This window comes from Rhea pennata, chromosome Z (assembly GCF_028389875.1).
Source record: "Rhea pennata isolate bPtePen1 chromosome Z, bPtePen1.pri, whole genome shotgun sequence".
Classification (NCBI taxonomy): Eukaryota; Metazoa; Chordata; class Aves; order Rheiformes; family Rheidae; genus Rhea; species Rhea pennata.
The window spans coordinates 81,683,656-81,755,731 of NC_084702.1; the positions used below are offsets into that span (position 1 = coordinate 81,683,656).

Sequence of the window (72,076 nt, forward strand, 5' to 3'; positions counted from 1 at the left end):
ATAGGTTCTTCAAAAGTTCTTTATTCAAAGGAAGACTCAATTCTCCTCCATTATTGAGGTTCTCAGTTATCACTGCCACCAGTGCAGCATTACCAGCGGTGTATCTAATCACTCACACTTTCTTTTTGTTCTTCCAGTGACCCACAAAATTCTCCATGAACAATCAAACTTTGAAACAGGTTCCAGGCTGCCACACAGAGAGCCAAAGCCTCGACTGCCAAGGTAGCATTCTCTGAAGTCCTGCCAGGTTCACAAGTGAGGCCAGTTTCAGTGAGCAGATGAGACAATGCACAGGAGGGGGAATTTGGTATACTAGAAAGTCTTTTAGAACTGGGAAGAAGAAACAAAAACCAAGCAATGTTTATTATTTCTCAATCAGTAATTTTTTATCTTAACAAATAAAGGTCTGAATTATGGCTAGACAATAAGCCAGGGACCACATCAATCCTCTTTAACATAGTGAAGGTTTGATTTGAAGTAACACTTTACCATATGCCTCTCCATTAGGTTTTAGCGGTTGGCTAAGAAATTGGTCCTTAATAATCCACTGTCTGTTACACACAGCCTTTAGCTTGGTTCAGGAAACCTTCTCATGTAGGTAGCTTGCCCAGCACCATCTCTGCACCATGAGACTCCACACCATTCTCCATGAAGTTAGATTTGATGGCATGTTTCATTCCAGTCACCTTTAATCTCCTTGTCCGATCTGCTTCTTCCACTACTATCTCTCATGTCCTGAAACCTCCTATAGGAGAGCTACAGTAGCTCTTTCCCTCTTCCACAAAAATTTGATAGCATTCTGTAAATATTCAGAAATTCTCCTTATATATCCATACATTCTTAAATCTACACAAATTCTGAATTACAGAAGCCTCTTCAGCATATTAGCACAAAGCAGTGGGGGGAAAAAAACCTCAAAGGGTCTGATTACTATCTGGCAGCAAGTTTAACATCTGGAGCGAGGTGACTTTTGCTATAACTCACCGTATAGTTTGTCAAGTATGTCAGTCTGAGAGTAGGAAATAGCTACTGTTTTGTTCCAGAATGCAGTCAAGCTTGCTCATTCTGCAAAAGGAGCGGGAAAATAGGTGAAAAGGGTAAATTCAGAGACATATAGGTAAGAAAGAAAAGACTATCCTTGCAGTTCTCATTTCTTAGAGCATCTTTCATCCATCCTCGAAGTTCCTATTCCTCACACTCCTTCTTCAAATCAAACCAAAGACACACTGCAAGTCACACTGCAAGGCCACAGTAGTCCCAAAGAAACCCCAAGATGACATTGGAATTCAGACCTTTAAGAGCAGCTCCGGGCACAACTTCATTTCTTCCGACTGTAATAGCTGCTGTGATGTCAAGATTAGGTTCACTAAAAATCTGGCCATGCTTCTGACCTTGGACCATCATAGCTACAAACACTGGATGATTCAATTGTCACAGCAGCCAACAGTCTACTCCCGTTGGAGTTGGTGCCTTGGTAACTAATCATCCAGCACCTAAATTTCTCATTTATTTTCCACGAGATGTTTCTGAGGGGAACTAAGTAAAAAATTTCCTGCTTTTCTGCTATTGGAGATTAAGTTTAAAATTAACAAAGCCATAACCCAACCCCCCACCCCCCAACAAAAGACCTGGTTCCATTTTTTCCAGAATATGCGTTTACTACACTTCAAAATTCACATCCCATGTTTTTCCCATGCAGATGTTGTCTAAGGCAAAACAGAGTATACTAAGCAAGTCTGCTATAAAGGCTCCAGTGAAGGGGAAAAACGAAAAAACAAACAAAAAAATTCATAGGCACTACAGGTCAAAAACCATTGTCTTGCACACCAACTTTACCATATTGCCATGAATTTATTGATTGCTGATTCAGATTAGTTTGTGTATATAACATGCAAGATGGAGAAAAAAACAATCTTTTACTATAAAAATATGGACATCACATAGCTCAACAACAATTCTATGAATGGCAAATCCAGATAAAATCTCGGTGCAGGTAGCAAATGATGCTCTTTTTTCCTTCTTTTTCTTTTCGCTGCAGTAAAAGAACTCAGTTTATTTATGGCTAAGAAGCATTCAGATGACTCAACAGGTATTTAATTAATTCTATTTGATAACTTGATTACAGCAGAGAATTTGCTAAGATGCAGTAGCAGAAGAGTACACCACGCCAACCGGAAAACATGGGACTGCTCTATTATGAAAACATTCCTTAGCAGGAAATAAGAAAGCACTGCTCGGCCTACAATTCAACCAGAGCGGACAGCAATTCAAGTCAGCACACAATGCTGGAAACCAATTCTATTTCAAAATTACCAATAGCTTTGGGTCTTCAATCAGTCATTTCTTGTTTGAAACAGAGGGAAGAACCTTATTTTATTTATTTATTTTTAACTTTTAACATCCAGATGTCCATGAGCTAACAGGCAGTCCTCTTAAAATGGTAATTCAGCATGTTAGGTGTGCATGGTCCCACTATTGCACGCTGTCCACAAGTACCAGGGAAAAATAACAGTGTACCTCACAATCAGCCTCAATAAATAATTTGGAAAAAAAAGAAGTACACCTCTCTTGCAGTGGAATTTTGCATTCAATACCACACACTTTGCTACTCAATAAACTCAAACAAAACTTTCATTAAAAGCAGTAGAAGCTAGAAGATACAATGCTTAATATATTCATTCTAGTTTTTATACTTCATTGAGCTATAAAGATGATAACATCTTCACAACATCCTCAAAAAATCAGAATCTGGGAATTTAAAGAGCTTGACCTTCCGATTTCTCCAACAAGAAATCACAAAAGGGAAAACAGAGGTCAAAAAAATTAAATGCCCCAAATATTTTATTAATAAATCACAGAAATTAAAGAGAAAAGCACATCTTCTGTTTTTTTAAAAGACAGCTTATCAGGATCTTTGTTTTACGGTGACTTGAGAGTATAGATGTGTATATATGTATGTGTGTGTGTGTGTGTGTGTGTGTGTGTGTGTATATATATATATATATATATATATGCCTAACAATTTTTTTCTAAGGTTTCTTCCAGTTAATTAATAGCGCTTTCCTTTAAAAAGGGTTTCCTCCCAACTAAATTAGTGATCGTATTAACAACTAAAAATTAAAATTAACAATTGCAGTAGGTCTTGTTCTCAGGCTGTAGTATGGTAGAGTGAATCGTTCTTTTCCAAGCATCAGTTGCTTGATTTTCTTGCATTTCATCACAAGGATGACTACGGTTTGCAGCGCTGGACGAAGCGTGGATAGAGACAGACATCTCTGATATGGTGTCTGTTCAGAATCCAGGTCAGGAATCGTTCTAATCCCAAACCATATCCACCATGAGGGCAGGTACCGTATTTCCTCTGTGAATTTAAAAGCAGAAAGAAGATACTAAGCATGCAATTATTACCGAAATAACAAGCTGAATAACACCAGCAGAAAAAAAAAAGATCATTCTGTGAATGAATGACAGGGATACTAGATTATGGTCTTCCCAGGCAAGATTTCTGTGTTCAACTTCTGATGGGGAAGACTAGAAAAGAAAGCTGAAAAGGAAAGTCTTAATGACTTTTTTCAGCCTTGACCTTTTTTTCTCCTGTTACACTAGGTAGAACTATTCAAGTCTGAAGAGACCAATCTGAAAGACATGGGCCTCACAAAGGTAGCGCATTGCAGAAGACGTTACCAGAGGCACATACCGGCATAAGCCAGTCTAATGAAGGTTATCTGTAAGGGCAGTGTGTATGGCAGCAAGCAAAAGCAATTTCAACAGAACAGAAGCTGTTATCCATTGCATTTTACAAATGGATAACTGATCATCTATTTCTGGCCAGAAAAACTATGTTTCCAATTTAGACTGTATTGCTTTAAAAGGAGTTAAAAAAGAAAAAAAAAAACAGATACCATGTTCCCTGACAAACAGCACATGGAGTCTGTTTTACACACCTGATCAGTGTACCAGTAATACGGTGTGGGATCAATGCCCTCTCTCTTGTAGCCTGCTATTAGCTCCTCACTGTCCCAGATGCGCATAGAGCCTCCAACAATCTCACCAACATTAGGCATCAACACATCAACCTACAATACACAACATGAGATCAAGCTAGTACAAATAAGCTGTCTACACAAGACGGAAGGAAAAGCAGCCCAAATTTAAAAGCATATTTCCATAACACTTTTTACCATATAATTTTAACTCTCTATGAGGGAAGAAGTGAAGGCAATTCCTGCTAGACCCAGCTTATGGACGGAAGAAACCAACTGATTAGGTTCTCTAATTCAATCTCTGATACTCCTGACAACACTGAACTACAAAACACAAGAACAGTAGCACTGCTGAGAACAGCACCTACTCTTCCACGCTGCCAAACAGCTAGTTTTCAGACCACAGTTTTCAACAACAGTCAGAGAAATACAAGCACTTTAGGGCTGCTTTTATTTTTTATTTTTTTTAGCACCAACAAGCTTTGCCAAGAGACTCCCATCAAAATGAAGTTTGATAAGATTTTTTCAAGCTTTTGCTGCAATACTCATTTTACACTCATTCACGTAGACATTCCCGCCCTGTTTAGGAGTCTGTAACACTAGGCAAAACATCAACTTACAGATTCCGTAAGCCGGGAATCCTCAGAGCAGCGTGACATATAAAAGGACTTTATCTCTGCAGGAAACCGACACAACAGGATTGGCTCATTAATGGTGTCTGTCATTAATCTCTCAGGAGCTTCAGGAATATCCTGTGATTAAAGAAGATTTTATTAATATTTAGAACTAGAAACACTACAAAGTCTTAAGTTTCACATCAGGCAAGAAAGACAAAGATAGTTTCAGATCACACATATCCACATATTCATCCACTGTACCTAAATTTTTAGTCAAACTGATCTTAGAAGAACAAGAAATTTTATATAATGATCACCCCAATGTTTTAGACAGAAAGCTTATGAAAAGTCTAACTTGAAGGGAGACTTTCCAAATGACTAGTAAGCATTGAAGAGCCTAAATTCCTTCCTCCCCAAAACAGTTTTCCACAAACCTTAGTTCTAAAGAAGTTCAAGTGCTTCCTTGTTATGTGTTCAGGGATATCCATGATTAAATTCAACTGATGAGTTACAGCCATGAGAGCACTTTTAAGTTTTCTGACTGAAATTTGATATACTTTGCTAGATGTTTCACAGTTTATAATCAGAAATTTAGTTTTAATCAAACCAGCAGGTTTTGTGTTTAAAAGAGGGGAGACAGGCAGGATGACACCACAATTAGACAGACACAAACCACCAGAGATTATGTAACTGTGTCCAATTCTGGGATCCCTACATCCAGTTCTGGGCTCCCCAGTACAAGAGAGACATGGAGCCACTGGAGAGAGTCCAACGCAGGGCTACGAGGACAAGTACAGGACTGGAGCACCCGCCCTATGAGGAACGGCTGTGAGAGCTGGGCCTCTTCAGCCTGGAGAAGAGAAGGCTGAGGGGGGATCTGATCAATGAGTATAAGTATTTGAAGGGAGGGTGTCAAGAGGACGGGGCCGGACTCTTTCCAATGCTGCCCAGCGACAGGACAAGAGGCAACAGGCACAAACTGAACCACAGGAAGTTCTGTCTGAATATGAGGAAAAAATTCCTTCCTGTGAGAGTGACAGAGCACTGGGGCAGGTTGCCCAGAGAGGTTGTGGAGTCTCGTTTTCTGGAGATATTCAGAAACCATCTGGACATGGTCCTGGGCAACATGCTCTAGGTGACCCTGCTTGAGCAGGGGGGTTGGACTAGATGATCTCCAGAGGTTCCTTCCAACCTCAACCACTCTGTGATTCTGTAACCATGGCTTATTAAGCATTGTTTAATTAAAAACTCCTCCTATCTCCCAAAGTTTTAACTCTTTCAGCCAATGCTAACACATATTTTTTAGACTAGAGGTTAAAGTCAGAATACTAGAGTTTTCTTTAGAAAGAAAAAACAGCCACACCTGCTGGTTACTTGTTTTCAATCCAGCCAAACACTGCGTTGCAGCACTGAGTTGCAGCACACAGTCAGGAAATGGTAAGGAAGGAATAGGAACATAACCTTTCTCACAAAGAAAGCATTCATCTGAAAAAGGGCAGGGAGAGGAGAGCAGAATCCTCATTTCCCTATGGAACCCAACATTCAATACAGTTTGAAGGCCTTTCCCTCTCTTCACCTCTATAATCCTTTCATACAGATGGGAAAAAAACAGCAGCAGAAAAACAAAACAAAACAAAACACCAGCACACCAGATTGAGCAACCAGTTTTTCTTCAGACTTTACTCGGTAGACTTCAAAGTTAATAAAATTATATAATCTCTCCCTGCAAACCCTGCTTCTCTTAAATCCTTTTATGACTATGGCTACACCACCACCAAGTCCTATTGAGTTCCTTCAAAGCATTCTGCCTTACATGCTGGCAAGAAGTGAGACAAGGAACAGACGGACAGATGACAAAACAGAGTTTGATTCCAGCATTCCAAGACTGCATGAAAACCCAAGCACCACGGCACCTCCCCAGTACAACTGCAATACAGCATCACTACATCTCCCAGCACAGTCTGGGCCTGAGGTTTAGAGCAAAATCCACTTTGACTTAAATGGGACTATAATTTCACTCATCAGCATCATCCTAAACCAAACACAGCAGATTTCACACAGGGAAAAAAAAATCTAATAGCATTGTGGCACAAATACACTGTTCTTCCAGTCACTGACTATTACAGCTTTAGTGCAGGGCTACGCAATTTTGTATGTTCTAATTCCTCAAGAGCCTCAAAAGGACTTACTTCTCCAAACTCATAGTAAGTGCCATCTTCCTTCTTCACATTGTGTTCCTTTAACCATGCAATGGCGTCAGTATAGTTCATTCGTCGGAAAGGACGTTTAGGGGGCTGGAAGCCCTGTCAATAAAAACGGACATAAAACCAGTTAGAGGCATATCTTTAAGAAAGATATTTTTCTAATTGATCGGTAAGTCTGCTTCCAGACCTAAAGTATATACATGGCTCTTGCCAGCTCATGCATCAATAAGTTGTTAATTAAAAGATCAAGCTCAGAGAAGCGCTGAAGCAAGAACCAAACACTGCTGTCTACCCAGTGCTGTAAAGTTCACAGAACAGATGCTGAAAAAGATCGTAGAAGAAAGTATTTTCAAGGCTAGTTCCTCCTGCGAATTCACTGCATATATGGGTGTTAATCTGACCATTCTGCAGAGGTTCCACACAAGGCCACGGGGTGCTATGCCACGATAGAACGTTTTTTCCTCCCTGCATGCAGAACTGTTTCTGAACTTGCCACAGCGATACCTTTGTGAGAAGTTCACAAGGTGGCTTGTGTCTGTGCTATTTCCTACCTCCTGTCTCATCTCAGCCCAAATTTAAAGGTGAACACAGCAGTAAAAATGCAATGTTTATCAGGAAAGTAAGTCCAAACAACTGGAGATGACTGGATCTATATGTCCTATGAGAGAAGAGCTAGAGATGGAGACAACAGGGCTTCAATAGACTGCTAACTTTCTTTGCAGAGCCAACAAATACAGTGTGTTTCTAACAACGGAAAATAGCTTTACAGAGCTCCAAGTTCCATGATAGAAAGTAAAACACTAAAGTTGTGTCATTGCTCTTTTGTGCTCAATCTGCAAGTACAAACTGGACAATTCTGCAAGCTCTGGGAAAAGTTTTTGTTCCACCGGTACAATACATGTTACAATAAACACAAGCACACAGCTGGCTCCTGTACCTTACTAATCTGTAACTTCTTCCACCTCAGTCCCCTTCTCCTGGGGACAGTTACCAGCTTTGCAGCATCATCACTTTTTGATGTCACTGGACATTGCTACAAAAGTCAGCACAGCTCATTGCCATGGCCGGTCTTTTTCAAATGGACGGGCATGCTGATCACAAAAGACCAAAGATCAGGTTTTCTAGTCTATTCACACTGCTGCCTACCGGGTTTAGGTCATGCAGTAAGCTTGCTGCAGGTGATTTCAAGACTCTGTCCACTACATCACAAACCAAATTCTCCAGACGATCCAACAGCTCCTCAAAACTTATAAAAGGGCATTCAGCTTCTATGTGAGTGTATCTGAAACAAAAGGTCATACCATTACAAAACACACCCAAGCAAGTTATCTTCAGCTATGAAAAAGCCTCAAGAGAAAGAATTCCCTTTATCCTCTTTTTCATTTCTCTCACTTCTAAACTGTAAAGGAAGTAAGGCTTTTAACACATTGTCAATGAAACAACACTATCAGTTGTATTTTCTAAATACATAAAACTTCTTAAAATTTTTATCAGCTCTGTTTAGCCTAAGTCTTCGTTCAGTAAACGGCAACATATTATGACCCACTGGTCATTCACAGAGACAAGATGCAGCCCCGAAAGTACATTTGCTCAATTCTTCCCTATTACCCTAATGCAGTCTTCTCACTGTACATTCCTTCATCCAGCTGTCTGCTGCTTCCCTGCTTTATAATTTTATACATACATAATCAATATGCATATTTTCTCCATACTCAGCCAAGTGTCTGCGTGTCCTGGATTGCTCAGCTCTGTATGACTGAGCAATACAAAAAACATCTCCTAATGCTGGAATGCAGGTCTCCAGGTAGAGCTGGGATGACTGTGTCAAGTATGCCTCTTCACCAAAATAATCCAGCTTGAACAGGGTTGAGCCTCCTTCAACCTGTGTTTGGACTAAAGTTGGTGGTGTCACCTGTTAAAGAAAAGCACTGTGATTACTTCAGTGCAGAATTAAGGATAATGACAATAACATGCAAGAGCAGTGATATAAAGCACACTCTTCCAGAACACAGCTACAAAGCTTTTGTACATAAGCATACAAGCTCTTCATTCTGATATCCTTCAGTACCCTAAAAAGCAGCATGCAGATTTTCTATGAATTATGCTGTAATGCTTTTATGCCCCAGCAATGTCTATATATCTTTGAAGATTTCAGGCCATGTCTACAGAAACAATCAAGTAAGACTTTCCTAATAAGCAGCTTTCCTTTTGCTCATTTTAGGTCAATCAGAAAGTCTATACAGTTCTTCCAAGAACAAGATGCTTCTGAAGAAAGGAGATGAAAGAAATCATTTGCAGACAAAGAAAAATATACTTACTTCATAGTATCCATTGGCAAAGAAGTGATCCCTGAAGGCCTGTACTACCATGGAGCGCACCTTGAAGATTTTTGACATATTCTCGCCTCGAATCATCATATGCCTGTTGTTAAGTTGCACATCAACCTCTGAATCCTCATTGAGGAGATTGTCAGCCCCTCCTGCCGGGGCTAGGCCAATGAGCTCCCAGTAGTCACAGCTCAGCTCATGACCTCCTGGAGCCTGACAATTTGAAGAGCAGCAACAATTTTAGTCTTTTTTTTTGCCACTTAGATGTCACCATGTGGCATCTTAACAGAGATGCTAATCCTTCCAGTTTAAACATAAGATGCTAAAGTCCTTCTAAATACAGCTGTTTTGAAAGTGGCTGCTTCATAACCCAGTCGTACCACTTCAGTCATACTACCCTTGAAAAACACCATTTTTAACCCACCACGCATCTTTCAGACTTAACTGTAAGACTGAGTACTACTGCCAGACAGTTTGAAGATAAACAGAACAAATCTAGAAACTCAAGTGTAATGTATCACAGAGAACTGGGTTAATTCAGCAGGAAGAACAGAATGCTAAGCAGGCCAGGGGAGCTCCTTACTATCTTCAACTACTCAACAGGTGGTTACAAAGAAGATGGAGCGAGTCTTCTTGGATATATCCAAGAAAAGGATAACAGTCACAAATTGCAGTAAAGTGATTTCAATTGGATATAAAGAAAAAACTCTTCACACCAAGAGTGGGCAAACTAGAGCATGGGCCTAGAGAGACTGTGCAATCACAGTCCGTGAAGATCTTCACAAACACACTCAGACAAGGCCTTGGCCAACCTGGCCTAATACTGGTTCTTCTTCAAGCAGGGGTTGGATCAGATGACCTTTAGAGATCCCCCACCCCCTCAACCAGAACTATTCTGCGGTAGCTTACACCGGCACAAAGTACCTTCCTATATGCCTTTAGGAACATCACACACACGCACACACACGAGTCCTCCCATGTATTAAAAGACAACACCAACTCAAAATTGCAGTACGACATCGGAAATATTTTGTTCTTTGTACTATGAGAAACATTCTGAATGGCAAACTCCCACAGAAGTCAAAACAAGTTGCTCAGATCATGACAAGGGAAAAACTAGCTCACTACATATATGAGTACCTTTGAGCTTGCCTGTCAGAGGGGCCTGAGCAATCTTTCTGCACCAGGCAACACTTCACCACTATGTGAAAACAGGAAGTTTCATACTGACTATTTTTCCCCATTCAGTTCCCTACATGACAAACATCCCAGATCGAGGGCTGAGCCCTGTCCAGCTGCTTGGGCTACAGAACTGACCTCTGCACTTCTGGTGCCAGAAGCTCCCTTATGTGAGTCACAGGAAAATATACTTTTGTTCCCTAAAATATGTTCTCCCTATCTCCCCTAGCATTTTCAAGATATAAATGCAATTTTACAAAGTCTAATCAACAGATATTTGATTCACCATAAAGAACAGTACAAATCTGGTGTTTTTGTGTACTGAAAGTATTACATTGCATATGCTATGCAAAGCCACAGAGAAGACTACTTTGAGCAAATACTGTCTAATGCATCTTGAAAATATTGTCTGAAACAGTGCAACAGCGCTCCAAGATGCAATTTTGTTTGCATCTTCTCTGCTATCCTAGAGTTAGTAAAACTACTCGAAAGAACAGACATGAGAATATGAAGTGTCAATCCACAAAGAAAAACAAATTCTTGCGTCTACAGCTAATGACAGTTTTGAGTATCTCTCTAAAAGAAGAGGTGAGCTTACAGAATAGCAAGATTAAATGTACATCTATTCTGCAAATCTCAACATTACTGCTTTGTGTTCTCCTTCAGAAAAAAAACAATGATACAAGTAGCTATCAAAAGCCTGTCTTGAAAAAACTACTTGAAATTTAATAGAACAAATCTGTCTCCAGCTTCCTTCCTGTTGCTGTATCACAAGTTAAGTTTTGCCACACAGATGCACGTTTACTTTTGTCTTTCAGTCACCTCTGTCTGTTATTAAGTCTTAAAGTCTTGCAGTAATTTTGAATAAATACCTTCTGTATGTTCTGATGCATGTACTGAGTTGCTGTCACAGATAAGGGTTCCTAAAAGTTTCTCTGCTGCCTTTGATTCCTTTTTGAGTCATTCTTCACACATAGCTCCTAAGCGTGTCTTTAGCCCTAGCTCCAGATTCAGACAATTTTCTGAATAGTTTTTAGACCTCAGCTATGAGAGAGGTATGAAGCATAAGCACCATCATATTTCAAGGGTTAAAATCACATCTGCCCAGTCACTAATCTGAGACCATTTAAAAAGTGCCTTGTTTATACTGCTTTACTGGAGGACAAATTAAGATCTTTAAAAAAACAACAGCGTGAAGAGTCTACAAGCACCTCTCAGTAAGAGAAAGGGCTAAGCTCAAATTCTTGATCTCATAAAATAAAAACTGAATAGACCTTATTCACTACATTTCCTAGAGAAAATAAAAGCATGTCATTTATTTAATAAAATTTTCCATTGATATACACTATAAAACATATACAGGATGTGTCATTAGAAAATTATTTCAGGCAAAAAGTAAAGCAGAACAGTCACTTAGTTCACACACACACATACACACACACAGAGAACTGTACGTGGCAGCAGTAGCTTTAGGACATTTGGGCTCTTAGTGCTTTTTGGTTTTGTTTTGATTTTTAAACAAATACACACTGAACTCAATAAGTAATTATTTCTACCTCTCCTTTTCATACCATCAGGAAAACGACAACCTGTTACAGAGCAGGAGAACCCAAACACACAGCCTTATCTAACTCCCATACCTGCTTGCCCTCAGGAACAAGGCTCAGCACACCATACACTGCAACGCTGCTCTCTGTAGAGAGAAGTAGCCCATTGTAACACTGACACTACACAGAGAGAAAGAAACAAAGGCACAGTTAACATAACTTTTAATTTCTATTTTTCCCATGAGATCTACTGGAATCACAGACAAGATTAATGCATAATTACTTCTAATCACTTTTCACATTGACAAAAAACTCTAAGGGCAGGAGATACAATTTAATAATAATAGGATTTAATCAATAGGTTTAGGAGTTTCCAACAGTCTATATAAAGTAAAAACAGATGAGGTATGAACTCTTCATTTATTCACTTAGAGATAGAACAGACTTATATCATTACAACTTACCAGTTCATCTGAAAGGACACACTGTAGAAATCCTGTGCCGTCTCTCAAAACTACGAACATCAAATTTTTTCCTAGTTAAAAACAGAACAAAAATGCAGAGAGCCTCAGATTTATTCACTGATCCACTGAACAGATCCACCCCAAGAAACATTAGCCCCTGGAGTGCAGCTTATTACTGAAGGATCGTGATTATGTTAAAAAACAAAACAAAACAGAAGACGCAGCAGGTAAACTCTGAAACGCTAGCTCAGTTACAGAAACCTTTCACAGAACTGTACTTTGTATAACTTGAGCTAAAATAAGCTTCAACAAACATCAAGAGTAAAGCCTGCTCCAACCCCAGCAGGGCTGGGATTTCACTGCCATGTCATGACCTCAGCAAACATGCCCAGGTCCTGAGGTCCACATCTTCACAAAAGCATCTGGCAAGGAATTCTTGTTTTCTAGGAACTAGAATCAACCACAGAGAAGCAGAACCAAAGACGAATATCATATCTAAATCCACAACTGCTTGGTCAAGTCCTTCAGTGAAAAAAGATTACACAGGTATGAATCAGCTTTGTCACACACTGCCAGATCTTTTTATTTTTATATAAATATATATATATATATGTATATATATATATGTGTACACACACACATATATATACATATATACTTACACATATATATGTATCTCATAAGATAACACAAAAAGCAGCTTACAGTTTTCTGGCTTTGTACTGGGAAGTTTTATGCAGATCTCTCACTCCCCAGCTGATGCCACCTTGCAAACTGGGATACTGAGCATTTTGAAAGTAGGTATTATTCACTATACTTAGAAGTTATGTCACTTTACATAACTTAAACTGATTTGTTGATTTTTACTATGAGAAGATGTTAGTTAGCTCTTCAATTTGAAGGATTTAAGAAATGAAACAAATTAAGTCTTTTTAAAAAAAAATCTGTAAGACTGGCCTGCAAGTCAAACATCCCAAAGGTATTGGACTAAAAGGTCTGTACACATTCATACATTATGATTAAGAAGGCTCTACATATTCCTATATTACGCAGAATTTGTCAGTGGTACACTGGTCAGTTTGGTATACCAAATGGGACATCTAAGTGATGGTCTAAAAATTTCAGAAGGAATCAAACAGCATTTATACTAAATTTTCAGATCTCCATGGCTACTGAATTTGTTCCATCTTTTTGCACAGGTTTGATAACTTTTAAGTACTTGCAGTTTACCTTGCCTACGTAATCTGTGAATCCAGCCAAAGATCTTCACTCTTTGCCCTCTGTAAGCCTCCAGTTCACCAATCTTTACCTGCACAGCAAGGAATAGAAGCAATCAACCGGAGAAAAATCACCATTTAGATGACATTTGCCACATAATTACAATATCTCCTCTCCAAAAATATCTCCTCCTAGCACCTGAATGGAAGTTCCATGCAAAATACAAGCACAGCTGTCAAAGCTAAACAGCTGTTTAGGAAGGAAAGAGTATTTTATCCAGTTATATCAAAGACAGCATGTTTGGACAATACTAACAGACCTCATATTGAGCCTATTCTATTCAGCAGGCTCACTTTGCCATAAAGAAACTAGGAACTATAATATCCTCGATTAGTCAAGAAACTCACTTCGGATTTGGCCAAATAAAGAAGTCAAAATACTTTAACAGCTCACACCTGAACACCAGAGTGTTCAGCTATTACTGAACTAAAAGATGCATTAAATCACCAGATAATTTAGAAACACTTTCTGCTGCTCTGAAGTGTGAGTGGGCTTCTCCAGATTAATTTCTAAAAATATTCAATAGACAAGTTCAGTTAACAGTCTAAGAAGCAAAGGACATCAAATCTGGATCTGACATCGGCACACCTAGATATGTAGGTGAGGTATTGACACTGCTATGGTCTGAAAAATTAATCCAGCAGGCACCTCTGAAAAGGATCAGGCCTCAGTAAGTCTGACTGCTACAGTGTGGTGGTCTAGAAGAGACAGCAATTGATTTCTGCACAGCTGGGTACAGCTGCCCCTTTCAGAAAGGGCAGCCATGGGAGGGCAAGGCTCAAACCAAAACCATCTTCCACACATGCTGCACAGGGCCTGTCCGAAAACATCACTAAGCAGCACATATAACATCTGCATACTAAATTAAGGCCTACACAGTCCCACCAAATCCATCAGGACTGCAGAAATAACCACATAAAAACTGTACTCCCCATCTCAACAACTTATGTTCTCTAACTAGCAGTGTTTCTTCACTCTCCACCACAACAACAATCAGCTAAAGGCAGCAAAAAATAATGAGCTGTCTCAAACAGAAGTAGGGTCTCTACCAGTAGACAGAAAAGGACACAGAGAAGTCTGATACACAAACTGACAAAACTCAGGTAATACTAATAGACATGGATAACCAGAAAAACAGAATTACATTTATGGTTAGCAACAAGACAGTGGCCTTCAACAGCTGCCAGTGCCACAAAGCAGGGTCAGAACCAACATTCGTACGGAGAAGAGGCTGCAACTAAGGCCATGCATCAAGTATGCCAAATCTCACTCACACATTTTGGCTCTGGAAGACTAGGATCATTCTTGATAACAATTTTCTTAGCTTCCTCTAGGTTCTTCTCTCTTCTCAAGAGATCTTCTGCCTGGTTGTTAAAAAAAATTGTTAAACAATTGCTACTAGCCTTCATAAGATTCTCATGCTTCACAGTTACTGGAGACTGTAACGTACACTTACAGACAACATGTGTCTTGAAAAGCTCTGACATTACTCTGCTAGGGCCTAATCTAGTGACTAGGTAACCTCATCGTCCACGATGAGAAACTACACACATTTCATATTTTTTGCAGGAAATCTAAAGTCAATAAACTACAATTATATAAAACTCACCCAGTTTCACCCATTTGCTTGTTGTGAATCTAAACAAAGGCAAGTTGTAAATACCCTATATATAGAAAAGAATGCTACAGGGAGGAACAACCTGAAGGTTTTCCTTTGTGGGGTGGGAGAGTGAGGCTTTTCATGTCTTTGGGAAGGAAAGGTGCCATGCTGCTTCCAATGTGCTATCATCTGCAACCTACCTCTTTCTTCTCCTTAGCCTCATTCTTCATTTGTTCCCTGTGCCACAGTTTTTTGACATTCTTCATCTGTGACTTTGAAATAATGCTCCATCTCTACATAAATCCAGGGAGACAGCAGAAAATAAGAGATTACATTTGTGTTCCTTCACACAAAGGAGCATTAAAATAGAAATTTCTACTTGGAAGCTCTAATGTTACAGTACCTCATTTTCTTTTTGTGAATCCACATAAATAGTAGGAAATGGTTCCTTTCCTGCTGTCATTAGAGCCTAAAAAGGTGGGGGAAAAGTTGACAAAATGAATGACACTGTAAGTAAACTAAACCCATGCTGAGATAAAGCAGACTAAGGTCATGAGAGAGAGAGCAGAAATCCTCTGGTCAGGAAGTGGGGGGACAGAGGTATAAAATTCACATTTAGAAGTACATTACATATACAGTGCCAGCCACTTGACCTAAGTGAATCACAGAATCAGTAAGCTTGGCAGAGACCTCTGGAGATCATCTAATCCAACCCCCCTGCTCAGCAGGGTCACCTAGAGCATGGTAGACAGGGTTGCATCCAGGCGGGCCTTGAAGATCTCCAGACAAGGAGACTCCACAACCTCTCTGCACAACCTGGTCCAGGGCTCCGTCACTCTCACAGGGAAGAAATTCCCCCTCACAGTCAGGCGGAACTTCCTGTGCTTCAATTTCTGCCCGTTGCCTCTTGTCCTGTCACATCGGACAACTGAAAAGAGTTTGTCCCCGTCCCCTTGACACCCTCCCTTCAGGTGCTTGTACACATTGATCAGACCCCCCTCCTAATGCAGCCCAGGACACCATTGGCCTTCCTGGCCACAAGGGCACATTGCTGGCTCACGGTCAGCTTGTCCACCAGCACTCCCAGGTCCTTCTCTGCAGAGCTGCTCTCCAGCAGGGCAGCCCCCAGCTTGTCCTGGTGCCTGGGGTTATTTCTCCCTAGGTGCAGGACCCTGCACTTGCCCTTGTTGAACCTCAGGAGGTTCCTCTCTGCCCAGCTCTCCAGCCTGGCCAGCTCTCTCTGAATGGCCGCACAGCCCTCCGGTGTGTCAGCCCCTCCTCCCAGCTTGGGATCATCAGCAAACTTGCTGAGGAGGCACTCCGTCCCCTCATCCAGGTCACTGAGGAAGAAGTTGAACAGGATGGGACCCAGTCCTGAGCCCTGGGGGACGCCACTAGCCACAGGCCTCCAACTAGACTCCACACCACTGATGACGACCCTCTGAGCTCTGCCTTTCAGCCAGTTCTCAATCCACCTCACTGTCCGCTCATCTAATCCACACCTGCTGAGCTTATCTAGGAGGATGTCAGGGGAGACAGTGTCAAAAGCCTTGCTGAAGTCAAGGAACACAACGTCCACTGCTCTCCCCTCATCTACCCAGCCAGGCACTCCATCATGGAAGGCTATCAGGTTGGTTAAGCAGGATTTCCCCTTGGTGAATCCATGCTGACTACTCCTGATCACCTTCTTGTCCTCCATATGTCTGGAGATGACATCCAGAAGGAGCTGTTCCATAACCCTTCCAGCGATGGAGGTGAGGCTGACCGGCCTGTAGTTGCCTGGGTCCTCCTTCTTGCGCTTTCTGAAGACTGGAGTGACATTGGCTTTCTTCCAGTCCTCAGGCACCTCTCCAGTTCTCCAGGACTTCTCCAAGATGACGGAGAGCGGCCTGGCAACAACATCCGCCAGCTCCCTTAGTACCCGTGGGTGCATCCCATCTGGACCCATGGATTTGAGGATGCCTAGCCTGCCCAGAAGGTCTCTAATCCTTTCCTCCTCAACCAAAGCAAAGTCCTCCCTTCTCCAGACTTTCTCCCTCACGTCCAGGCTGCAGGATTCCTGAGGGCTGCCCTTAGCAGTGAGGACTGAAGCACAGAAGGCATTCAGCAATTCTGCCTTCTCTGCACCCCCTGTCACCAGGGCCCCCGCCCCATTCAGTAGTGGGCCCACATTTTTCCTAGTCCTGCTCTGGCTACTGATGTATCTGAAGAAGCCCTTCCTGATGTCCTTGACATCCCTTGCCAGACTCAATTCCAGCTGGGCCTTAGCCTTCCTCGTCCCATCTCTACCTACTCTGACTGCATTCCTGTAATCCTCCCAAGCAGCCTGTCCCTTCTTCCACAGTCTGATACTTTCTTCTTCTGTCTGAATTTGGCCAGGAGCCCCTTGCTCACCCATGCAGGTCTCCTGCCCCTTTTGCTGCACTTTTTACTCAGAGGGATGCACCACTCTTGAGCTTGAAGGAGCTGATGTTTGAATATTAGCCAGCTCTCACGGACCCTGCTTCCTTCTAGGGCCTTAGTCCATGAGACTCCTCCAAGTAGGTCTCTGAAGAGCCCAAAGACCGCTCTCCTGAAGTCCAGGGTTGCAGTCCTGCTTACTGCCTTACTTCTTTCCTGCTGGATCCTGAACTCCACCATCTCATGGTCTCTGCAGCCAAGGCTGCCCCCAATCTTGGTATCTCTAACCAGTCCCGCTCTGTTGGTAAGGACAAGGTCCGGCAGGACACCCTTCCTCCTAGGCTCCTCCACCATTTGTGACAAGAAGTTGTCATCAATGCACTACAGGAGCCTCCTGGACTGCTTGTGCCTTGCTGTGTTGTCCCTTGAGCAGGAGTCAGGGTGGCTGAAGTCCCCCTTGAGAACCAGGGCCTGTGATCATGAGGCTACCTCCAGCTGTCTATAGAAGGCCTCATCGACTTCCTCTTCCTGGTCAGGTGGCCTATAGTAGACACCCACAACAGCGTCCCCCATGTTAGCCTGCCCTTTAAACCTCACCCATAAGCTCTCGACTGCCTCCTCCTCCTCCTCCATCCCTAGGCCGAGCTCGATGCATTCCAGTTGCTCTCTCACATAAAGAGCAACTCCACCACCTCGCCTTCCTGGCCTCTCTCCCCTAAAAAGCACATATCCATCCATGACAGCATTCCAGTCATGCGAGCTATCCCACCATGTCTCTGTGATTGCACCGTGAACTGAAAATAAACAGCACGTATGTTTTCTGCAGTTACCTTTAAAACAGTTTTGAATGGTTTCTTCTGTGTCCCATCACCAGTGGAATCATTGCCCTCTCGCTCAGAGACATACAGTTCTTCTGTAACACAGGACAAATACAGACAGTTGCTTAAAAAAGTATCAACTATGCCTATATTCAGAAAGAAATTGGACATATACAAGGATTTTAAATCTTCAGAACTATCAGGAGTGATAAACCTTGGCCAGATAGAATAAGACTGTTAGTATTTTCCATTTTTAAAATCAGTACACGTAATAAGTGAATTATGCCAAATCTTTAGGGATTTCCAAGAGATTAAACTCTTGAAAGTTGCTGGTTAACGTCAGGAACAAAAAGAAAGAAGCTTTCTATGGAAATAAAACTTTTTTTTTTTTTTTTTTTTTTTTGATAAGAAGGCAAATAAGTTGAGAGAAGTCAACCAGATGTATAGCTGAGCTGTCTGACTCATAGCCAAGAAATGAATCTCCTATTAAAAAGAACTGAGGCTATTCCTTTTTCCACAGCTGAACTGGAAGTCAAAACCAGAGGACAAGATCTGTTTGCTCCAGGCTCCACAAAGCACTGCCACAATCCCCTGCTCAGGTATGGGCAGTCTGTAAAAGTGAACCTTCCTTCTAATGCGAAAGCATGTAGTTCCAGCATCCAAGGGAAGAGCAAGTAACACCTCTGTCTGATGGTAAGCTCATTACTAAAACCCTATTAGCATTCCTCGAGTTTTGAGTAAGCCATTGGTTGGCCTTCTCCACACTAAACAGCGAAGCTCCGTAAGCCTTGCTTGCCGTAAGGGGCATTTTCAGTCTTTTAAGGAAGATGCGAAGTTCTGAGAATGATTAAAGCACTCCAGCTCACTACCAGCTTCATTAACTGCTAGCAGCCAGAGCTGAGTACAGCAGCCTACAAGAGCGAAATGCTGAGGTTATCCACATGTGACATACATGCACGCATGTCAACCCACACGCGCACACATACGCACACACGCCATTCTTCTGTACCGCTTCCGCAGATCCAGAAGTCAGAAACACACCGGTGAAAACTTTCATTACGGGATATTTTTGTCAAGCAGATGGTAAAGTAATGTACACTTTAAGTAGCTCCTTTTAAGAAACGGAATTCTATCGGGAAAGTGTGCGCACGTGTTTCAGCTGGAGCGCTTCCAGGTATTTTAGTTTCCACGGAAAACGCCTGCGTGTGAAAGCCCACAGGGGCAAACGCCCCCGGCCTGGCAGCGGCCCCCCCCGGCCTGGCAGCGGCCCCCCCGGCCTGGCAGCGCCCGCCTCCTTCAGCGAAGAGCCGTCACTGACGCCAGCGCCCAGCCGGCAAAGCCTTCGGGGACGCGCCCGCCGCCATCTTCCCCCACGCGACGGCCGCCGCGCCGCCGCCAGGCCTGCGGGCGGGCGCCCGGCACCGCCCCGCCCCGCCCGCTGCCCCCGGCCCGGGCCCGGCCTCACCCATGACGAGCGGCGCCGTCCTGCCCAGCACCTCGCCCGCCATGCTGCCGCGGCCGCCGGAAGTGGCGTCACCGCGCTGCCGGCGGTTGCATCATCCGCCCCGCCCCGCGCCCGCCGGGCATGCGCCCCCGCTGCGCAGGCGCGCGCGGGGGGGCGGGGCCGAGCAGGGGGCGGGGCCGAGCAGGGGGCGGGGCGGGGCGGGGCCGAGCAGGGGGCGGGGCGGGCGGCGCCGCCGGGGCTCCGGGGGCGGCGGCGGCGGCGGGTTCGCGGCGCCCCGGCGGCGGCTGGCAGCGCCCTCGGCGTCCTAAACGCCTTCCGCGCCCCCGCGCGTACCGTACGCACCCGTGTACGCATCAGAAAAGAAGCTGCAACTTCAGGATATTTATTTCCATCAGATTATTGAAATGTACACGTTCCATTGGAAAATAACGGTATATCATCGTTTACAGTAAAAAACCGTTTCAGTATTCAGCCTTAGTCCGTGAGCCAGAAGCAGATGAGACATCTCAACTTGAACAGTGAAAGTATCTGCAAATATAGAGACTCATTAAAAACTTTCTACGCTCTAAGACTGGTATTTATTCATCAGCAAGTGAAAGATGTTCACTGTAAAAGCAAATTGGTTTCTAATTAACTTTTACTGTTGATTGCTGTATCTAAAATAACTGAAATGAACACATTTGTGCCAGTTCAAAGGGCAGCTTTCCAAGGATCGAGTGTCTCTCTTCATAAAAACACTGTACAAGAAAGCAGACACAAAAATAACCAAGGGAGTTAAGACAGACAGAGAGATAGAGGGAAAAAATGCTGTTAGCTGTTGACTTAGATCTCCGGTCCGGGGACCACCACGGAAAGGAGTAATGCCCTACCGCCCCTACCAACAAGGCGCAAAGAAAGATCTCCTCCAGTTTGGTGCTGCAAGTTGTAGTCCACCACTGAAGAAAAGGAAATGCACTGAAACCACACCTACAAATTTCAGAATACCTAGTAAAATCTGATGCTGACTAAAGCTTATCGCTAGCTATATCTTAATCTCAGCCGTAGAAACTCGGAGGAGATTGTGTAGACTCCCCTCAAAAGGCATGGACCATGTGATTCGCCCCTGCCACTGTAAATGGTGCACGCGGGGTAAACGCTTCCTTGCGGTTCACTTCTACAGTCATGATATGAAATGTAGCTCTGATTTTATTCCAGTATGTTATTAAATCATGAAAAATCTTTGCAATTCCAGACATCACTAAAAAAATAATAGTGCTGGGTTTTCATGCCCAAGATTGCATATCTTTCAGTTTCACATTTAACAGACAGTTGCACAAGCAGTAGTAGTAGCTCTTCAGAAAAATCTTGGCCTTTCTATGTTTCCAGTAGTCCAAAACCAAGAAGTTCTGTGATAAAACTTAACAATCTTCATATCCATATGCTATTTGGTTAAAAAAATATCCTGAGTTTGTTTAAAAACACCTTTTTTGTGCAATCATTTGAATAAAAAGCTTCTGTCCTAAAATGTAGTAAAACTCAGCTTGTTTCATGAGCTGCTCTGACTTCTGTCACACTGTTGCCCAGGACTGCATCTAAAGGAGCACGCTTTTTGCGGATGCTGCGTCCAGAAGCAATAAGATCAGCATATCCCCGCTGATGGGAGAAAGCATAAGCAGAACGGCGGCCAGATATCCCTCGTCGAAAAGTACCCTGTCTTCGCTTCCACTGTTCTTCCTCTGCCATGTACTTCTTACGGTTCTTCTGAATCTTCACAGGTGCAAAAACAGATTAGATTACAGATACAGTACAACAGACTAGATTATAAAGGAAAAGAGTTTGTTTGCATTTACTGTTTGGGGAAATAACCTGATACTTTTTTTTTTACAGTGCTAACTGCTTAACAAGAGGGTTTCTTGTTTAATTTGATTGTGATATACAGTAACACATCAAAGTTTCAGAAAGGGTCTCTGTGGGTTTTTTTGCACTTCAACAATTGTTTTCATTTATCTCCAAATGCCTTTCTTTAAAGTGGCATTCTGTAGACTGAAGATACACAGAGAGCTTTCAGCTGTGTTCTCACATAGGCAGCTTCTTTCCTTTTAAACAACACTTTATCACAATTGCAACTATTTCTATGCACACATGCAATTTGTCAGCTCTAGGCAAAATAGAAGCAAACCAAAAACTGCTCACTATATCTTGATACATAATAATGAAGCTCCAACATAGCACAAATAAAAACCAAGGTCACTTTGGTAGCTTGGAAGTAGGCTCATGTGGTTTTACAAAGGCAAGTGCTAAGCCAAGAGAAAGGATAAGTTACATAAACTGTGCTCAGCTTTTACACACAATTCTACATTACACAAGCACTCAAGAAAGATACGGGGCAATAAGAAGAAAAAAGTAACACTCCACTCTGGATGGCAGAACATCCTGGCACCAGGATGTGCAATTAAAAGTCTGGCTTTTGAGCAACCCAGCTGCCACCCTCCCTGGTCACAGGAGCTGAATTCTACAGTCTGGGGGTAATTTTCCCCAGAGCACAATCACTTATCTTACTTGTTTCTACATATTTGAATTAATACTAGATCCTGTAAGTAAATACACAGCAAATTAACCAAAATACCGTAAGACCCTACTTACTCTATCACTTTCTGAAGGCCAAACTGTCATTGATAAGAAACGCAGTGCAACAGCGGGAAGTAAGCAAATAGCAATAGATAAAATCACGGTCAACCAAAGGTACGGCTGTCGCAGAGCATTTGGCGCAGTTCCTAAGAATAACAAGAGCAGAAATTAGTTTAAGGGCTAACATAGCATATGATTGAGTAAATCAGTCACAAAATATAAACAACATACTAAAGGCCACAGCTTCCCTGAGGACCTAACACTCAGGTATTCTGTGGTGTATTGCAACATCAAGCTTTTATCTAGAGAATCTACTATGAAGAGACAAAATTTACGAAACACTTCCATTACCTTTACAACTTGGTCATATTTGTGTTAAAGCTCTTTTGAAGGCTATGTGAGGCTGAAAAACCCCTGCTGCTGCCATTGCTATGCATGTGGTCTAGAACGTGATACCTTAATACGAAAGTCAAACACCCGATCTTCTGAAACTTTCTATCAAACTAGCTAGCAGTTATGTCTTTATATACTTCTGAAATGTGTAAGATATTCAAGTGCAAGCAAGTTACTAAAAACAATTCTAAGGCATTGCTAAAAGCCAAGGACAAATATTACATTAAAGGCAACTACTTTTTTTCAGTTTGGTTTGGCTTAAAAATGAGAAGGTAAAATTGACGGGGTTTGTTACCTCTTTTTAGAATATTTAGATTCAGGCAATATAAGAATGCTTTGCCACTAGGAAGACTAGGAACCTCAGTTTTCCCAATAAAATAATTGCCAAGCGGCCTCTAGTTACGCCTCATGGACTTCCAACAACGTCCCAAGGAGCTGGTAAAAACATTTGGCTCTGTCTTGCTTTGGGTTTGACCTTGCACTGATCAGTTAGGGGATGTGTTTCACATGTTGCCGAGTTACCTTGAGATCATCAGATTCCCTTTATTTCAGGCTGTCCCACCCATTTTAACTTGATTTTCACTTGCAAACTCTCACTGCAGTGCAGTGTCAAGTTCCAGCTCACTCTCATTGAAAGAAAAGAATTATTCCAGAAGAGCAACCTGGCCCCAAACATCAACAAAACATTTCTCTTAAAGTGAGTAAGTATTTACCACCATTTACTTTTACAGGCATCAGCTCATGCCACGACATTTTGGCAGCAGTTGTGGTCAAAGCTGTTTGAGATAGGAGTAAGACATGCAAAAAAGTAATGACTGACCCGTAAACTGAAAGGCAGAAGGAAACAGAACATGGATTCCAGCGCTGTGAAAGTCAAATGTGATACCAAAGTAAAGTGCAATACTCCCAAACACTGAGAAAGCATTAATGAAAGTCCAGTAAGAGGTATCCAAACCAATCTGAAAGTAAAAAAAAATAATAAGACTCTGAATGAATTAATTAATTCAAAAGATATGTCAATTACTCTGAAGACTGCCAACCTTTTGGTCAAGTCTTCTCTCATGCAGTTACACTTCAAACTAAAAAAGGAAGTTTTGAAAGAGACGAGAGAAGGCAAAAAATGTGGAAGTGTTTCTGCATATTGTTACATTTTCAGTAGGAGCATTTAGAAACATGACCAGAAGGTGTTTTCAGAGCAGAGATCATGAAACTAAGCTTACTTGCCTGAAAATTGACGACAAAAATAAGAGAAGACGCTGTTGTGACAGCAAATGACTGATAATCTGTAGGTGCTTCTCCATCTTGTCCCATAGTTTTAAGATAAGCTCCATATGGTATGAAGAAGATTATCAGTGAAGTAATAATTCCATGAATCAAACTTACAAAGAATTTCCTGTAGTTAAAAAGTAAGTCTTTCTGTCCCAAAATATACAATCCAGGGAACCGAAGACTCAATCGGTCGCTTACATCCTTAATAAAAGGGAAAAAAAAGTTGCTGCAATTAGAAATGCACAGAGGTCATGGAGTAAGTTTCTCCCAACATTTGGACCTAGAACAGGAGCTGGTGGGGCTACCAAGACAACACAACTTTCCTCTTCTCAGTGTGAGCTTAGAAGAGAAACTCCCAATGTCCCAAAGGAAACAGCTCTTCCTTTTCAAATAGCACCATAGGCTGCATGCATTACTCTGTGGAAAGTCTTGATAACAGGAAAAATCAAGACTACAGCACATTTATCCTGCAGCTACTGCATGACCTGCTTCCAAGACTTCTAGGTTTTTAACTCTTTGCAAGAATAGAAAGAGAAAAATAAAAATGAAAGGGATGAACATCCACAGCTGTGTTGCTCTTTACAGCTATATATTGTATAGAAGTCCTTTTTAATAAGCAAAATCCTAATGCTATCATTGCATTGACTTTAAGTCTCTAAAATATACTCAGGAGACAGTTTAATTTGGTACTGAATTTATTTTAGCTTTAATCACAGAAATAAGCAGAAATATTGATATGCCGCATCAGCAGGCAAGCTTCGTCTGGGAAAACAAGCAAAGAAGGCCAAAGTTTCACTGAACTAAAACAAACACACGCTGCAAACCAAGACACATACTACCAAACACAAAGTCATTCAAAATCCTTCGGTCCCTGCATCTTCAGCGTAGGAGAGTAAGTGAGGAATCTTCTCCATTAACAAAGTCACCTGTTGCTATTCCACAACATCACTCATACAAGACAGCAGGCAGTTAGAAATATTTTTAACAAACAATTTTAACACTGAAGATCTCTAACCTGCTTAACTTTGGCTATTTCAATAACTTACTGTCTTTTGTTACCACACCCACACTGAAGAGGCTAAAGGAATACTTTTAAAGTGGAAAAAAAGTGCTTTGTATGTGAAGCAAAGCAACCAGTTTCAGTGTAATTTAACACTTGATGCCTTTGCATTCATCTCTTGTTAACAACACGGCACATACCTGGTCAAGCAAGCCAACTAGCAGGACTGGAAGGCTAGTATACAATACATTGTACAGTGTGATGAACCAGTCTTCATAGGCTGTCTGCAAAAAGGAAAGGAAACTCAGCCGTTCATTATTTCTTTTTGATTACACCTTTTCTTTCTAATTCTTGAGAAACTTCACACTCTATGATAGCATTGAAGTTATCTGTCTCAGTGTTTCCCCAAAATGCAAGCAGCACCTTAGGTCAAAGTTCTAGGAAAACTTTTCTAACCTGTATTAAGCTGTCTCACTCCTTACAAACCATCTATGTTACCTGACCTGAAATACTGTCAAAGTTGACACCTCATGCTGAGTAACAGTCTGGTTTACAGCTGCACTGGTGACTATGATGAGCACTTGGCAGCCCACATGCAAGTCTGGTGTTAACCCCCGTGTTTTCTAATATCCATTTCCACTCTGCCCAAGGCATCCACAACTTCCATCAAAGCAAACACCATTAACCTCTGGCAAGGCAGTTTGTTTGCAGCTGCGGCTCTTGACCCTGCATGGTGGTGGTCTATGCATTTAGATCTGTAGGCCTTTTGGCATAGACTTCTGGAGATGCGTTTCATCTCTTAGAGTCCTTGTGGTGCACAGGTGACCACAGCCTTGCAACACTATTTGAACTTTGAACACTGCCATTTACAGCAAACACACTTCAAGCCACTCTAAGCAGCAGTTCAAGATCAAAGAAAGGCGGGGGGAGAGAGGAGGGTTGGTTTCATACTAATACATAAATGCACCATCTCTTCATCTCACTTTACCGAGGAGTATATTAAGCTCCAGTGCTGGTAAGCACCTCTTTGCCTCTCTCCGAAACATGTGTTTTTGCACATAAGCTTTTCTCTTTAGGAGGAGACAGTTGTGAATTCTCTAAACAATCCAGTTTTTTGGGCACTTGGTTCACTTTCTAGGCTTTTGGAAGAGGGCAAACAAAACTATTTTGCAAACAGCTGAAGACAGAAAAAAAGAAAGGTTAAACCACAATTTAACAGTCTTTTCCCCTGTACAACCATGATACTGACTTTAATCCTAACCTACTGCTTGGCTTATAACTAACTAGCTTAGTAGTTATTACCTATTCTCCTGTAGAAATTATTGCTTTTAAGTCTGTTCACATTAACTTCAGGTTCCCATCACTTCCCAGGTTATGCCTTCGCTACTCTGTACTGACAAAAAGGAAGATCTGCTTGTTTGTATTAAACACAAGTATGCCTCTTACCTGGGCAGAAAAGCCATTAAAAAATGAATACCAGATGTGGGCTAGTGTAAAGGCAAAGTTTTTGTAGAAAAAAAATCTTAGAAACTTGCACATCCGTATGTAAGACCATCGGCCATGGACCAGCAGCAGTCTTTGGAGGTAGCGGAATTGTCCAAAAGCGTAGTCACTTGACATGACAGCTTGCATCCCTTCTTGGCCGCTGATTCCAACTCCAACGTGGGCAGCTAAGTTCATGAAACAAACATAACAAACACCATATACTAATTGTACAAGGGAGAGGAACAACATAACTGAGGACAAATCCTCTACCAATCCTCTTTACTTCAGGTTCTCCTGCCACATTTTATTTCTGTATACAGCATAAAGGCTACTTTAAAAGACTAGCACAACTGTGCATAAGCTCTCCCTTCCTCTGATATTTATTGCTCATGAGTCCACAGCCATTTGGATTCCTTCACTCAGTACTTACTCCATCAGAATGGATGCTGACATCAAGAGAAAGGAAAGGAAAGAAAGGGGAAATTTGACTGACAGAAAATAAGTGATGAGACAGAACAAGCAACTCTTGATTGAACAGACCAGGCAGTTTACAAATTCCTAATACAAATCATTAGTCAGAAATTTCCCTTCCAGTTCTTTTTTTTCCAGGAAGCATTTCAAAGACCACCAGTTGCAGTACAGTACGGCTAATGCCTCTGAGTACAGGACAGCAAAGTTCTCCTTTTGCCTTTTATTTTATTACACTTCTGTAACTCACAACAGGACAAGAGATCCAAGTCCCTTCTCAGGCAATGACTACAGAAAAAAGCTGGAATATAAGCATATTAACACAAAACACTGACCATTTCATAAAGGGTTTTCTTAAAAAGGGAAAGCATACACATAGAAGCTAAGAAGAACCACCAAAGTAAAGCTAACACGGGTAATGAAGTAAGTTTTAGATTCTTCTGAACACCTTAGTAGTGAAAAAACTGTGGAAGAACTCCTAGAAGAGATGTTTCCTAATGAAACAAACTTTACAGCTCGCTTACTTTTAATCATGTTCACATCATTGGCACCATCTCCAATAGCCAGAGTAATAGCTTTCTTGTATTTCTTCACGAGCTCAACCACCATGGCTTTCTGCTTTGGAGTCACTCTACAGCAGATCACAGCCCTGCATTCACATGCCAGATCTACAAAGTTCTTTTGTTGCTGTTCTTTGTTAGCTTCAGCCCTTCTTCTATTCTCAATTTGCTTTTGTTTCTCTTCTGCTGTTTTGGGGAATTTCAGTTTAAGTTTCTTTTTCTTCTTTTTCTTCTCTAGCAGGATTTCATTCTGTGTAACAAGACAGAAATAAGCTTCGTTTCAAATAGCACTCTAAGAATTGCCTTAACACACACAAAATATTTAACTTCATTATGTCCCCTTTAGAACATTTTAAAAATACGCTCTTGAAGAGGAGCAACAAAGAACAATTGGAAACAATGAATAAAATGTATTGGTGAGATAAACAAAATCAAAACACTTGTATTTAGTTTCACTGCACTTCATGTAGAGTTTGAAGGATTATTTTTTCTGATAGAAGCTAATTCACTTTTGAAAAACATTCTGATACTTAAAATCTCTCTCTGTCTTCTATTTCCCCATCTCCCAAAGGGCACATGACCACACTAAATACATGCTAAGCACATCACAGAGCATCACATAGACACAAGTTAGCTCTAAGGCAGTACAGCTGGAATAGAGAGTTAACAGAGAGCTGCAATTTTAGCTAATTCCCCTGCTAGATTATCTTTAGGGACCCCAGGCCTGCTTACTATACCTTATGAAAAACAGTATTTAATAAAAACAGTATTTATATATTTGTATACTGAATAAAGGTTTAGGGTTGGAATACTGAGATGTAGGCAGACAGTTCTTGGCTGTTTTGGGTCTTTCTCCCTCAGAACCGTCTGTAGAGCAGGCTGCCAACAGGATGGGTAATGGCCAAATTCTGTTGGTTCCTTCTCTGCTGGAAATTCTTTCCTCTGTTATAAGCTCCTGTGAGAGCACTATATTGCAAGACTGAGCAGGAAACAAGCTTCTTGCTTTTTTTTTCTACCCTTTCACTCATACTTTTCATTTCAAGAATGATTTCTGTGCCTACACTGAAGTCATGCATCCTGTAAAGGTAGCAGCCATGTTTCCCCCCCCCCCCCCCCTTTTTTCTTTTCTCTTTTTTTTTAATCTATTAGACTGAAAGCCCCATGAAGAATAAACATTCTGCAAACTGCTTTTTTTGAGGTTTGGTTTTACTTTGATGGCAGCTACCAAGATGATACAAAAGGCCCAAGACATTCCTTATTTTACAAAGCACCTTTTTTATTTCCTCCCCCCTTCAACACTAAAAATATTTCTGAGCATAAATATCAAGGATGTTCAGCTGGTGGCACAAGGTCCAAAGGGTTTTCACTGACTGGTTTAGCAAAGTAGACAAATGAACAGAGTCCTCAAGAGAGGACACTGTGATATGCTGGTACTCCTGGCCCCAAATTCTCAAAAATGCAGGAGAATCTCTTTTGTACATACCAGCCAGGAGCCAGTGATTATTAAAGCACGATCTCTACCACTTTGAAAGAATGGTTCATTCATTCGTAGAGAGGAATGTGTACTTGATCCAGCTCTGTTCCTCTGGTTTTCCAGCCTTGTTTGAAGAAGAGCACTGGGAAGAAAAGCAGACATGATTACACAAAATTCAAGGATAAACTTTAAGCTAAACTAGAGCTGTCCCATACTGGAAATCTCTAAGAAAGAAATGCAATATATGCTACAAGAATGTTTTGCTATTTATTACGTGATGTTCGAGGTAGTGCAGAAGCAACAGCAGAGAGAGTCACATTAAATCAATATCTTTGCTGTTTTTCAAATGAGGAAAAGTTCAGACACCTGCCATTAGTGAAAAATGGGTCAGGAAGAGTTGTGACATACTGTTACAAGGTCCTAGTTGTTCTCCCAACCCCATGTAGGCCTTCCTTGGGCCCGAGCATTTTGACAAACTCTTTATCACTAACCTATGGATGCAATACATCACATTTACATTTTTATAGCATGGATCCATGCTGCGTACAGGAGCATGGGACTGTGTGAAAGACCAGACAGGGTAATACTGGAATTCTGGAACAGGCTATGAGAGCAAAACCTGGCACAGATTTGCCTACAAATCTTACAGCAGCACTCTCTGGGCTGCTCTACATACTGAACTACTCAAGATTTGGACTAGGGAGAGACCTACTCAGCCCACTCCAGAAGGGCTCTTGGGAGCATTCTGGAATATGTTAAGTTTTGGAGGATTTGGACCACAGTTCTACTCTAGAGGGCACGGGGCTGAATCTTATTTATTTGAAATATAGCACAAGTTCAATGTCAAGAGCGCTTTCCCATAATAGTACATCTCTATCTTTACCCACAATGAAGATGTTGCCTTGTAAAATTACAATTCTGGAAAAATCCAAAGAAACAGACAATGTACAACTGAACAACAGCTACCAAATGCTCTTCAGTTCACTGAAGAATCACTGCAGGAGAAGCCAATGTTACTACCAGGAAGATTTTGAAAATTAAACATTTTTAATTTTTTCCACCTAAGAAATCCTTTTTGCTTTTCACTTGCCTTATATCTTCCCCATAGCAGATTGTTGTTTCATCTGTTAGGAGTTCACAAGAGAATCCAATATTTTCAGCAGTTTCTACAATTAAAAAAAAAAAAAAAAGAAGAAGAAGAAAAGAAAAAAGGAGGAAAGTCTACTCAAAATTCTGTAATGAGTTACTGTTGGGAGCAGCTAGAAGTACCTGACTACCTGACATCCTCTTAAGTAGATTTTAAGCTTGTGTTCAAGTATGAAAAGTTTGTTTTCATTTCCACACAGTGCAGATAAATATAAAAATCATATATGGCACAGAGAAGTTGGGGAAGTGCTTATAGATTATTTCTCATAAAACACGAGCTATGTGGAAATTAAGATGCAGTTGGTGATGGGTTTAAAGTTAACAACAGGAAATTATTTTTCCCATGCAACACCATGGAACAGTATATTACATGGTAGAGTGCACTGCCACATGATATTCTGAATACACTATACCACAGTAAGGAACTATAAATGACCTGGAAAAGTCTATTAGCAATTCTGAAAGGAAGATGTATCAAGGGTTATTTAACTTGATGGTGGCTATGCCATCTCCATGTCAGAGAGTCCCTACATCAAAAACTATTGACAGAACTGACCACAGAGTATGCCTTGCTATCTCGTCCTTATGCTGGATTCCTTGAACAGTGTTTGATCACATCACACATTTTGCTAATGCTCCAGCGCAACTGCTATGTTAGTGGAATGGGACAGTCACAGCTGCTTCAAGCTGGAATAGTTGGGATACTGAAACACAGACTGAAGAAATAAGTTCATTAGGTTCTCACTGATGTCCCAAACCCATGTTCAGAGTCAAATGCAGACTGGAGAGTTAGGGAAAAAAGAAAGGGATTAGTCTGAGGCAGAAGTCTGATGAGGCTACAACAGTTGGACAAGCAATTAGGGCAGGAGAGGCTAAGACAGTGAGTTAATGAGACCACAAAATAATTTTTGTCATCAAAAAAAAGATTATATGGTTTGTACAATTCTTAAAAAACATAGACACTTTATGGGAAGTGTTGACATAACATAGCACTTTTGTCATCTTTAAAGAGATTTTGTGCTTTGAACTGCAGCTTAAGAGGACAATATTCACAATTATGATACGAGTCACTGAGGTTTCAGACCCATGACAACACGGAGTACATGTAATGGAGGACTGACATATGGAAACAGAACTAGCTTCACCAAGATCTTCCAAGGAGGTGTTCCTACCTGCAGAGCCAGGCAAGCCCGGTAGTTAAAAGTAAATAGCCCTGCATTTACTTTGCTTTGGAAAAGGCAGTAGCTGGATATTTCCCTACAGAAAACAGTCACAAAATAAGTCATCTAGGCTAATATGCTGAAAGAACACAAATTACACAGAAATCCATCTCACAAACTCTGTACTGAGAACAGTTGGCATGAAATACTGCACATCTCGTAGAAATTCCTCCAATTGTGATTTAAATGACTTTCATATTAAGGTTTTCTAGAAACATATGCTTTATTTCTAGTTTGCATTTGTCTCTGTTTATTTTCTAGATACTATCTTGCTTTTGCTAGCTCTTTGGCTATAAGTAAACCCACCTTTTTTGTCACCAGTAAGTACCCAGATTTTAATGCCAGCTTTTGAAAGTTTGGAAATTGTTTCTGGAACTCCATCCTGTAGTTTGTCTTCAATAGCTGTCGCACCAAGGAGCTGGGAGTTAGATGAAACGCAAGTATTTAGTAAAAGAAATCAGTTTTGTATACATATTTCAGATATAGAAGAGAATAAAACTATTCTGTATCAGAGCAGAAAGCATTGTAAACTGCACAACTCTTTTCAACAGTTTAGAGTACAATATTAATGATCAAAATAATTTTCTTCTGGCAGTAAGATTTCCCAATCACACACAAATTTTTCTTGAAAAAAACACTTCAATTATAGTCAATTTTCTAATTCAGAAACCCATATGAAGCACTCTCCATTAAAAAAAAATATGCAAGGTTTGAAACTGTATTACTTAGAAACCTTAACTCAGTGGTGTAAAAGAGAAATGAGAGGAATACTGTCTAGCATGCTCAATCTGCATGATTTACTTGCCATACCAGGATTATGACTGCAGATAAAATAATTCTTATCAATGTCTATAAATACCTGAATGGAGGGTGTCAAGAGGATGGGGCTGGATTCTTTTCAGTGGTGCCCAGCAACAGGAGAAGAGGCAACAGGCACAAACTGAAATGAAGCTCCATCTGAACGTGAGGAAAAACCTCACCCTGTGGGGGTGGCAGAGCACCAGGGCAGGCTGCCCAGAGAGGTTGTGGAGTCTCCTTCTCTGGAGATATTCGAGGCCCGCCTGGATGCAACCCTGTCTAACATGCTCTAGGTGACCCTGCTTGAGCAGGGGGTTGGACTAGATGATCTCCAGAGGTCCCTGCCAACCTCAACCCTTCTGTGTGAAATTCACCCAGAGACAATATTAGTAAGCAAAGCAAAGGAACTGTATCTGATATAAGCAGTTTTTCAGTAGTTCGAGTAGGACACAAATCCTATTTATGGTTACTGCTTTTTAAATTGTTTGCTCAGAAGTTTCTATGTAGATTGCATTCCAGAATCTTAAATTAGCAAGTTTAAAATGTCTAAAAATTACAGTGTTGAAATGCTGTGAAAGTAAGTGAGATCTGATCTGAATAATTTTCATATTAAACAGTTAGTAAGTATTATTATCAGCTAGGAATTCAGAATCACAGAATGGGTAATGTTGGCAGGGACCTCTGGAGATCATCTAGTCCAACCTCCCTGCTCAGCATGGTCACCTAGAGCATGTTAGACAGGGTTGCATCTAGGCAGGCCTTGAAGATCTCCAGAGAAGGAGACTCCACAACCTCTCTGGGCAACCTGGGCCAGGGCTCCGTCACTCTCACAGGGAAGAAATTCCCCCTCACGGTCAGGCGGAACTTCCTGTGCTTCAATTTCTGCCCACTTCCTCTTGTCCTGTCACATGGGACAACTGAAAAGAGTTTGTCCCTGTCCCCTTGACACCCTCCCTTCAGGTTCTTGTCCACATTGATCAGATCCCCCCTCAGCCTTCCCTTCCCCAGGCTGAAGAGGCCCAGCTCTCGCAGTCTTTCCTCGTAGGGCGGGTGCTCCAGCCCTCTGATCATCTTTGTAGCCCTGCGCTGGACTCTCCCCAGTAGCTCCATGTCTCTCTTGCACTGGGCAGCCCAGAACTGGACACAGTACTCGAGATGAGGCCTCCCCAGGGCTGAGTAGAGGGGCAGGATCACCCCCCTCGACCTGCTGGCAACACTCTTCCTAATGCACCCCAGGACACCATGGGCCTTCCTCGCCACAAGGGCACATTGCTGGCTCACGGTCAGCTTGTCATCCACCAGCACCCCCAGGTCCTTCTCTGCAGAGCTGCCCTCCAGCAGGGCAGCCCCCAGCTTGTCCTGGTGCCTGGGGTTATTTCTCCCTAGGTGCAGGACCCTGCACTCGCCCTTGTTGAACCTCAGGAGGTTCCTCTCCGCCCAGCTCTCCAGCCTGTCCCGCTCTCTCTGAATGGCCGCACAGTCCTCTGGTGTGTCAGCCCCTCCTCCCAGCTTGAAGGGTGAAAAAAAAATCAATTCTATAGTGACCTCCAAAAATACAACCAACCAGTCGAAGTTTAAAATAAGGTATTTCTTCATAAGCAACAAAATATTCTCAAATTTTGACCAAAATTCTCTAAAGATCATAGAGCAGGCATCTAAACAGGATATGGTTCAGAGTAACGGGTTTCTATACAGAAAATCTTTCACTTGAATGCAGTTAAAGTTGACTTCTTTTCCCCAAAGCTAGTATGTGGTTTTGCAGGTTTTGCTTATCAAAATATAACTTAGAGCTTAGTTCATGTTGCTTCCAGGACCTTCTACTTTAGATGACAAAGTGATCTGTTCACTCTTGCATCACACATGACGCTATATTCAGTCTTCAAATGAAACTAAACGAACCCTCTGACGTATAAAAGTTGTATCACAGAGTAGAAAGGCTTACTAAAATTACTTCAGGCCGTAAGAATTGGGAAACATTTTTTTTTTAAGACATATTTTCTTTTATGCAACCCTGTCTAACATGCTATAGGTGACCCTGCTGAGCAGGAAGGTTGGACTAGATGATCTCCAGAGGTCCCTGCCAACCTCACTGATTCTATGATTCTGTTAAGCTCTCTGGAATTTGACTTGGCCAATAAAATACTCAAAAAACCTCAATCAAAAGATCCTAGCAAGAATAATCTATTTTCTTAAAGAACTGTTTCTGCTTACATAAGAAAAAAAGTGCACTAAAACTTTAAAGTTCTACTTACAATCAAGTTCTTTTCTATTTCCTCATATACTTTATCCAGAGCTTCATCACGGTTAGTTATAGCTGCACTGGCCATCATGAACTTTTTATTCCATACTTCAAATTCCTCATGACTTATGTCTTTATAGCAGAGGCAGAGTGTTCTAAGAGTCTCATTTGCAAAAATCTGAAAAACAACAAAAAAGGCACATCCTCAAAACAAAACCCTTCATTTTGAAACCAAACATCAGTTAAGATAATAAGCATCAGACATGAATCTAATATAACAAATTTGTCTGTGCAATTAATCCTTGGCATTTCAAAAAGCTAAAAAATAAATTATAGCTGACAAAGCAGTGCAAATTGCAAGTTTAAACAGAGAAGTGAGAAACAAAACTAAGTTTAATGATCTGAAATATTGACAACTATGAATTATAGGTCTGCATGTGTTCTACTAGCTTAGAAAAAGGGATTAATAAAATGAGATTATGGGTAGAAATGAACTTAAAACATTATTGTGAAAACAGCATATAAATTGCAAACATACATCCAGTGCTTCTTCTGTAGCTTCTCTCTTTAGATTCCTTGGATGCAAGCGTTCGAAAATTACTGTATCGGCTCCTTTACAATATAGCCTGATATTTCCCTCAGATTCTCTTACTGTTGGGTAAAATATAAGAGATGGGACAAAATGTTAAAGTAATCTAGACAGAGAAGCTGTTTCAAATTAGATTTTTAAGTCTACTGCTGTTAATTACCAAAACTACAAGATCATGTTTCTTTCTAGTGCATCGTCTCTAAACATAGTCGCACTATGCATCGTCTTCCCTTTCAGAAGGGGACAAGATACTTGAACTCCCAAGAATTATGGTTTTGATGATGTTTCATATAATAGTAACTTCTCACTTGCCCATAGGAGCTAGGCAGAGACATACACCAGAGAGATGATGCACAGTATAATAATGAAAAAATTTAGCTCTGTAACTGATTCAAGATTGATTTCTTTATTCATATCTCAGCCTGAAAACCTAGTTCCTATAGCTATAGTTAGAAGAAATGTCAAATAAAACAAATTTGCTCTCTGGAGGAAAGGGGAATAAATCAGCTTTATAACATTTCTTCTAAGGTGACCAAGATTGTCTTCAGCAGATGCCATGCTTAAACACCAAGACAGTCTAGTAAACACACTTGCAACTAATTACAAAGTCTCTCTTTTGCAATCTAAAGCTATGCAGATTGAAATCTATTATAGGACCGTGTCACACAGCAAAACTTCTTGACCTCAGACAGCTTCCCTTGCATTTACTTTTTCCCGTACAAAATACGGATTGCCTTCAGTTCCTCATAACACGTTGCTCCCAATTTTTACCTCTGCTGAGAGGCTATACAAGCCTATCACTAACATTTAGTCATCTTTGGTCTCTGAATGGTAAGCTGAGCAGGTTAGACACATTAGTGTTAGGAGTCAAACACTATACAATCGCAATACATGATTTTGAGCCTCCGAAGTTTTTGTAAGAGGTCTTGCAAATTAAAGGTTGGTTGTAATCAACTTACCAATGACAGACATTCGTTTCCTGTCACTGTTGAAATCCAAGATAGCAAGGACGTCATAAGTTCTTTCAGTCCCCATTTCGCTTATAGTGATGGTATTTTGTGTTCGTGAAAGAAAAACGTAGCCAAAGTTTCTGGCTGCTGTAACCAAGGCCCCTTCATCTGGAGAGGCTGCTTGATAATTTAGCTGACCTGCGTCATTGAAACAGTGAAAAGCAAAGAAAGCCAGGGTACATTTGAGCATTACAGGGCAGCCATCAAATACCACAGCAAAAACTTCTCATCCACTTCTTAAAATAATTGAGAGTTGCAAATGTAATACCACACCCTTTCCACTTCTGAAGCTGGGTCTAATAAACTGACAGCAGTGCAAACAGAGCACAGGAACAACGAACACTTCTTTTCACCACACTGAAAACAACAGGTCTTCAAAAATATCTGTACTTGCACAACTGCATATGGAATCAGAGATCATGTTAATATCATTTTCATTTTTTTCGGGGTTTATGCTTTCGAGACTTTAAATATGGATCTGCTCAGAGAAAGGTTCAATAACCAGAAAACACAAGACCTCTGTATAAACAGCTCCATTACCTTTCTAAGTCTGCTGTTATTTAAGATGCATATTTACCAAAACGGCAATTGCCATGACAGTCCTCCTATCATAAAGAGGCAGCTAAACTCAGCACAAGGAATTCCACTGAGTCTTGCTGTTGTTTAATTTAAAAGAACAGTCTAACATTCCCTCCTACCTTGTGATAGATCTTAGTTTTTGACCTCTTCCATGCACAACTGGATTTGAACTGGTTTTTCTCCTTACACAGAAGAAACACTCACCATTAGAAACATCAACCATGACCGTGTGACAAATGGCAAGAAGAAAAAAGAACAGTCGAATTTCTGGATCCTTTCCAGATTTTATTTGCTCTATCAGGTAGTGATCATAGAATGAGAGCTTTCCATCTGCATACATGTTCCAGCTAAAATCAACTTGCTGGGTAAAAGAAGAGAAAGGCTGAGTCATTTCATGTGCAATTGCTTCAGGCCCACCCGTTTGTCTTCATGTTTTGGCAAGGGAGGGTTCACTACCCACCCTAGGGATGAATCAGAGTGACCTACCTCCAGGTGGTTTTGAAGCTGCCCTGAACCATCCCTGAAGTCTCCTGCAATGCAAGCACCATCAGTTGGAAGGCATACAAGAGAAAAACAAAGTTTTTACAACTCTTTCACAAAGTAAACAATCATACTAGAATATCTCAGATAAAGCAAATTTATTCACAACAGTACCTTTGTATCCTGTCAGGTATCTCTGTCTACAGGAAGGACATAGAACTGTCATAAAATGTCTACGTTGTTTTAAGGCAATTTTCACTGTCAGAAGTTCTACCTCCGTCTTCAAAGATGGGATGTTTAAAAAACACGTCATTACCACACTGTATTCCTTGTTGTTTGAACTGATCAAACTATAGTTCAGTTTTGGAGTATGTTCACTGTGTATTTTAAATATTATAAACCAAGCAAATTTGGAAACAGAACTATCAAACATCAAAACGAAAAACTGCTTTCATTACATTTTCTTACGTGTTTCTAAACCAATTTTGGCCAAGGAGTGTCTCTACCCGAAGTAAAGCATTCTGTAAATCACTCATTTCTGAGTCTTCTCCTGGAAGGTTTCCAGTCAGGCCCTTTCTAAAGGAGAAAACAGTGGAAAGCCCTCCAAAACATTAATTTTACTGGATCTTTATTCATTTCCAGGGCTAAATTGCAGAAGTTGAGCTGAAACTAAAAAGACTCACACATACCTCATTTCACACAGACACACACACACACCTCCTGAACAGGTTTATAGGCTAAAAATGAAAAACGAGTTAGAGGCTGCTGCTATGCTATATAATAACTTTTAAGGTTTCAGCATATGCTGCTGTCACAAATTAGGACTCACAGGACAGCGCTTCTGTTCTGGTGTCCATCCCAGCCAGAGACTTGATCCCTGAGCCACATACTTAACCTAGTTACTGGGACATCATAAGGGGGTCAGTCACTGTCTCTTCCCTTCTCCAGAGCAACAGAACCATGAAAAACTTCCACTTCCCTAAGCTGCTGTTGATATCCCCTTATGTTTTGCATCCACACACAGAGGTCTGAGAGAAGCGAAAGGCTTCAAATGGCCCACTGGAAATCCCAGTGTCAATTCACTCAATAAAACATATTTCTGGAAACAGAATAACTTGGCATTTGCTATTGAAATTAAAAACTGTTTTATTACTGGGTGCAGCCACAGTGGCATAGACCTACCGTATCTTTGGCCGTTAATGCAACATTTTTTAAATGTCATGACGTTCTGTGTAAGTGTTCCTGTCTTATCAGAGAATATGTAGTGGATTTGTCCAAGCTGTTCATTCAGTTTGGTGGTTCTGGCCTTTGCAGCTGTATCCTTTTCAGGGTAATACATTTGCAGGTCCCAGTCTATAAAATAGCTTTGGCCCAAACGAATCACTTCAACACTAAATGAAATAAAACAAAGTTCTTACTTCCGACATCACCTCATGTTTCAAAATATTCTCAGCCTATCACATGCAGGGAGCTCTGACTATATTTTCAGGGATTCAAATTGCTTACATAGCCCAGATGTTTAAGATGTAGCATTGACCATCATGTTACAGAGCACCCTGACCCTTAGAGAGGCCAAACTAGTGACTCAAACTAGTTACTAGTTACTGCTCAATAGTGCAGTAACTGGTGAAAGGCCCCTTATCAGTGCAAAAGTAATGATGGTGCTATTACCAATAACAAATACAAATCCCACTTGGGAATAGCATTGTAAGCACAATTTGGACAGCAGTAGTAGAAGGCTGGACCTACATTATAGACAGATCTGCCAAAAGCAAAGTTACTCATACTTGATAGGGCAGTAAGAAAGGCTTCTCTTTTGAGGTATAAACTGGGACTATATGATTTTTTCATTTTAATTTTATTTTAAAAGTAGTTTCTTCCATGCACATTCTTAAAAAAGACTGTAGAATTAAACAAGTTAAATACTGACAAGATAAATCCTGCAATTTTTTCAGACGTGATTGCTTGGGAAACAGTTTTCCCTATTCAAAGTATAAAACAAATATACTCAATATTGTAAGAGCTTGATATCCTTAAATTCTGAGTCAAAGATTATGATTTTAAACAAAAAATAATACAGCACATCTCACTTTCTTCTAAAATTCCAATAGAGAGGGGGAGCAAATTCAACAACTTTTCCGTAAAACAGAATTGCAAGGGATTAATTAAAGGCGGAATTAATGTGCTTTCCTACCCAACATGAAGCTCTGTTTGTTTTGACCAATGGAGAATTAAGTTAATTCACCATTAACTCTGAAGTTAGATAATTCAACTCTATAGTCAGCTATTTAAAGGCTAATTTACCTACCTCACATAAAGGGAAATGGGAACCATGGCATTCAGAACAATGATATATCCCCAAAAATTAAGAAAGCCACGGTAAGGAGGGCTGTAGTCTTCTCCATCATAGAGGTACCAAGAGGAGTTACCAATCTGCTGCTCCCAGTAAGTGTGTCCAATGGCAAGGCCAGCTGACAGCAGGATGAGGAAGACAAAGATCTGCAACACACAAAGAGAGGGCTGGTTACGCTTCAAAAATGTTTGCTAGACTTAATTCACAAATCTCCATGTTGAAGATAGAATATTATATTTCTTTAAAAGTAAATAGAAGGGAAGCAAATCTTTCCCAAAACAGTCTCTTCACATAATTAGAGTTCTAATTTTAGTCTACTCTCTAAGTATCATTTATATTTCTTTACATTTAGTTAGGCAGGTATGGATAGGGTACAGGAACATCTTTGGAGCAGGGGCAGAATCACAGACTCGTTGAGGTAAGTCCCAGCATGTGATGACAGTCTAGCTCCTTTTTACTCTTTCCCTGCCCAAGGTTATAGCTTCATTTTTACATGCTACTTTCCAAAAGTGAAATGCAGATTGGAGGACACTGCTTATTCTTCTCAACACACAAGACAACGGTACTTGTCTAGGAAGAAAAGCATGGGGTTTAACCTTCCAGGCAGAAGGTATCTCTGGACCAGGATCTAAGTTCAGTTCTTTATCCAATGATTTAGCAAAAACAAGAGAAGCACATGCAGCTCTGTTTTCTGAAGTATCTTTCTGCATTGTGTAGGCTGCCTATATATGCAATTTGGGGTCACAGATTCCATTGAGAGTTACACAGCACTTTAGAGTCCCTTCTACTTGAGTCAAGCTTCCAAGGTTCAAATAAAGTGAAAACATACTTAAACAAAAAAACAAAAAAGAAAGTTTCCTAAACTTGTATTCATTCAGTTTACTCACTTAAAATGATCTCAAACATCTGGATTTTAAACAAAAAGGCTTACAGTATAAACCACGTAGTTCATAAGGGAATCAATCTGTGTCCTTTTAAATCTGGTCTTTCCACTATTTTTCATTATTTTTGTATCAGCACCTAAAATAAATAAATAAAATTGCATGCAAGCGTTATCACTACTATTTTATAAGACTGGGACATAAAATATAGCCAAGGTTTACAAGCAAAGGATATCATGTCATTTCATAGGACGTGCTTCCAGGCAGTAAATACTACATGTGTTCATTTCATAAATACCTGCAAATATGACTACTCCATGACAGAAGTCTGTGTTCCTGATTTTACATCCACGTAATAAGATCTTATCAGCATCCAACGGATAACTCATGTTTCTCCAGAATAATGTTCCTGCAAACTTATCCAGTCGGTTATTAGGTTCTTCACATTCAATCAGACCTAAAAATTTGCAGAAGAATATGTTTAATACATATCAGTTTTACTAAACTGTATCAATTTCTACCTAACTATACAAGGAATTTTATTCCATGGATTTTTTTTTTTAATGAAAAAATAACTGTTCTGAATGAACCATTTCTTTTAAAATTTGGGTGGGCAAATATTCAGTACTGTGTTGCTGTCATTTTAAATATGGCCTCTTCAGTGGTATTCTCCTTCCACACTGAAGTAGCAGAAAGAATACATTTCTGCACCAATACCAGTACAGCATTTACTCATAAATAAGACACCTAGCATTCTTGTACACCTTAATATTCTCAAATCTCAACCATGGCCTGCATACAAAAGTGAGTCTGTCTTTGGATCTTACACTTGAGATGAATGCCATGTTCTGCATCAGTGTTTGATATTATTTTGCCATTGAAGATTTACCAGCAGTGATCCAACAGGGAAAGAGTATCCAAACCACACAGTTTCAAGTTGAACTTACATTCCACCACCCCTCTTACAAACCTTATGAAATATACTAGTACTTATTCAGATATCTGTGAATATTTTGGCTAAAAAAAAAAGTGACATTTGACTTTGACTTTTAGGACCCGCACTTATTCTCACTAATTTATGACTGGTCACTTGGTGCTATATATTTATATTTACATCCCCCAAAATCAAGCTCATTGTAAATTTTTGTTTCAAGCTGCACTTACCATCATCACAATTCTGTCTCATAAAAAACAAACAAACAAAAAAGAATTTAAAAAGTAAATAGCAACAAAAACCCAGATTGCTACAGAGGAACACAGAACAGCAGTTCCAGGTCAAAGCCATAGTTTCTCTAGCACAGACCTCCCTATCTCTAATTGAGAATGGTGGATGGGCAAGGGAGAGTAAAAGTACAGGATCAGCCAACAGTCACCGTCCCCCAACAGCTTGTGGCCAAAGGATTTCCTGAACTAGAGGTGATGTCTTTGCAGATAGATTCTCTTTCCCTATGAATCTGCTCAGTAAGAGTTCCTTGAGGGCACAAATGTTTTAGATCCACAACATCCTCTAGCATCCATAGCATGAATTTTAGCTTAACTATGTATTGCATGGAAAAGTGCCTCCCTTTTGATTATTTTGAATCTGTCAGTTGCTCATTTCATTTCACGCTCCTTGGTTCTTGCAGTGCAGTCATTACTTATCTACTCCACCAAGCCACTCTATGCTATGTTATGCTATGAAGGGCATATGAATACATCAGTACAAATACAAAGGAAATATATTGTTTTAACTTTGTTGTAAATCTCTTCTTCTTTGAAGCATTTATAAGTTTAAGATTGATAAAAAATTAATCTTGAGATAAAACTTAATTTCAGATCTCAGTAAGAGAATGGATTCCTCCCTTTCAAGTTTCACAATACACACAGAATGTAGCTGGATTATAATGATAATAGAAGCTATTTTCCAGATCTACTCCCAAGAGCAAACACACTTTTCCAAAGAAAAGAGATAGAAAAATACTAATAAAACTTTACTCAATCCTCTCTACTCAATGTGTCATAGATTATTCACAACATAGATCCCATCTTCAGATAGACTGTATTTTGCTGAGTGTTTTGCTCAGGAGCACAATTTCCTTGTATAACCTCCACTGCAATGTGACAAAAAGCCAAGAAACCACTAACTCCAGAATCACATGCACCTTTAGCAACATCCTTCCTGGATGTGATCCTGGGCAATGTGCTTTAGGTGACCCTGCTTGAGCAGGGGGGTTGGACTAGATGATCTCCAGAGGTCCCTTCCAGCCTCAACCCTTCTGTGATTCTGTGATTTTAGTCTGCACCCATGTTTTATTTATTTGTACTATGAACTGCTTGAGCAACATTTGAATAGTTTTTAAGTATAAAATACAACTGTACCAACCATTGAAGTCTGCCATTGCACTTTCTTCTTGAAGATATCTGTCTGTTACCTCAAGTGCCATTTTGAATTTTAAGTTAGTCTCACTAAGAAGAAAGGATAAAAAGGTCATTTTAATAAAAACATAAATGCACTAGAGAAGTCTGAACAACATTAAATTAAGAAGCAAAGCAACATGCCACAGTTACCTTATTTGAAGCAATGGCAAAGTCACGCGTTTGCAAATCTATTGTTCCTGAATGCGAAAAATCCAGGAACTAAGAGATTAGTTCTTAAATGGTTTAGTCATTTTTCTAAACTCAAATCTTATAGTGTAGCACCCCTTTACCTCTGCTCACTATAAATAGGTAAAGCTTCTTGGAATCATTATTTTACTAGTAGAACAGCTAAGTCTGAGGTAATGGTTATCTGAATACAATATTTAATAAGTGACACTGTTAAAAGCTCAGTAAAGAACAAACATATTTAGCAACACAAACAGATCCTTGCTTTGCATGATGTTATAAATTAGTCTGTAAGATCACTAAAGGTTGAGGGAGGAAGTCACTGACCACTCAGAAAAATTAACATTTACCTCATTAGGTGAAGTCCATTTCATTACAACTTTTCTAAAAGAAAATCAGTAAGAGCTTCTCTAACAACATGAGCTAAAGAACATTCACAAAGCATTTTGGCAAAGACAGGAAGATATATACTATTCCATAATTTGGAATTGGAACACTCTCTGCCCCATAATTTTTCCAGGGACTAAAGTGAGGCTGACTTGTTTGTATTTTCCTCATCTTCCTTTTGTTCTTTTAGTAGATGGGTAGTACTTGCCATTTCCAGGCATTTGGGACTTCCACCATCTCCATAACCTTTAGAAGATGATTGACAGCGGCTTTACAATGATGCCAGCCAACTCTCTCTACACCCACAGATGCACCCCATGAGGCTCATCAGGTAAATTTGTACAGATGGTCCCAAATTCAACTCTCCTCTGCTACCACTGGTTTGCCATTTACTTCATTGTTGTTTCTTGGTACAGACACTTAGGGGTTGACATTATCCATGAAGACTAAGGCAAAGAAAATAATTGTATTCCTACCTTGAAAATAACTGCATTGCTTTAAAACAGCCTATTTCTGAAATATGCACTTCTTGCTCTTTTACTGTTAAGCCAAAAATAAATCTAAAAAATCCTTAAATAGAGCCTTACCCATCTAGTTCAGCTGTTTCTATGTAGCAGAGACTGTTTGGTTCTGAGCTGGATAGTAGCAAAATATCAGCCTAGTAAAACAAATAAATAAACAGCAAATAAATCCAAGACAACATTTGTAAAGAACTCTGCAGAAAAATAAAACAAGAACATATCAAACTACTTACAGGAACGAAAGTATTTTTCTTCAGACGAATGACATCTCCAACTTTAATATCTTTCCATTTTGTATTTTTGAACCTAGTATGAAGATAGTTTAGTGATTATTATTGTTTCATCTAAAACAGTATGCACTTTATAAATCTTAAAATTCTGCAACTTCCTTATGTCAAAACATTACACCCTAAGTGTAAGCTCTGTTTTTTCCCTTTCTGGAAACTGCAATTTAGTTGGGATCTAAATCTACCTCTTCTTTTCCTTCTCCACATACACATGAATTTCTGACCTTCTCTCCAAGAAGGTTGCTCTTAGCATAGACTTATTATCACAGAATTAAATGTAAACGACTCCTTTAGGCAATTATCTTCTGATTCCAATTGTCACACAAACATGCACAGAAGAGTAGAGAACAATAAGCTGAATTTTCACAGTCATCTATAGTTCAAGATCTGTGATGAAACTTAGCAACAGAGCAACAAATACTACTTACAAAGTTAAAAGAGAACGGTACAAACCTTCCATCCTTGATGACATCACATGTCCTGTTATTAACCTCATTGTCCATCCTGTGACAAGCCTGGAAATGAGGGGCAGAGAACGTACTCACTGCACAGGCGGTGAGCACAACTAGAACAAACAAAACAAAACAAAACAAAACACCCAACCCATTGTTTTCTTTTGTTTTTAATATTAACAAAACATGTTTCTTACAAAGTCATCCACTAGGTCTTTGACTGCAGTTATTCCCAGCACCAAGAGTAAGGGTAACAGTGTTGTATACCATGAAAGAGTCGTTATTTGAGGAATCGTCTACAAGAAAGGAATAAACAAAACCATCTCAATACAGGATTATTATCACATTAAAATAAGAGATATTAAGAGTAAATTGACTTATAACAAAGAAAGTCAACATATCAAAGAGAATTCTAGGCTGGGTTGGGAAGAAGCACAGAACTCTCAGGGACAAGCCTGACCATACAATAATTGTAATAACTTATATTTTGTGTTGATACTTTCAATTTGTGAATGGAACTTGACAGCCACCATATGTTTTACAGAGAAAGAGCCAACAGAAACATCTTTTCCCCACAAAATTCATGAACTATGTAACTAGCTTATCCTATCTAATACAAAAACAAGTAATGAATAAAACCTGTGTTGTTCCAGATTTTTATTAAAACGTGCTTAGTTTCTGCAACAGTTGAAATACAGTCCCCTGTGAAGTGTTCTGCAATTTCATGATAGGGTAACAACGCAGTGTGTCGTAAGTGTTTAGCTTAGTACAAAAGCACCTTAAACTCATTTCGGACTTAAAACTTCTCTATGTAAAACATATCTTACCTGTAAAATAAGAAGGACAAGGAAATAGAAATTGGCTGCTCTTTTAAACTGCTCAAACAGATTTAGTGGTAAAAAAGTGATTGGGTTGTACTTGTATGTCTTAATTGCATTTCCCTGTTGAAGAAAATCAAGTGTCATTCACAACAGCAATACATGAATTGATTCTTCCTCAATCATAAATGTACAATTCATATTTTTAAGTAAAGCATTTTAATAGTCAAATCATTCCTATAAACAGCTTTGTTAGAGTTGTGCCTTTCCTAAACGGTTTAATGTGGGTTGAAGTCTCAGTGAAACTAAGGCACAAGGATCCATTTCACTGACTTTAACATACCCCGGAAAAGCTGCTTAGACTTCATAAACTTCAATTCTAGCAATATGTTAAAATTACACAGAGTGCCTTGTAAACCCAGAGCACGAGTAACAAGGTACAGGACCTGTCACCACTAGGTCACACTTTTAAGTTTAGCTCAGGTCACCAGCAACTGTGAAGTTGCTGCTGTCTGACAGCGTTCTCCGGCTTAGGCATATGCCTGCAAGGAGATCAGGGAAAGAACAGACAGCTTACTAGACTTAATCATTCAAAGATTATACTCTCCTTTAAGCATCACAAACGAAACCAGTGTTCTCACAGTCAACAGCCCGGGATGCCAGCTCTGCAGTACGCTGTTACAGTGCAGTAACAGAGCTGGCAGCGTGGGCACAGGGTGCAGCGGCAGAACTCCTGCCCTTGCCCATGCAACTTCCTCTGCAGAACCTGCTCGAGGGCTTACAAACCCTGTGGTGCAAGAAGCAGCTCTGCTGGAGAACTGCACCCAGCACTACAGGACATCACACAGCCACAGCGTGGATGGGATACAGCCTCTCCGCAGGCAAACAACACAGCGCCTGTGCATCTGTGCCAGCCGGGCACAGAGAAGGGAGGAAGCTGCAGTGATCTCCTCCTCCCAGAGAGTCCACTCCGAGGTGTATCATTTAGACACGGCGTTTGCCGTATCACAGATCTACCTGACATCACTATTTGGCACGTAACAGGTCTCAGACATCAGACTAGAAATACTGAACCCAGAGACAAAGGGCTGTTAATTAAATCCATTCAGGAGGGACTGTGTGGGACTCAAAGGTTAAGCTGCATGACAGTCAGTCCCACACCTAGTCTGAGTATAAAGGATTTCCATTCTAGCAACAGCTGCAGTCGTAGGAGTTTTAATAATAAATGTCCACGAAATAGCCCCAACTGCCTCGAGTCCACAAAGCAGGTAGCTCAGCAGACTCATGGAAACCACACAAGCCAACGCCTCGCAGATCAACCAGGCCAGTTCACACGGAACCCCGCAGCGCTATCGCCTATCACTTGCAACCTGTATCGCATACTAGTGCCATAGCTTTATTATTTTGAAAAGAAACAATTCCATTAAAAAAAAAAAAAAAAAAAAAAAAAAAAAAACAGAAAGAGGAAAAAAAAGTGAAGCTTTTGTCTTGATAAAAGAGATTAAAATGTCTACTTGATAATTAGGTGGGCTACGTCCCCCATTCTAAATCCAAACTGGGAGGCTCTCACTCTTTGTGTTTAAATGACTAGACATGCCCAATTTGTAAGACTTGTCTCAGTCTAGCTTGATCAGGATATTGCTTAATAACATACTAAGCCTTCTTATATGAAAAACAACAAGACAACACCTATTTGAATGTTCATAATAGCTGCAGTTGAGCAGATAAAACTCAGAATTTGGATCAAGGACACCTGGCTTCTAATGCTCTGTCTCATCTTAAGTAATTCTCTTGATACCTTGATTTTCCACTCACAAACCTGAAATCAATAACACTTTCTGACCTTTGTGGAAAACCTGAGGAAAGTGTGGCTTTCATACCAGTCTACAGTTATTGAAAATATCATACTGAGATTAGCAAAGCATTCATCCTGATCATCTGAAAATAAAAAAAAAACTTACTGCATATTTGCTTTTTTTAAAGCATAGGAACAGTGTTCTCTTAAACTGGGGCTGTTCATGGAAGTGTTGATCATTTGCTTTAACTTGCCAGTTGCAGTCTGGAAGAGACAAGGCAGAATGGGTCAATAGCTGAATGCTTTAAAGATAAAGAAACAAGTTTTCCAATTTCAGATTTTCTTTCAAATGCCATCCTTTTAAGGTGCCTTCAACTGAAACAAAAGTGAGACTGTATCTACTTTCTTCATGTATTGTCTAAAGGTTTTCAAGAATTTTCCAGGTTGTCTTTATTAAGAATTACAATACAGTCAGAGTTACTGATAACAATTTGGAAGTTCTATAATGTACTGAAAACTTAACAGAGTAACACTTAGTCATACTAAATTCCCTTCTTTCCTCTCTTCAAATTTGCTTTTGCTAATACCTGCTAACCACTAAGTATGCAAAACAGGATTTCTCAGTCTTTTTTTTTAAATGAAAGAGTACATTCTTGGAAAGCTAAATTCATAAAACAATATCATACAATAGTTTTCATTTACAACTGTAAAAAAGGTTAAAATCTAAAGAGTTTGTTTTATTTCCTCAGTCATCAATTCTGCTCAATTGCTTGAAAGCTTGGAAATATGAATTGCATTTTGCTGCAAAATTTAATAAATCTACACAAATGATATCAGTAACGGTCTTCTGAAGTTTTGGACCACAAGCGGATAAAATCATTTAACAGAACAACTGAGCAAGCTTGTCTCCTTCTGTCACCTTCAGAATTTGACATTTAAAGCCAGGCTTGATATACAACATTCCTAAGGGGAAAGTTTCTAGAAGCACTCCTAACAAACCCTCTATCTCCACCCTAAGGTGCATTATGTAAGTCCTGTGAACTCCACCTTTAAACGGAGCTTATCTAGGATGCAAATAGTTTTTGTCTGAACAATATTTATTTACAGTAAATATTTATATTTAAATATTTAATTTAATATATAAAATTTAAATATTTATAAATAAATATTTACAATATTTATTGCCAGAATGACTCCTGCTGTCAAGATTCCTTCACCTGCCAAACCTTTAAAGTAATGGGATGCGTTGTGACAAAGGAGAATATTAGAATGAACTTGCAAAATATTCTGATGTACTTTTACAAGGTACCAGTGTAGCAGACCTGTTTAGACAGTTAACTTAGTAGTTCAACCAATCTGAGGGGCATTTCAAGCTTTGTCTTTGCACAGTCAGTAGGTTTTTAACTGACTCACATAAGCACTTTACCTGCCCCGGGGAAGGATGAGACAGAAACAGTACTTGAAGAATATTTAAGTGCAGTTTGCTTTGCTCGTCAATAAGCTATCTCGCCCTTTTTCTCCAAACCACAGTAAGTGTTTCTAAGCAGTGCTCTTTCTGATTTCATGGGGTTCGCATGATCTCAGTGTATCCACCACTACAGAGCAAAGGTGCTGAATTAGAAACAAGAGGGGTGAAACTCCAGGAGCTGCTGGCCTGCCACGCCAGAGACCTTCAGAGGAAGTAAATGTGAATTCAGTACAAGGCTGCTGTAAGGGAGATGATCATGGGCTGTTCCAAGATAAAAAAAACAAAACCTCAAATTCACAAAGCCATTTTTTTTCCATCCAACACATAAAGCAAGTTTCCTTTTGACAAATCTAGGAAGTAAGATATTTACTATCATTACATTTCCACTATATTGTTGGCAAGCTGTTAGAACACTCTGGTGCTATACAGAGAGCTATTGCCTAACTCCACAAACATATCAGAGAAATAGTTACCTTGTTGAAGCACTTGTATTTAAAATTGCACAAATGAAAATATACATCAGATGCAGATGTATTGTGCATCCTTTTCAGGGCTTACATAAACCCCTGCAACTCACAGCACTTTTGGCTGTATTGTATGATTCACAAAAGAATTACAAGGGGATCAATTTTTGATTTCTAAAGAGATAAACATTATTGAAGCGCATGAACTGAGAAAATGATTAAATTTTGTCAAAATGGCAGGACTGAAGACTATCAGACATACCTACGAGAACATTTCTTAAAAATTGTCATTCATACAAATGTTGCAGCATTGATAAACCTTAATACCTCTGATCAAGAACTGGCTGATAAAACCTTAATGGAGAAAAACTCCCAAGATTATTTTGGATTGCTTTAAAGTGATATTAATACCTAGTTTTTGTGAAGATGGATCAATAATTCATCATCTTCAAAGGAACATAAAGAGAAAACCATTTTAGTTGAGAGTGAGAAAGAATGTGAAAAGGATGACATCTTTGCTGTGCTACCTAAGGATAATTAGCCACTGAATCATTCAACAGGTCTACAAATTCTGCAACTTATGCTAGAAAATTATCTCTTAACCAGAACAGGGAAGAAAAGAAGAAGTTTGAAGGAAAACAAAAACTGAATGGGTAGATTTGCCAACTGCCTATAAACTCTTATGATAAGAATAGTGCCCTATTGAGCTTGCATAGTAAAAGCTCCTACCTCCTTAAAGCTTTTGCCCTGCCTGGGAGCTTAAGAGGAATCCTGCCATCTCCACAGCTCTCTTCTGTATTTTGTATAATAATATAGGTAACAGATTAACTGTACAGATGAAAGAATTTGTAGTTACACTGAACAAGTAAACATTACAACCTCTTTGGAAGGTGGAATCAAAATTTATCTCATTGATTTAGGATTCTCTCCAATTCACTAGAATAAAGAAGCATGTTACACTTCTGAAAGAGAAATCAAATGTGTAGGAGATTCTATTTTATTTCAGTTTCTTTTTTTTTCTCCTTGGTGCTTAGAATAGGTGACAAAGTATAATTTGTGTTAGTGTTTGCCAGTGTATTGTGTCTACAAAATAAAGTGTCTGAAAAAACAAGAAAAAAGATAACAGTCATAATGGGAAACCCAGAAAACATAACCGATGATGAGAAGCTAAAGAAGTTGTGTTTACTCTACAGCCTATACCACCTCAATAATATATATATAAAAAAAACCAAAACAATGAATATGTAATAGACGGTTATAAAACAATAGCTCATCAGTTGTCCCTCACTGCCACATAAACAGGAAGAAATCCTTATATACACAGCAAGGAGTAGTTAGGAAAAAATAACTGCACTGAAACATGGTAAAAAAAAGTATTTAGGGGAGTTGTAGACTTTTCATTGACAGAAGTCAAGAACAGGTATTTCTAAGCCATATCAAAGAGATTCCTCTTGTTTAGGTTCTTACTTTGACGGCAACACAGGCTGTATTTGATGGATTTCTTTAAGTGTCGTCTTACTTTCTATTACTCTGTAATAGAAATAACTGTCGTCTAATAACTTTCTATTACTCTGTAACTACTACAAATAAAGACAATCACAAGACTAAAAGCAGGGAAGCTGAAATCTCATTTATGTAAAAGTATGAAAAAAAATGTATGCAAACCAACAGACTAAACAAAGCAGGTTGGCTTATGCTGGCTCAAATTTACAGATCATGGGGAAGACAACTAACAGATGATCTTTTCAAGCAGTTCTCAAACCACAGACTGTACATTAAGGATTTGCCACGATTAAGATGAGACCACTGTGCAGATCATTAGTTTTGTGCAACACACAGTGGCATGGGGTTTTGGATTTAGACCAGAATAAGTCTATTTTCTTACTGATCTGCATTAAACTGAATTACCATCATTTACTCTGTTACAGATTTACGTAAACTATCCATTCCAAATCCATTCCAATAAATAAAATACAAAAATCAAATTGATCTATGCACTGCTCAGCCTTTGAATCAGAGCTATCTGCTCATAAAGTTTGTCTCATAACATTACCTTTTTTAAGTGACTCTCGTTTCTCCTCAGCTTCTCTATTGATTCGATTTTGTTCTGGTTCAACTGCAGGCTGCTGGCTGTCCAATTCATCCTCTGCTTCATCATCACTGTACGGCATCACCTCATCATTGGGCTGTGAATCCTCATCAAAGGTAGTCTCTGAATCCCTTTCGGGGTTCATTCTGCTAGTGCTCTGTGAACATTTTATAAACACAAAGGAATGAGTTAACGTATCAAGTGTTGGAAACCACGTCTCCATAAATCTAATCTGTCAACATCTGTCAGTAAAATCACATTCAAAACTAGTTCTCTGAGAGCAGCTTAGAGCATGGACTCAGTTTTCAAATACAGTTCAAAGCCAACAAATCCTTCATTAACATTCTGCTGTATGTAATTACAAATGCTCTTATGAAAGATTAAAGGAACACTCTACTTTCTTGACATAGGAAATCTTCAATGGATTGTAGAAATTAGCAAGCCCAAGAACACCTGAATCTTATCAGTTGCCATTACTCTGTTCTTTATAGCAATATCAGGGCGATAAGAGTTAAAGGAATTTAGATCCTATTTCACCAGCTAGAAGGCCGAGCACTGAGCAAAAGCCAATGCAAATGCTTGCAATCAGCAATTCAGGTCACAGCTCCTCAGGCCCAGGTCCACCTGCTGAAAGGCAGCAGGAACAGCTGTCACACGAAATAAACCTTACTTTCCCTCTCTCCTCTCCAAAGTCTTAACAGGAACATTTGCCATTACAAGATGTCACATTTTGGTATCCCAATATCTAAGGAAGTTTAAAACTCATTTTCCAGATGTTCAACACACACACACAAAATCCAGTTGTACCTATGCTACGTGTGTGCCCATAACTCTGCTGAAACTTTCCAGGAAGCTCACATGGTCCCTATACCTTACATACAAATACACTGTCTTCCAAATTGTGATCTCCATCTTCCATAAAGTACTTTTAAATTATAGCTCTTGAGAAATTCCTGGCATTGTTATTATTTGAGCTTCTGCATCTTCCTGTGATCTTAGATACTAGCAAGACAAGCAAGAGAAGATTCTAGCCTCCTTTCACATTTTCAGATTGTACAGAACATTTCTACTACTTCAGCCATTTACTGCAGTGGGTAGTATTTAACTGTTTGTAAATAAAATTCAGAAACCATTACTCATGTGTAACTCCTCCCCCTCCAACCACCAACCAGGAAGAACGACCTACACAACTCCTGAATGGTCTTCATTGACACTGCGTTAGTTAATCACTTTGCTGAGTAATTTGGCATTTTATTAATTGATGTTGTACAGCAATTTAGATAATTCCAGTGAGTGTGCCCCACTCATTTCCAACTATTCAATACCCCAGTCAGCTATACTGAGGTCTGCACTACTTGCATTTATTTCTAAAGATCAGTACTTCCAAATAGATTCTGTTCTGTCTGTTCAAGGCATGGTACAAGTTGTAGGAATATTTTTAAATATTCCTCCACCACCGTGAGAGGAATGAGTTCCATGACCTCAGCAATTTCAAAATTAAATTAAACAGACAGTTGAAGCCAAGTAACGTATTACCCGGCTACCAGGTATCTGCCTATTGACCCATGTTTTAAAAGAGTTTGGCTTTGTGAAGTAACACCAATGCTACCCTATACCCCATATGCTGTTGCTAATGAAACCAGCAAATAGCTGTGCCAACACCCATTACTGGGGCTGACAGCAAACCTTGTCGATATCCAAGTTTCTATTTTTACAAAGCTGAATTGTCTCCCCTCCCTAATATCTCTTAGTAGAGAGTTATAAATATTAAATGAGTACTTAATATGCTACTCAAATGACACAACTGTCTTCTACAAGCCCAAAACATACAATGCTATTTCACCATCTGTAGTACTGTAGTATTCTCCTACTACACAAGCTAATGTTTCGAGACTGCCAGTTTATTAAGCAAAATGAAAAGCAGATATATGAACGCAGTTTGATTGAATATGAATGAGCACAACTTCTTCCAAGACCCACTCAAGCTGTTGGAGCCTGCTCATCAACGTAATCAGCTGGGAATGGGACAGCTAGTCAGTAACATACAAGTTATGGAACCTGAAACTTCTGCTGAAGGATTATGTGCTTTCCTAGACAGCCTTGGAATTAGGCAATTCATCCGAGAAACAAGAGATTCAAGCTTAAACTCATGTACTTGAAGATCTCACTGTGCTGTTTTGGTTTCTTTCTCCTCTTTTTACCCACTCTGTTCTTCCTCGACCACTACCCTATGCACACAAAATCTCGTATTTCACCTGATGTAGAAAGGAAAAAAGTATACATCTGAAATCTGAACTAAAAATTTATTTCTATAGCAACCTGCTCATTAGCAGCTTTATGCACAGGGCCAGTATAACCTGAGCGCACGTCACCGCAGAAACCAGTCTGCGATGTAATCCATGCAATTTAGCAGGCATACAGTCCGGGAAGACGTCCGCTGCCGGGCCCCTACCACAGCTGTGCCCCGGTGACGACGCGGACCGGGCACAACGCCCCTCTGCCTCCAGGAGCTCTGCCTAGCCGTAGCGTTCACCCCCAGCGGCAGAAACCTCAGCGCCAGGGTCAGCAACAAGCGTTTTGTGGCCTCTTCATACAGGCCTAAAAAGACACAGAAACGTAAGGTGTTGAAAGGGAGCTGTAAAAGCGTGTAAAAACAAACAGGCCGATTAACAGGCACCCAGACACCCACTGGCAGCAAGACTGAACGTATGAGGCCACAAGATCGGGGTGGGGGTAAATCCAGGAAATAAACAAACTCTGATAATTACTGCTTCTGGTGTGACACGAAGAACAGATAATTGCTGTACGTTATTTTTCTTAATATAGGCAGTATACTGTCTCCTCAAAATAAACTTCAATTGGAAATGCAAATAATATCTGTTTCTTTAAGAATCTGATACTACAATTTCTTCTATCAATGGCATATAGACAAAAGTTTTCTGTACATTGAGAGAGAAGCCATTTCAAAATGTGATCCCAGAGGTTTTACAAGATGATGCTTTGAGGGATCCCAATTCATTTTACATCTGTCAGCCTCAGACAAGTGTTTTCATTGACTGTCACAAACTAGATCTCCCAAACTAGAAGAAAACTGAGGATAAGCACAATACTTACTTTTTTGCTCTGCAATTAGACACACACCTTCCATCATTTTTATGTTCTTGATTTTGAAATAAGTTTGCTTTATTTTTAGTTTTCAAAGCCTAGCCCTAAACTAAGTATTGTTAAGAAAGCAATAAACTAAGCATTATTATTTTGGGCTCTTATGACTTAACTGGCTCTCTCGCATAGCTAGCCTACAATTCTCAACCCAGACTTCAGTCATAAGACAGTTGAACGCTCTTTATAAAAGGCAAATACTATAACCAGTCTAAAGGCATCAACGGCTGAAGTCTGCTTAATAGTGTTTAAAAGGATTCAGTATCAGAGAAGACAGTCATAAGGCAACAAGGTGCACAGAAGGTGCAGCCTGCAGCAAGCACAGTCACTTAAAATCCCCCGGGCAGGACAGCCGCGGCTCGGGTTCCCCCGCTCACCGTCACCCAGCGCGGCGGCTCTGCGGAACAGGCGGCGGCCGGAGGCAGGAAGGCGCCCGGCGCTGTGCGGCATCAATCCCGCGTCAGTTCCGAAGGCAAACCACCCTCACACACCAACGGCGGGTACACCAGAGCCTTTCTGTAAAGAACAAAAAATCCAATATGACTAAATATTTATCCAAATTAAGTTCCTGAATTTATCACTGACCAGCATCTATTATTGCCTCTGCCACTAAACAGGCGCCAATAAATCATAAGAGACTCCAGGAAAAAGTCCTGGCAATAGTTACCACAGAAGTGCTACAAAAATACTGGAATCAAACATACAAAAATACATTGGTAACTATTTGTGAAGCAGCAGAATTTCATATGTTCTATAGCTACACTGCTTTCTTGAGTTGCTTTTTCTGATCCCCAGAATTGCGTTCAGTAATCCACCACGTGGAGGTATTCCCAAGCACAGCAGCTAATTTTTATCATCAGCCAGTATTACTCTTAGAAATAGTATGGAGCCAGAGGAATGTTAACAGCTGATGAAATCTGCTAACAAGCTACTGGCTAAAACTTTAATAAAATGCTATACACGGAATACAACTGAGAGCCTGCGCCAGTAACCTTTCTGCTCTTTAGTGGGCATTATTGTTTCAAAGTATGTAAAGGGGAAGAAAAGTAGGAAAAGTAAGTAATGCTGTTAAATGTTATGAGCAGAAATAATAGGGTATCATCAGGTTACTGCATGTCTTTTATTTCTTCCTCTCCGCTGTGCTGCTAGCTCTCCCAGCTAGTGTCACGCATGAGGAAAGAGAAAGGGACGTGTCCTTGAAGAACTTCACTGTCTGGTGGATACAAGTTAGCTCTGCCCCCCCCTCCTCATTCCCCTCCACCAACAGCATATTACACCTTGTCCCCCTAACCAGCACAAGCCTCTCTCACTTCTTCCCCAACAGACCTCTGGGCCCAGCAGCCCAGCTGCAGCACTTTGCTGTCAGGAGGAGCCAGGTGAGAGCTCACAACCCTCCTGCTGTACTTCATTCAGGGTCTCAGTACACATTCAGAAAAACTGGGCTATGTATGAAGAAACAACAGCTTCCAAGCAATCCACAGTCACACAGTCACTGAAATCCATCACAGAATCGCAGAAGGTTGGAAGGGACCTCTGGGGATCATCAATCCAACCCCCTGCTCAACAGGGTCACCCAGAGCACATTGGACAGGACCACGTCCAGGCGGGTTTTGAATGTCTCCAGAGAAGGAGACTCCACAGCCTCTCCGGGCAACCTGCCCCAGTCTGCAAATATTCAAAAGCAGAAGAAACATTAAATCTTTTCAAATCAAAATGGTAAAAGTCAGCATGCAGAGAAGGTCAGTGAGCAAGTATTATACAAAGTAAAATCTCCTAGCACTGTAGAAAAAGAGGTAAAAATAGAATGAAATATTTAAATAGATGTCATCTTCCCAGTGGTGGAGATTAACTACCATTGCACCTTTTTCCAACACACTAAACTTTAAGTGGCAAAGGCAACGGTGCCTTTGCGCTGTCAACAGCAGGCATTTGAACACACTAATAGGGTAACTGACCCCTGAACTGTTTTGCCTCATGTTGTAAAACAGGCTTTGATATTTAGTAATTTTTCAGCCAAATCTTTTTTGCTATTTATTTTCTACACAGTGTTGGAGAAAAACATCCATAAATCTTAAGTTGAAACTTAAGGGAAAAACAAAACAGAGCAAAACAAACAATCAAATAAAAATACATTAAATAAAATAACCTACACTGACACAGGAAGCATACTCTGTCTGCACTAAAAGACAGAGCAAGGAAGTGGTACAGTTGACATTAAAAAAAAGAAAAGCTCGGAACTGCAGAAGTGGCTTCACTTTGTCTTACGACACGGTCTTCTGACAGTCAGACAGTATTTCTGAGAGCGAGCTAAGTTTCCTCCCACACCGTCTGGAGAAAATCTTGCCCGACTTCGTGGTGGGTGTTTTGGAGGCGAGTGAGGCAGTGTTCATGCCGCTATCACAACGGGAACAGACTCCCCAAAAGCACTCAGTAGCTTCCAGGCTGAGCTTCCTTCTTCACCCCACGGCCTGGCTCTGTAGCTCACGGCCCTTGGGAAGGCACCGCCACGGCGAGGGGCTGCCAGCTCCCGGGGAGGGGAGCGAAGGCTCTCGCCGCTCGAGCCCTCAGGCCTTGCCAGGGACGCAGCACGGCAGCCCAGGGAGCTGTCTCCGCAGCCAGCCGAAGCAGCTCACCTCGTCATCTGTGCTGAGGACTCACGACCCAGACCACAGCGAGGGACAGCGCGCCTAGGCTGGACGCGTAATTTCTGCCCAAGCGTGGGGGCAGTGGAGGGACAGCTCCCCGAGCCACGAGTCCCTAGTGAGACGCGGTCAGGGCCCAAGCACACAAGGCCACACGGGAACACAGGCACACGCGGGGCGAGCGGGGGACGACGAGATGACCCGCTTGACACAGCGGGCAGCTGCTGCGCGCAGACTACTCCCTGACCATCTTCCAGAGTCAGAGGACCTACAGGCGGCTTCAGGGTTTTCATTCGCTCGGTCAAACCCAGCAGACACTTCGGAATCAGATGTCAGTCTTGGACACTGCCTCTAAACCTTTCCGTATACTCTCTCTTAGTGAGCAATTACAGCCAACACACGCACTGACTTTACCAAGCCTCTCCTATCCAAACAGGGGAATGGGTAATTCTGCACTTACACAGTAACACCTTTGCTTTGCAAGCAAGTCACAGGCAGGCTCTTCACCTAAGTCTCTAATTTAGGAGCAGATTTTATACAGATGCTTAGATTTTCTTTTCACTGCATGCCTTTTCAGGCAGAAGAAATCCCTTAACCTGGGATTATGTTTTTAATCACTAGTTGCTTAAACATTATATAACATCTTTTTAGAGCAAATAGCAAGCAGTGTTCAATATTAATGGCTCTTTTTTTTTCCTATTCTTTTCTAGAAAAAAGATAAGATTTCTTAGACAAGAAATCTTGCTGCAGTCAAAGATTCTGCCACGCTAGTATCTTAAACCAGGAATGGCTGAAGATCTTTACATACCAAGTCCTTAAAACAAAAATACCACCAGATCTTTGAATCACAGTCACCTCAAAACAAACAGAATCAGCACACATGCCTACACGTTTACTATCCCCCTGAGAGCATCAAATACAAAGGGCACCATTTCTGTACCCAAAGACCCCAACACAAACATCCCAGAGGGCAGGGACAGTATCCTGGGCAGCATCACCGCGTGCTTGCTCTGTAGGTACGCTCCTCATGGGGATGAACAGTGGGCTGAAGGACTTTGCTCTGACTCCTATAGGAACACTTTCACACGGGAGCAAAAAGACGAGGAAACGTACTCACAAGCAGTGAAGTTGCCTAAAGGAATGCTCTTGCACAGCACTGTTTAAAGGATAGACACAACACTAAAGCAGTCCACTAGTAAGCATTCCCAATAATGCCCTTTTCCCTTATATTCCGCAACCTAGTCACAAGCTGACAACCAGATCCTCACCAAAATGACCGTCTTGGAAACGAGTTAAGGGAACCACAAAAAACGCTACTTTTTCTTCCACAGGTCTGGAAAGGAATTTATGAGAACTATCTTGAGAAAGGCACAGGATTTCATGGAATGAAGGCAACAGCTGGAGCATGTTGGAGCTGGAGCAACTTGATTGGAGTTTAAGATGGAAAAACAACCCCTAACTTAGACAACACATGAAGGTGTTACAAAGGTGCAGCAGACACGAACACTGCTGTGGCCCAGATGAGTTCCTGGAAACACAGCTGGAAGAAAAGAGAACCGAAGAACTGGGAAAATGGGCAGGGGTTGCCAGCGAAGGCAGGCAAGTGAAGAAAGCATGGAGCTCGCGGTTCAGAGGCCAATTAAGCAAGCACACAAAAGGGAAACAATAGTTTGAATAGAGCAGAGAAGCGTTTAATAGGCTGACAGAGAAGGAGTCATCCGGTGACAGTTTGACAAATTGGTTGAGGGTTAAGTTTCTTGTCACCTGGTCTGCTTGAAAAAGGTTAGATGAGATGTCAGAAGTTCAGAGGAAGATAGAGTGTGATTAGGAGGCGAAAGAGGAGAAGAGAGGAACTGAAAACAACAGAGACATCAAATAATATTCAGCCAACACAGGACGCAAAGACAGAAGAGCATACATCAGCTAATACTTGGATGAGGGAAAAACAGAACAGAAAAATCAGAAAGTGAATTTACACAATAGGAGGAGAGGAGGCCACCACTAACTTTTTCAACAGTCAATATTCGAAGAAGAAGAAAAAAAAGTCACCACCCAATTAAAAAAAGCTAAAACGCTATGCCGTGCAGGAAAATCAAATTATCAAATGGATATTGCAGGCAGACTTGAGGCTACCATATTTGGCAGGAATATTCTATACAGCTTTTTTTTTTTTTTTTTTCCAGTATTGAAATAAAATAAAAGTATGGATCCATTTCAGAAAGGATCTGCTCTCAGCAGAGAGAACAAAAAACTTATTCAAGATAAACAATTTCTCATGTTAGTGCGCACAGTACACATTCAGAGTCGAGCTGAAATAACATTCACTTACAAAAGGGTCTTTCAAGTAAGTAAAAAAAAAAGAAAGAAAAGAAAAGAGTTCAGTTTGCTGGAGCTGGGGATAAAAACTGTTTTAAACAAGATGCTACCTGCTTCCCTATTTAAAATAAAATAATTAGGGAAGAACAGTGCTTTTAGAGATCTTGCACGGAATAGACTAATAAAATAAGCTACAAATAAAAGGGCTTTAGAAAGTTCTTTGAAAGCACCACCTCTCTCACATCAAACTTAGATTTAACCAACAGCCAGCACTGTTTGAACAAACGCAGAGGGCAGGAAAAACAACCAGCAAAACAAATTTCAATACGAGAAAAGCTCTACAATTCCTCACAGAGGCTGGAGCAGCATTTTAGAAAACGTGATATACTTAACTATATTTACCACAAACTATACATATAATCTGCGTATTTATATACAAATGAATTTATACCTAGCTAGCCATTTTCAAAGCCAGCAAACTCCAGCCTGCCAGGGGCTTTGCATACAGACGCACTCCGTCGCAGTGACTTCCATTTTGTTGTTTTTCTCATTCTGAGAGAAAAACAATGGAGACAGAAAATAGTTGGTCATGGTTCATGCATGAGGGAAAAGAAAATAAACATGCTCAGAGTTTTATTGAATAGCACCAAGATAAGCAGGAGGGGAAAAATCTGAAGAGATGAATGACTTGAAGAAAAGCCAGTTTCCAACATGACAACTCATTCGTATCCTGTCAAAACTTACGAATACAGAAACAGTGCACGATATTAGAAAACAAACAAAAAAAAAGTGGGAAAAAGGCCAACAGCTCTGAGTAAAGGTTGGGCTTGTCTGCGTGAGAAGGATTTGGTACACAGTAAAGCAGTTTTAAACAGACTAGAGAAACACTACAAGAAAATGTAATTTCGACAAGGTGCTTGATGATCAACCCAAAAGTACTTCAGTTAATAGGCATCATCTTTAAAAAATCCTCTTTTTAAAGAACAAAACAGAAGAGCACACAAGAGAACATTAAGCTAATTTTAACCTGTCCTCACCAAACACGGACTATCTTCCAGGGGCCCTACCAAGATGAGATAGGTGCGACCCTGGGACCTAACGGGACACGCACTAGTTTCCCAGTGCAGCTCCTCATTTGGCACGCAGACGTTCATCTACGGCTGCAGGTGCTACGCTGGAGAACACGCCACATCCTACGGCCACGCCGGCAGGACACGAACGGAGACACAAACCCAGGCAGGAACCTTCGCGCTTGCTCCAGGAGAACCCAAGCTGCTCCGCAGCCCCCCTAATTCTCTAGAAACTGCCCCACACCAAGGACTCTCTAGAACCGTCCCACCTGAAGCAGCTACAATTCCATGAAATTTAGTAACGATCCTCTGTCTCATCACTCATGAGCATAACGATTACTCACATTCAGTATCATTTCGAGGGCTCATCTTACTCAAGAGTAGTAGTTCGTAGTACTGTACATGACAGAGGACACAATTAACATTTTCAGTCTCAGAGTAAATACAGAAAAGCAGATTAAAAAAAAATAAATGCCACACTATCACAGAAAATCTGGGGCTTCCTTGAGGAATTCCTGCTTGTCACAGGTGATCTATTTACTGAAATTTAGCCATGAACTGTCAACTCATGAATTTCGATTTTATTAATTCAAATGCATTATCTGGCATTCCTCAGCAATCTGCACTTCTAGACTCAAGCAATCATTCAAGAGATTTCAGTTCTAAACAAACAAAAGAGTAGAGGAACAAGCAACATCCAGCCCTTGCTACTGTGAAAACGAACTTGAACATGAGCTAGTTATTCCCCTCAAATCCTTCCACGCTGAAGGAAACAAATTTTTTCAGAAGGATTTTCACAGCATTTCAATGACTGAAGCTGGCAATGCTCACAGTCAAGAACCGCCTCGACGAACCTGCATTACTCCTGCCTTCCCCCACTCACCTCTTTGCTCTTTATTGCCTTGTCAGACTGCAGCAAAAGTAATCTGCTGTTATACGCAGAACCTTTGTCCCCAAGAACCAAGATTAAAGGAATATAACAAAATTCCAGAAAATCTGAATTCACTTCCAGGGCTGCCAAAATTTACAGAGGTCCTGGTGCCCGTGGTAACAGTCCTTCTTGGAGGGTCTGAGCTGGAACGACAGAGTTCATGCATGATGCTGAGTAGGTCATTCAAAACACACTTCCAACAGCTCATTACAGGTTGTGTGATGCTCATTTTCTAGTTGCTGACTTGCCAGGTAGGTTAGGTTTGCTCAAGGACTGCATTCTTACCCACACAGGTCAGTTATGGTCAAAACACAACTCCAAAATGACGGAGTGAGGAGCCAGGACGCGTTTGTTTTGTGTTGAGTACAACAAAACCAAACCATAACAGAAATCTTCTACTCTTGGCTTTTGCTTCTACCTCGACTCCCTTGCTGTAATATGGTAATACCTTAACTTACTCTCATACATTCACAGATCTATTAATCTTCATAAGCAGTGTCTTTTTATGAACAGGATCACCATAGAAACTCATGGGAAGTTTTATATTTCTAAACTCTGCTTTTAACTGCTTGTAAATGAGACCTGAAGGTCCAACCAACAGCGCAGAATAAAATACTACTCGTCTCCCGACATGTATCACCCCTCCCTACCAACTACTTTAATTAAATTCTTACATCATACAGTACTACTCATACCGTTTCGTAATCTCAGACTACTCCTAACACAGGCTTGAGTTTTAGCTATAAAAAAAAGCTCATGCTTTTTTGCAAACATGCATCCATACGCACCTCTCATACGGGGAGAGCATCTTAATGCCTGCTAGCTTTCAGCTGGCATCTTCACATTTCAGTCTCTAAGAAGCACTTTACTATGGTAGAGTTGAATTTTAAGAGCTTTCTAGATACCATCATGTTAGCTTCTGGTAGGCTTTTTGTTCTGTTTTTAAGCATAGCTTTATGAACCATATATCCTCCAATAAGATATATTCTATTACTTACAAGGCAGTTAATGGTTAACATACTGGGAAAAGCATCCAACAGACTGTTCCAATTTTTTTTTTCCTTTTCCCACCAATATAAAATACAGAGAAACTATAAGATTCTTAAGACTGTACTTCTCTTAATACGATTAATTCATCCACCACCTGCAGCATTCCTGAGACACCTCTAAGTCATTCATTACTTACATTTGACTACACTGCTGTGAATTCTCTGCTTTCTACAGGGATCTCCACATCTTCCACTCTTCCATAAATTATTATTCATAACTTACTTTCTACTGGACAGTTATTTTAATTAGATAATCTAGCATGAGGAAGGACAGAGTTAACATCTAACTATATAGTGAAAAATTAACCTCCTGCATTCCCCAAAACACAGGTCTTACTATAATCTCTGCCTTTCATTAAAACTCCTGGGCAAGAGGTTTCATTAGCAATGAAGACAAGGGTTTTCACTCCATTTTGAGTAAGTCATGAAAGCACAACTCTGGTACCATCCATCAGTATTTAGAAACCTTTGAAAACTGGCATTCAAAGCACCAGCTTGAACCACAGCTGCTTTAATCTCACATCATGACTGCGAGTACAGTAGGGACCGTCTTTCTTGGAGAGACTGCAAGTCATCTCTGAGCCCAGACAAGTCCCAGGGTTGGGTGTACTATCCTTTAGACAGGTAACAAACATTTTGCTCCTGGTTTTGGCACAGCATGCATAACCCAGCCTTACAGTCTGTTTATTTCAGAAAGTTAAACTGGGTCAACTACCTATAAGCTACCTATTGAGTCAGCTACCTGGGTGTCAACCTTGTAAAAGGGAGAAAGAAATTATTATATACAAGTTCAATGTTATCTGCCTAAGTTTAACAATATAACTATTTACTAAAATGGCAAAAAACTCAGGTGCAAATTTTACAGAGCTTTAGTCACTTGACCTATGTGCCTGCTTTTGCCTCATGGCAAGTACCAGCTAATTGGGAATAACGCAAACCTTATGAAAAAAGCACTTTTAACATTGGTTTGAAAGCACTAAAAGTCTCACTCAAAACTCTCCTCTGGAGAGTCACTGCTCACGACATTGCCTGTTGCACCATGAGCAGCGTAACTTTGAGGCTGTAAGTCAGAGAATCACACCAACCGACGTTCAAAAGAGTTACAAACCAACCTAGAACAATGCATATGTGTAATAAAACAACAAAAATAAAAATAACGGAAGTTCACTAGCATTTATTTTAGATATGGAGATCTTTGACTCAAAAGTCACTAAGCCTAACAGACAGGAGTCAGCCATCGGTCCCGTCACAAAATAAGCTTAGCCCACCATCTGCCATAGTCTCCCTAGGATATTCTTCTGCACAACAGTATCATATGCTCACACAGAGTTTAGCACAAGGCTTCTCAAGCCTTGCTGCTCACTGCTCTTTTAGAATACAGTAACCTCAATACTTCAAGTAAGAGTCAAAAAGCAAGCTCAGCACAAGCAAGGCCAGACAGACCTTTCTGAGCCACTGCAGGTCAGTAGCCAAGATGTTTCACACATGTTTAACTATGCATTTAAAAGGTAAATAGATGAGAAGCCTAAATCTCAAATGTTTTTGTCCCATGTTTCTTCCCTCTAGAAAGATCACAAAAAAATCACTACTACACATAAAATAGGTAAATGCAAACAACCCTCTGGGTTTAGTATGCTCGTGAATGAAGTCTCTTAGTCATCCATCAGGAGGATCCCAGAAGGAAATCTAAACAGCAGCTGACTAATCACTGCCATGATAGCCAAGAGGTAAATACTAACACATCACTAGCTGCATCAGCTAAGCATTTATTGAACACTGATCACCCACCTCACCATTAACAACATAATCCAAACCTAACAGGCTTCATCTTGTTGTGAAATAAGGAAATACATTTTGCCAACGTAAAAGGGAAGTAACCTTCACCCATAAAACAGCAAAACCACAGTTACAGAACATGGTGACACAAATATCCTGTTCAATAAGATCAAAACATATTTCAATCCTGCTTGGGCAATTGCATTAAATGTTTTAAAGTCAGTACTCTGATTTGAGCTCCAGCAGTAAACCAGTTGAATGATACTCATTTCCTTTTGCCAGCAAGAACCGTGCTGCAGCATGATAACAGGAAAAAGTTTTTTAAAAATTTTTGAAACTTCTCTACCATATAAACTTTTTACATTCACCAGCCTTTTTACATTCACGTTTGAAAAGCTTTCCTATATTTCTTCAGCTTCTTAACAATGCATTACCGGAGAAAGATGCAACTTTCTCCTCCCTTCAGAAAGTTTTAAGTTTTTAAGTGAAGCCTAACATCCACACTGTAAGACCTTTGCATCACACTAAAGAAAACTGTTTTGACTCCACAGAGGAAATTTAAATTCTGAAGACTTAAGAAAAGATGATGTACAACAGAATCAGGAACACTGATTTACAGGATTACTTTTGATTATCTGCGATCATTCAGACGGATTCAACCATCAATAAAGGAGAACGCTGGAGCGTAACTCAACGCGCCGCGCCGCTGAAGACGGCGCTCCCTCATTGCTGATGGGTGGGAAGGGTGGTCTGGGACATGGTACTCCCACCAGCTACTCACAACAGGACTGCGTGAGCACACGCGCTTCCTAAACCGCCAGTACGACAGGATGGCTAACGCCAATCTTATTTATTTATTTATTCATTTATTGAGGAAGGGGTCCCCCCCCCCTTAAGAACTTCCTAGCAGATGTACAATTACTTCAATTACATTTTTCCCTAAGAGCTGGAAGTATTTATCCCGCCATCTTCAGTCACAACATAATGCTCATCCTGCCACTAACAGAGATTTTAAGTTGAAAGGGGGCATGAAGTGAAAACAACCTGCTGGGCAAATACAGCAACTGAACGGGCACTTGCTGTAATCCAAGGAACCAATAATCCACAGTAATCCAAAGAGCCCCCGGTGTTCTTGATGACTCTATCAAAACAGACACCTGCATATGAGAGATTCACGTCCCTTCCCCAATCTACCCCTCTGACACTTTTAAGAATGACTTTTCATCCACCGGCACACGTTTAGGGAATGGCTTCTGCAATGTTTGAAAACAGAAAAGGAGTGTGTAATTTGTGACTGAAAAGATAGCTCACGATCCATTCTTGCATAGAGTATTGTCGCAGGTGTGTTTCTTTTAAAATAACCCAGTCACCAACATTGAGGGGAAACAAAACAGACGAAAGCTTCCTAAGAACATGTTCTTCAGCTATTGAGCCATATGCTCGTACACGCCACAATCAAAACTGGTTTACTACAGGACGAAGCATTACATGCAAGAGTTTTATACAAAAGAACAGTATCTTTATTAAACAAAACATGCTATATTTACATCAATTTATCCTTCCTGAAGGAATCTCTAGTTGAGGCAGTGCAAATGGAAAAAAAAAGAAAAAAAGAAAAATACGACGTTTTCCCGGGTTTGAAATAACAGGCACAAGACATCTGATGCTCTTTACCTCTGTATCAGTTAAAAAGTCAAATACAAAGCCATCAGTCTGGCTGACGCTTGGCGAGCTACATCTCCAGACGAACTACTGGTTCATTTCCCCCCAGCCGGCATCAGCACCACACCTTCCGCTGCCAGAACGGCAGAAAACACCAGAACAACCGTCCACCCCCCGAACAGGGGTCTCCGCTGCGCCAGCTCCCCCCGCGTGGAAGCCACGCGCTGCACCGCACCCCAGTCCTACCGACCGCCCTCGGCAAGAAAGCCAGCAAGCAGGTTCACAGCGGGTCACACGCTGGCACAGCAGGAAACGAGGGCCAACACCCAGTACGAAACCAAATGCTGCCTCGCAATTTTTCAGAATAATCTGCAGTACACCGAGCTGGGCAGCGCACATTACTGCAGTTTCGCATTTTCCAGCACATCATTCCATTAAGAGCTTCATTTAATTTTTTTTTAAACCCTGCTGCAGACATTCACTGCTTGCCCACCAATGTCTGAAACAAGGTGTACAGACAAGTTTCTAACTTTTAAGCAGTATTTTCTCCTCTCCCAGAAGCTCTTACCAACACATCATTAACAAGAAGCAGAGGTTTGTGTGAAGCTTAATTTCACTTCTGTTTGCTTTTTGCGCTGGAAATGAGACCTCAGCAAGAAATTTTAGAAGCTTCTATCTCAGATATGAGAGGAAAAAAGCCTGTTCTTAACAAACAGCTGCTAGAAACCCCTCTAGGCAATAGAAGCACTACAGGGAGGCACGAAGCAGGCTTCCACCTCGAGCGCCTGGGGACCAGTGACGGAGCCAGTGTGACTGCCCCTCTCCAGAGGCAAAGCTGGTGAGAACGGGAAAATATCAAACTATGAAATTGTGGGTGCTCTCTTACAGCAGCTTCACAGAGCTTTAACACCCGTGAAAGGTGTTAGAGCTCTGGATAAAGCAATCAAGCAGGAAAACACCCTTCCTTTTACCTTATCCAGTTTACAAATCCACCATGCTCAGCTAAGTTACCTGTACTTTTTAAATTCTGTGACAGAGACTTAAAAAACCGTTTGAGCAACTTCTGCCCTAAATGTGAATCTAGAAGGCCCTTCTCCCTCTCCGCATACAGATGCGAAGTCATCAGACGCTCCTGATCCCCAAGGGTTCAGAGTCTTCCACATATCCTGCATTCACAGCAGGGACCCCTGAAGTCAGGGGATCACATTAACTTTTATGGACAGATTCTTCTTTGGGAACTCTCTAAATAGTCAATTCAGACAGATCTTACAAAGATCTAGTTTTGCTGCTATTTACATCCTCCGTTTTGTATTTAAAAACATACAGCCACTTGGCCTACACTGGTGCACTGCACACCTACGTGATGCCGTGGTTGACCAGTGAGTGTAAAGCTGTTAGAGACAAGGCAGCGTACACTGCGCTTTCATAAAAAAAGAAAATAAGGGGGGTTGTTCAGTTCCATGCACACTAGGGAACTTTGATGGCTTAGACACTATGTTGCTTGGCTTAAAATTCAGGACATTTAACGTCAGTTTACTTTTTAAACAATCCAATGACTTGTTTGGAAACTACTTCCGCCTTGCTCACTGCGTTCAGAGAGCCAAAGGCAGAAAAGGGATAGCTTTTAAAACAAAGCTTTGTTTTGTTTTTCAATATTGAATTCAACAGTCACGAACACTGCAGCAACCCTGGGCGTAAGCCGTGCAAAGAAAAGCAACAAATCAAATTACAGGAAGAGAAAAACGACATGTTCCAAGTTACCACGAATAATGACGCAACAGATGGTTAAAAATGCTAACTTCAAAGAAAGTTTATCAGTTAAAGATAATAAAAATATTACAACTTTTTTTTAAAGGTCATAAAGTTCTTGGAATTTTGGAATATCCCAGGTATTAATATACTCTGGGGTCGCCTGGTAATGGAATAGCTTAAAGCCTCCCTCAGAGCCTCACCAAAAGACAAAGGGAGCTGGCAATAAGCCGTGTTAAAAGCGCAGAATTTTGAACATTTAAGCAGTTCGGTTCTTTTTGGGCGAACCCTGTAACGCTTCAGGAAAAGCCAACACCAGAGCAGCAAGGCAGAAGCAAGGACCGCTGCTGCGGCCTGCCCGGCGCGGGAACAGGCGACGACAAAGCCTGGGAGCGGGCGAGAGGTCCGGCCCGGCAGCGCGCGGGAGCCGCGCGGGCAGAGCCCGCTCCGCGCCCCCGCCAGCGCGGGCGGCTCCGCGGCTGCACCCAAAGCCATACCTGACTGTCCGACATACACGCCGGAGCGTAAAGTTAATGTCTTGCTAGTAACTTGCAGAAGGGTGGTGAAAGGAGAAAGGAAACTTACTGGAAGGGGGAAAATTGCACCGCTCACTGCATTAAGTATTCATGAGTTTTCAAGCTCACCGAGTGTTATTCCCAGATGCTCACTGTATTTTTGAGTATCATACACCATTTCGTGAAATTAGAGCAACGGTCCTGCATAATTTTTGTCTCAGAAAACATGAAGAAAATATTTCAAAGATTTTCATCCCTACAAGAGGATGACTACTGCAAGCAAGAACCACTGTAGTGCTTTCAAATCATTTCACTAAAGACGCACAATCACAAAAACAGAAAGGCCAAAGCTGAAAGTCAGCCTGTGTTGTCTGTCTGCACATCTAAAAAGATTAAATAACATCTGGAAAAAGAAAGTCAATCTGAGGAAGCAGAAAGATGCTGTCACAAAAATAAAAGCTTACAGCTATTTTCCATTCATAAGAATTTGCAAGGAAAAAAAAACAGTTAAAACACACTGGCATTGCTCTAGCTGATAAAAAATCCATCGTGATGAAATAAACAGAGAAAGAAGACAGAAGCAGAAAGTTTCTTTTGCACATATGACCGACAGCCCAGGTTTACAAAGTCCTTTGCAGGTGGCCTCCACAATTTGACGGCTAAGTAACATAAATGTCCTAGATAGGATACTGTAGAGCCACAGACACTATTCTCTCTCTGTCCCACTGTAACAGAGCAACAACCAAAGCAGCTGTCGGCACTCTGGTGCCCTTCAGTGCTCTGGCACTTCGCCGGCCGAGAAGAGCTAGCCACTCCTCATCTTTTTGAAAAACATCTCACTTCCGTGCTGTTGATGCCAGTCCACAGTCTCACAGCTGTCTGGTATCAGTGCAAATGACTCACTAGAAAATATACTTTTTAAAAAGAAGTACTTTTATTAATCTTTTATAAAACATCTATTTAAGGTAAGGAGCAACCAGCTGCATCATCATTTCAGATCTGCAGTTCCACCGCAGACTGCACACAGCTAACGGCCATGAACTGGCACCTGAGCTTGTTGCACATCTAGACCAATTGACCTGTTTTGACAATGCATACGCAAAGGAAAGTTTTTAATCCAGACGATCATCTTGTTAACCTGATTCTTGCAAACACACACTGATGTGACTAGGTAGGGCACACAGAAAAATGGCTGGGAGGATCCCACCTCTTCACACTACAAACAGAAATGCTGAATCCAGCAAAACTCCACAGCCTGCTCCAGGACAAGGAACACCTGGTTTGTGCAGTGGAGCAGGAGGTGCACAGAGACGCATGCATTTTACCTTAAGGCTAATGTTCTTGACATAAAAAGACAGTGGTGGACTTTAACAGAAGGCAAAAAACTTAAATTATGAGCAAAGGAAACTAAGAAGAGTTCGATTCAAAGCACAGGGAGACTCATCCAGTTGACATGCAAAGATTTCCCTGCCCCGGCATCCCCCTGCCCCCATGGCAGTTATTTAAATTTGTATTGTGTAGCTATTGGTCTTTTTAGGGCATAAGAGACAAAATCTCTTCAAATTATAGGATGAATTCATCCATTCAAGTTATTTACATGCAAGATAGTTTATGCCACAAGTCACAGAGAAAGCAGTAACAAAACACACCAGAATCCCAAATTCTCACCACACAAATTATCAGTTCTGTAAATATCGAGAAAGAAGCAAAATACTATCCGTTTTATCTATAAAGCGAAACTGCTGCTGCCACAAAAGTAGTTGTCATCCAGTCTCCCACAAGCTAGTGCAAAGAGCAAATTAGAAAATCACTGTAGGAGAGCATTACAGGATGTACGAAGGAGCTGTTACTTCGGGACACTACATGGCAGTCCATTTCCCAGCCCGATAATCATCAGATCTGTAAGATGGGTTCAGGCAATGCTTCTACTATTCTTGCCAGCTATTTAATCCTTTCAAAGCAGCAGTCAGAGCTGATGTCCTTCAAAGGCAGGATATTGTTTTTCTATGCTCACTTCATATTGGTCAATGATCCCAGCCAAATGCTTTAACAAAATATTATCCTTCATTAAAAATGTATTAATTAACTAATCTACCTGTAATAAGAGCTTCCACAAGGAAACAAGGAAAGAATAAAACTAAATTTGCTTCCAAAATTTAAGAGACAGATCACATATTATTCAAATCAGGCATGAAATTTTAGTGGTAACGAGATATAATGGACATTAGAGAAAGAAGTATCTTCTAAACAAACCAAACTTTCTATCTAATCTTAATTTTAAGAAAAACAATTACTTGAAAGAGTATGAACCATCATAAATGGACCAAGGAAATCATCATCATTCTGAACCCTACAAACCTTTGGTTAGATTTCCATCTGAATTATGTGCTTCAAGCCCATCAACACTTACAGCTACTTCATACATAACAGCTAGACTTACTTCACTGAATCACTACTTTAAATTAATTATTAATTGAGCCCCCAAACTTACATATATGAGGAGAATGATTTCCATCAGTCATTTGTTCTGAAACACAATGACTTCTTTGTACAGCATTACAGTTTGCTGTGTGCTACACTGTGCTAAAGCCTCAGCTCCTGAAATGGAGAAAAAAAAAAGAAAGAAAGAAAGAAAGAAAAGGCCATTTCAGGCAATTTGTGACCACAAACTGTGTACAAGATACCTGGATGGAATTTAATCTGAATGAGAGAGGTTTGTTTCATTTTCACAAGCATTAGTGTCAGTAATGTTAACATCTTGTTGAATCTACTAATTAAATTAAAAATACCGCATTCTGCACAAAATCTAAATACTAGCATGAGTAATAACATTACTCATTAGCATTACTCAATTAGCATTAATATCCACTAGGGAAGGAAGAAAGCTCAAACTCTAGTGAATAATTTATTTTTTCCTCTTCTCCCCTCACCACCAATTGTGAAATTTCTACTCCAGATTAAAAATCCGAGTTGTGCTGTGCCACAGCACAGACAACTGATGAAGAGTTGCATGTACACAGCTATCCACTAACACACTGTAAGTCCATGATGACCTCACTCAAAACTTTAACGTTATGTTTATGAACTCACTCATGTTTGAAATTGGAAAACAGATGTGCCATAATCATGCAAAATAGGAATGTTGGAGAAAAAGATATAAGCAAACTGCAGCAAACTAACAGAAACAAAGTAATACTCTTGCCCATTACCTGCTCTGGGATTCTTCATTAATAGATATACAGACTTCCCATCACTTCAAGACCACATCAAGACAGGTTATCTTTGAAGAAGATAATAAAGTTGGTAACCTTCACTCAAGCTGCAGCTTGAGTGTACTCTGAAGGGGTTTTAACCTGCATTTTACGGAGATCACTACATTCCCCCAAGGTTCACGCTATAAAACAACACATTTTTATTTTGATAAAGATCATTATTTTTCTGTATACATGAACTGTACTGTTAGACAGGAAGGCTTTTGGAGTTTAGATAGAGTTGTTTTCCTCAGTACTCCCTTCTCCCATCAAAACCAGTAGGTATTTTTAAGTGTAAAAAATAAAGGTTACTTCCTGCTGACAAGGTTGGAGATTACACATACACATGCCTTTTGTCAGCATCTAAAATTAACACCAGAAGTATTTTCCTGAATTGACATTTAGCCAGTACAGTTCTGGACTAAACAAGAGAACGCACTATGGACACCTGCAACCACGCTCGTACTCGTCAGCTCGCACGGACCACCAGCCCAGCCAAGAAGAAACCTACCTCTGCGTCAGACCTCGAATTAGCTCCATCCCTAACAAGATGATGCTACAAGCAGGCTTCCAGGACAGACCTCCACCTCATGAGGCTGTGCATACCATAAAAGAAGAACATTTATTTTAGGCAAACCACAAAATTCCGTTCTCTTGTA

The 72,076-nt window shown here is 40.6% G+C and overlaps 2 protein-coding genes across 2 annotated transcripts; both read right to left on the reverse strand.

Annotated features, from left to right (window-relative positions):
• Positions 1-1,831: 1,831 nt before the first annotated feature.
• On the reverse strand, positions 1,832-19,946 carry NARS1 (asparaginyl-tRNA synthetase 1). Its single transcript, XM_062600234.1, has 15 exons — positions 19,883-19,946; positions 18,430-18,512; positions 15,603-15,668; positions 15,400-15,492; positions 14,874-14,963; positions 13,552-13,630; positions 12,322-12,392; positions 11,951-12,037; positions 9,123-9,344; positions 8,517-8,716; positions 7,951-8,086; positions 6,790-6,903; positions 4,604-4,735; positions 3,945-4,076; positions 1,832-3,361 (listed from the first exon to the last, which is right to left on the reverse strand). The coding sequence occupies exons 1-15, from the start codon at positions 19,923-19,925 to the stop codon at positions 3,230-3,232; spliced, it is 1,680 nt and encodes a 559-aa protein (XP_062456218.1). The 5' UTR covers positions 19,926-19,946; the 3' UTR covers positions 1,832-3,229.
• A 302-nt stretch (positions 19,947-20,248) lies between these two features.
• ATP8B1 (ATPase phospholipid transporting 8B1) lies at positions 20,249-54,912 on the reverse strand. Its single transcript, XM_062599739.1, has 28 exons — positions 54,834-54,912; positions 51,262-51,454; positions 47,443-47,540; positions 45,491-45,604; positions 44,861-44,959; positions 44,665-44,726; positions 44,158-44,230; positions 43,991-44,061; positions 42,796-42,878; positions 40,732-40,890; positions 40,484-40,572; positions 39,508-39,698; positions 38,382-38,590; positions 37,206-37,249; positions 36,924-37,080; positions 36,090-36,278; positions 35,080-35,192; positions 34,555-34,719; positions 31,811-31,922; positions 30,229-30,304; positions 29,148-29,280; positions 27,629-27,914; positions 26,598-26,821; positions 25,352-25,435; positions 24,107-24,352; positions 23,703-23,841; positions 22,505-22,635; positions 20,249-21,628 (listed from the first exon to the last, which is right to left on the reverse strand). The coding sequence occupies exons 2-28, from the start codon at positions 51,440-51,442 to the stop codon at positions 21,398-21,400; spliced, it is 3,759 nt and encodes a 1,252-aa protein (XP_062455723.1). The 5' UTR covers positions 51,443-51,454; positions 54,834-54,912; the 3' UTR covers positions 20,249-21,397.
• Positions 54,913-72,076: the final 17,164 nt, after the last annotated feature.

Coding starts and splice junctions, on each gene's coding strand:
- NARS1 (XM_062600234.1), bottom strand. CDS start 19,925: ATGGCGGGCGAGGTGCTGGGCAGGACGGCGCCGCTCGTCATGG. Junction 18,513..19,882: donor GACGGCGCCGCTCGTCATGG/GTGAGGCCGGGC, acceptor CCTGTGTTACAG/AAGAACTGTATGTCTCTGAG. Junction 8,087..8,516: donor ACACGCAGACACTTGGCTGA/GTATGGAGAAAA, acceptor CTTTTGTTTCAG/ATACACTCACATAGAAGCTG.
- ATP8B1 (XM_062599739.1), bottom strand. CDS start 51,442: ATGAACCCCGAAAGGGATTCAGAGACTACCTTTGATGAGGATTCACAG. Junction 45,605..47,442: donor TTAAAAAAAGCAAATATGCA/GTAAGTTTTTTT, acceptor TTTCTTCAACAG/GGAAATGCAATTAAGACATA. Junction 27,915..29,147: donor TAATCACTGGCTCCTGGCTG/GTATGTACAAAA, acceptor CTTGTTACACAG/AATGAAATCCTGCTAGAGAA.